Raw genomic sequence first — 72089 nt, forward strand, 5'->3', positions numbered from 1 at the left:
TCTTCTAATGCTGTCTGTATGCCATACAATATCATGTCATCACAGTATTTTAGCTGCTGAGATATCACTGCTAACTCTTGCGGAACCAGGGTGAAAATGTGCTCTCAATTCTATTTAACAACTCCAGCATCTGAAAAGTCTATTTTTTCAGTGTAGGCAGCTTTTTGTATGTAGTTCCTTATTTTATGAATGCTACTTTTGTGGTTGTGCCACTGTGGGGCTGTGGCTGCCGTGGTGATGTCTGTTTGTCCTCACTGTCCAGTGTGTCTATTTTACCACTTACACAAGCAGCCTGATGTTGCGGTGGGGATAGCAGCCAAAGGCTGGTGTGTAACATCCAATACACAGAAGGCAATTCTGTGTAACTGCTTCTTAACGTATTAACCTATAATTAGTCCAGAGCCAGTAAGCTACAGAAGAAGAGAAGCTTGAAACAGAGCATTGAGTCAGATGGAAAGGATATTTCAAAGCTCCAATAACCTCTGAAAAAGTTCACCTTTCCCTTCGTGCAAGCACTGAAATAGGTTGTTTTCCAAATCATTTCCTTTTGTATACCCATCCACTTGCTACTCAGCAACTTTTCACTGGTGTGAGCTACTTTTATACCTTACTCTACAGACTGTTTTGGTTTGGATTACAACTGTAAAGCTTCTGATGATACTTGAACTCAATGTTTGTTTGGCAGAAGTGTGTCCATGCCTTCCACACAGAGCCCCTCGGGCTCATGTTGCAGTCTCTCTGAAAGCAAGAGGTTCTTACTTGTAAATTATCTTGTGTGTGCTCTTTCCTTTTGGACTGATGTTACCCAGCAAGCCATGGTGGTCCTGGCAGCCACTGGAACCATAGCTTATCCGTAGCCACGTGACAGATATCAGCCCACTGAGATTTCCTATAACCTTAACTAGACCACATGATTGAAGCCAAGAGAAAGGTAGCAATCTTTTACCTGTACTCTTCTGCATTATGGCATAATGAAGAACTAGAAGTAAGCTATGTCTTTGCCAATACCAGAAAGAAGAAACAATGTTGCTTAAACTGCTCACTGCATACAGAAGCTATCAGAAAATGGAAGAAAGTATACAAAATGAGGTGCTTTCACATTTTATTTGTTAAATATTTTCTGGAGGAAATTGTAGATAGTAAAATATACTGGTATTTATAAGGGTAGGAGTGAAAATGCTAGAAATTAGTCCACTGACAAGGTAAGAAGATGAGAAACCAGGACAAAGAACAAAAAATGAGAGCCTTTTCTTCAAACCATTACTCAATGAAGGCAAATTTACAAGAAATGTAGCCGTCAAGATAAAATGTGCGTGGAGGTCTACAGACAACAGAAGTTTGGAAGTCTCATCAGGAAACTTCTCCATGAGAACATGGCTAAAAGAAGAGGTGCAGTTAAAGTATCTTTGTCAATACTTTTTAAAACGAGAAATGGCGATTTGCAGAGACATTGAGAAGAGGTTATTTGCACTGCTTGACTTCAGGCACCTAAACTGGGAGACTGAGCTCCCGTACAGTCAATGTAGGCTGCTTTAGAGGGCTGGCCAAAATGAGGAGGTTAACTTTGATGTTCAAAGTCTCCTTCATAATGGACATAGAGGGAAAACATCTTTAGATACCTACCTCAAGTGTTCCTAGTAAGAAGTTGTAAACAATTTCTATCAGATGCTGTCACATTAATAGTCAGCACATTTGCTAATGAAGCAGAAGCCACGTTCCAGGTATGACCATTTGACCTTGTGTTAGGAATATGTGTTCTGAAATTGTCACTTCAATTCCCATAATTAACAAATGGATTATTTGTGTTATTGCTGATAACTAGGTCTAAATAAGGTTATTGAAATAAATTGACTCTGCTGTGTGAGGAGCGTGAAAACCATGCTTGCCAATGAAAACATTAATAAGTAATGAAAGGACAGAATAAGATTTAATTAAAAAGGCATATAAAAGAAGGCAGAAAGGCAGAATGAAAAGACAGAGAAGTAGCGCTAACTAATAAATACAAATGAGGTGGTGTATTCAGCAGCCCAGGAAGGAAAAGAGACAGACAGAGACGAGTGCTTCTCTTATTTTCAACTACAAAGAATTACCAACTATAGTACCGCCCTGACATGGACTAAAATATTTTTTGTTGTAGCTATGAAAATAAGATGAGGATGCAAATCAGAGCTCTCCATTAAATCACTTAAAAAATGGCAAATTGTAAGTCCAGATTCTATTAATAGTTTTCTGATGCATACAATTAATTCCCAAAAGCAAGTATCTGTCTGAAACTAGATCTGCAGAGATCTAGGATAGTCTTTTAAGTAAGGAGGGTTATTTCACTAACAAAATATTATTACAGATTTTCTTTTAATGGGGAAAAAAATGAGGTGCATTAAAGTCACTTTCCTCACCAGGAGATCTTGGCTTACAAATAATGTAATTTAATTCATTATGGGTTGTTTTCATCAGCTTTTTTTTCCATCAGATCATCAATTTACCTGTGCCACATCAACATTTCTTTTAGGGGATTGAAATGCTTACCATAGAATTTATTTTTTATCAGTCATGTTTTCAGAGCTTAGTCAGACATCTAGGGATTTTCTTCAAAGACAAATCAGCTTTGAAATGGTTACAATTAAATGGCACACCTGAAACTCAAAACAGTAGAAATATTATAACAAGCATACCAGTTTGCTACTATCTGTGTACAATCACTGAAGATACTTTCAGACAAGGAAGAGAAAACTTGTGAAAAAAACAAGGCAGACTACATTTTTCAGCTCCTTGCAGAAAAGTTAAATGCTTGCTGTAGTTCTTCATTCATGATATTCCATAGTATGTCTAATAACCATCAATCAATCAATCAATCAATCAAGGACATTGAAGTCAGGGTCCATATTATATTCTGTAGCCAAGTGAGAGACTGAAGAGATGGGACTGTCACATGAAAGGGGGGCACCTTCCTAAAATCCTTTTTGTTTGTTTGGTCTGTTAGCGCCCCAGGAAAGCTGAGACCTTTGTGCCTGACCAGTCTGTCTGTGTCCCGTTATGGGCACGCTCCACTGCTGGATCAGAGGGTGGTTTGACTAACATGTTCAGGGACACACACCCGACAGCATAAGAGGCACTCCCTCCAGAATCTCCCCTCTTAGTGAGTATGTCAGCCACAGCCAGCGACAGCCATGAACACCCACGGTGTGTGGAATAACACCTTTATTTATGTACACATTGTTAATAGAAAAGTGTGACTGGCTAAGGTTTCAAAACTGCCAGTGATAGCCTCTGACTGCAAAAATGTATTCAAAGCAATAGAAATACATGCTCTAATCACCAATAAAAGTTAGCTGGAGGTAATAATTTAGCAAGCATAGAATATGGTTCTCACCCGATAGACATCCCAGTCGGGGAGAAGACAGGTTCAGCCTGTCAACTGATCCCAGAAGTTATGATGGAGTCTTCCCTAACTTCTCCCCATTCTTAACTTACTCTTATACTATTTCTTTATGTTTAGTTGGAGGTTGAGTGGCTCTAGTCATACATACCTTTTTTACTGAGTGGTGTAAAATGATCTCATTTCACTCTTAAAGATACAGTCAATAAAATGTAGAGCACATGCTCAGGTGTCTTGGTTTGAAAGACAGGTGTCTGCTAAGGAAGGCAGAAGCCTCTCTTGGAATGGCAAATGCAACCCCCTTCCCTCCAAGTTATTATAATTTTGAAATCAAGGGAGCTTTTAGGCAAAGATGTGGGAAATAGGAATAACAGTTCTTTACTATTATATATATAACCAGTCAAACAAACAGCAATAACTACGGCAGTAACAGCAAACAATCACAAACCCAGTGCCAGCCTTCTCGGCTGTCGGGCCCTTTCCCCTCGGGTGCAGTTCCGCTCGCAGCCGGCAGGGGCGCTGGCGGCTCCCGGTGAGCAGGGCAGGTGCGATGGTTCCCCCGCGGCTGCAGGGGGCGCTCCGGAGCGAGCTCGGGGAGCACGCGGCACCGGTGCCCTGGGATCCCGGGAAGGATGGAACAAAGGCCTCACAAACCCCTGGGCAGCCGATCCCGGTGTCCGGCCGGACCCTCGGGAATAGCAGGCTGGAACAGCAGGCTGGAACAGCAGGGACGAGCACAAATCTCGGATGGCAGAGGAGGTGTATCCAAACAGGGAACCCCCCGGAGGTCGGGGCAGGCAGGTCGAGCAGGATTACAATGTAGCGAAGGCTCAAAGCAACGGTGGGGCAGGGCGGCCGTGGTTCGGCTCGGAGTGTGGCAGGGAAGGTGGGCTTGGGATCCCGGGGCTTCTCCAGCAGGGAGGGAAAAAGCAGCCGATGAAAAACAGCTTCTCTCTCTGGCATTCGGAACTGAACTGCCCACACACCCAGGTGAAACAAAAGAGTAGCCAGTTGCACCCCACCCTCAGTGGGTAGCTCTTTTCTTTTCCTGAAGTATCCAGCGATTTGTCCTCTTAGCAACAGTATGGGGGGAAAATTCCTTTAACAGAAAAAAAATCTAGGAGAACTCTTAAAAACCCCAACATCAGGGAAGGGCGGTTGTACCTTGAAGGCAGGTAATTTGGGATGGAGGTGTGTGTCAGTCTAACAATTAGTTTATAATGAACGGAGTTAATCCAAGGAAAGCCATTTTGCCCCAGTCTCTGGTTCAGCTCCATATCGTCCCTCCATGCTACGCAGCTTCTATTTCTGTTCTATTAACTATTTTGTAGCAGTGATATTAAATTGATATTGTACTGCATTGCTACTTTAAGGGTATAGATAAAAGCAGACATTGGAAAAGAAAACACAGGCACTTGCTATTTAATGATCAAACTTTTTCTGAAAATCTTATCTGTGGAACAGAAGCCAGCTGTCTTCTGTCATTGATGTATTTGGCATTTACAGCAGGAGAAGACATGTTTTCCTGGTCTTATCCAATGGTGTAGCCTGACCTACCATGTCAGGCTGGTGGAGTATAAGGAAAAGACAGATGGAGAGAAGATGAAAAAATAAAATCAAGGAAAGGGAAAACAGTTGTTGAGGAGTTGAAGGAAGAGAGACAAAAAACCAAATGCCTGCCCTGTTCCAAGAATGAAAAGAAAAAGACAGTGAGGATAAGAAAGGCAACATGGAAGAGTTCAGGCTCGTAAAACAAAACTATGGAATGAAAGAAACTGAGAAAATTCCTTCTAGCAGGCAAGAACTAGGTGGAACAATATTGTGGGAAATATTTTTAAAAGGGCTAACTGGATCAAAATACAGAACATGAAAAAAGACAGTTGTAAGCACACAAAGTATAGGGTATAGTATCAAATGCTGCACACACAAAACAATCAATGCATTCCAGTAAAACTTAGTGGATTCTTTGTATTCAGTAGATGGTATGTAGCTGTTTATGTGTTATTCAAACAAGTCCTCTGGAAAGGCTTCAAAATGTATCAGTCCTGGTTAGACATATTTTAGGCTCTATCAAGGATAGATGGTTGTCCATAAGATCTGAACTGGAGCTTGCCTTCCTGAGCGTTCTCCATGTCAACTTGATACTTTTCACCTTCATAGGAGGTGCAGTTGCAGTTGGTAATGTGCAGCTTGCCTTGGCTTGTACCAATGTACCAAATGTACCCTGAGATTAAGGAAAATGTTGAACCAGCAGAGGTCCAAAGCTCGGTTTCAAGTATATCTACAGTCCAAGAAAGAATCAAGGCTTCCCAAAGAGATTTGGGAGTAGCATCTCATGCAGAAGAAAAGGCTGTGAGTAGGCATGGAGGCACCTCTAAGAACTGACAAAGGCACTGTACTGAGAGCAGCAGCCTGGAAGGGTATGAAAGTTGAATAAGCAGTTGGTTGTGGGAAATGTGAAATATAATAGAAATATTTTCACTATATTTTAAATAACTCTTCTACACATGGGAATATATACATTATAATTAAAGCTACTTATTACAAGCTTTGAAATTAGGAGGACTTTGGGCTTTAGTTTCTTTACAGAAATCCCTACAGACATTACTAATTCCAAAACATCTTTCTGCACTTAATGCTGTTTACTTTATGTGCCTTTGTACCTTAAGCTGTCTTAAATGTTGGAAGAAACTGCTTTCCTAGCATTTTTTAAAGAAGCATGATATTTATTATACATCTGGAAATAATGCATTATATAGCTCCCTCAGAACATTTTTTCTAGTGTGTATTTTGGGAACCTTAGAAATTTCAGTTATTTTTATCATGATTTGTTAAGTATAGATGTGAGTCTTGCTGACAGGTCATTTTTCAAAACCTTATCATATGTCAATGAGTGGGTGGTCCTGATGTCAGGAAGTGATTGCGAAGGGAAACCTGGCTGAAGTGAGAAAACATGTAGAGTTAAAATCTGCCCAGAGGCAGGTGGGTCACCACATTAATGCTGTATGGCTTTTTATTATGATAGTATTATTCTGAGTATGTGATACGCTATCATTCCTACATAGTAATTCCATTGTAAATTCATGTGATGTTAATTATTTAGGAGAAAAAGACCACAATACATAAAAAATGTCATCCACAAGTTTTCACCAAAACCACAAGGATCAGTTTTCACAATCTTCTGAAATAACTTTTAACTTCTGAGAATTTTCTGAGAAGTATTTAACCCAGGCATAAGCACCTTTTAAGAAAACCTCCTTAATATAATATGCACCCTGACAACTTTGCACGTAAGTGGCAGTATTTTACCATTTTACTATTTTTCAAAGTGTTATGATGAGACTCAAAAAAGCACAAACCCAAACCAAACTGCTGTACACTTCTTGCAGAATATATTACAAACCCCGAAGTATTAAAACTTCACCTTCCTAAAAACTGACCAGAGACCAGAAATTTTGTGCTATTCTGAGACTGACAAGCAATAGCAAGGAACACAAACACAGCGGTATTTTGATTTGCTAACTGCAAAGGAGATACTATCAACAACATGTGAGGGATAGCTCCTTTTTTTCCTGTGTTAGTAAGTCAATATGATTTGCACAGAGAAAAAAAAGAAATCAAACCTTCCCCTTTCTAGCCATGCACTCACATGAGGGGAAGTTGCAGATCTGGTTCATTAGTGATAACAGCAGCAGACTGTGATCTCTTCCCCAAGTAGCCCAAATGTTCAGCTCCTTGACATTACCACATCTCCATAGCACAATCATCCTGTGACAGGCACAGACACCTCGGCAACCTCTTTGATGTGTGCCAAAAGGATGGTGTGAGGAAGCCTTAGAAACCTCTGTCTCCTGCAGGATCCAGACTGTGATTCCGGCAGTCCAGCCACAGTTTGAACATTTCACACATCCTCTCTCAAATAGTACAAACTAATTAAAATAAAGCCACATCAAATTACTTTCCCAAAGGAAGGGGACTTCGAGTAAATGTTGTTATGTTGCTTCCACTTGGCTGCACTGAATTGTATAGCATCCTTTGAAAGATCAGTTGCAAAAGACCATATGGCTCACAAAGTTTTTCCTCAGATTGGTCAGGTACTACTGCAAAGATGCCAAGATCCCAAAGCTCTCCTCATCAGGAAAGACCTGTCCCTTTTCCCCTTTTTTTCAAAGCAAGAAGGAACTGTGGTGTGTAAATATTGCAGCCCATGCCCTCTGTAACTGTCTTGTTTGCACATATGAATACTGCTTCTTTAAGAAAAACAGACACTGGCACCAGTGTAAGAATGTATGTTTTAATATTTGCACACATACAGATATCAGTCTGTTTAGAGTGAAAAAGCTGAAGAACAGGCACACACAACTGGCACAAAAGGGGAGCTGACCTTTCAGTATTTACCCTGGTGGTGTTTGCAGTGGCACCTACCTGGCTGACGTTGGCGACGCTGTTTTGGAAAGCACCAATAGACTTTGCAAACCTGAAAGCTTCTTTGCAAAGCTTATACTATACTGCTTGCCTGAACTTTCTCTGCTGGGGCCCCACATTCTGTAAGCAACTAATTATGTTTTATAACATAAACAGGTCAGTATTTTGATGTGTATATCCTGCACTCTTTTAAAGGTGCTATTCCTTCAAAGCAGCACTCAAATCCTCACATACCCTCTGTAGCTGTAGCAGTAGTTTTGTGGATTTGCCTTCCACTGCAGCAGCTGTGGATGCAGCATTTTTCCAGTCCTTGGCTGTGGTGCTCTGTTTTAACAGTGGGTTAGAGGAAAGAGGAAGTTTGGATTATGGGATGCAGAACAGCAGAATATGGAAGACTGATGAAATGAAAGATTCTTAGGAAAAAGCAGTTCTCCAATAAACATCCCTTTATATTTTTCAGCCACTTGTATATCCAGGCCCATACTGCTGCCAAATGTAGGATTTTTTAGAGCACAGCCTTGCTATACAGGTAGAAAAGGTGGTAAACAAATGGAATATCTATTTAGAAACGTGCACAGTTATTCTGAGTGGTGAGGTAGGAAGTTAAGGAATTGTAAAGACATTGCTCCTGAGGAGTAGTGAGATTTCCCAATATGAAGCAGGTAAGTAAAGGCAGTAACAAAGTTGAAGAGGCATAAAATAAAGGGTAGGGTCTTGCTGTGAGAGAGTACAGAGTCTGGTTGCTTGTGGGTGGAAGGACACAGCAGACATGTGGAGGGTGGGGGAAGTGTGGGACTGGGACAGAAGGAAGTAGAGAGGAGAACTGACTGATTTCTTTCAATTAACATTTGACACTGTTTAGTTTAAAGAAGAAATGAGGGAAAAATTGTTCTTCCTGCACCACCTGCACTGGAGGCACAGAGCTGAAAGCTGCTGCTGCTGAGGGTGGCAGCCCATCCACATCATGGTATCCTTGCAATGGTTTTATTCTTCCATGTTCATATCTGTAACTCCTTAATACAACCAAATGTGCCACATGGATCAATTCCCAAAGCCATCATTGCCTCAAAAAAGACACTGCAGCAGAGACCTTTTCCTGATGCTGGAAAATAATTTACCCGGCATGAGTAATGAGTATTTAGAGGTGCTAACAGTCAAGGCTACGCACTGAATTGTAAATGACTGGCAAATAAGCTATTAATTAAAATAGAAATTGATTCCATCTTGTGGGATTTAAGGAGAAATAAGATTCTCACAAGGTCTCTTTTGAGTGCTCTTTTAGTACAGCTAAAGGCAGTATTTTAATTTTCAAATAATCCAACCCCATAATTAAAGTTACATTTTTGCCACAAATTTTAAAATATTAATGAAACTTGACTAAGTCTGGCTGAAATGCTCCTGGGCAAAATATAGAAATATGCTAATGACCACCTTCTTCAAAGATCTACTTATGAAACAGGCATATTCCTACTGACAAAGTTCATTGCTTTCATTGTCCTTCATAATTCTAATTAAAACTTCCTTTATGAATCAATTTTTAAACCATTCCTTCCTCTCATGAGCTTGTGGAAACTTATATTTAATTACACTTATCTGGAAATTTACAGGGAATACAATAATAACAAAAATTAGTAATATTAAAATCTTTGTTTTAAACATTGTGTTGATTTTTGTCATTTAGAATGATTTGGTATTGGAAACTGAGGTGATATGTAGGATGACATAAATTAATTCTTAATAAATTGCCCATAACTGCCCATACTGGTATAATTTATAAAGACCCTCTTTCGCACAGCAGGGTATGAGTGCTTTATATAGAAGGAAAAAAAAGCATTACTAAAAACCTGTAATAGAAGACTTAGCATGTTTATCCATGGCAACTTAAAATCAGAATTAAATATTCTTACTGATTTTGCCCACATTGAAAAGACATGTAATTCAGATCAAGCAAGGCCTGAGACTTGTAAATCAGACTGTTTTTCACTGCCTGATCTGATAATGAATATCTGTACCTACACAGAGGTGCTGGATGTATGAGATCTCTAGGAGAAAGGCTGTTGCCAAAGAGACGCTTACTAGGGTGGCATGGATGGTGTAAGACGTTACAGGTGCCAATGCTGATGATTCTGTATTGGCACCTGAACATGTTTCTCACAGGAAGAGGCTCTACTGGTGTCACCGTCAGCCTAGTTTGTTGCTCTCCTCTAGTCATAAGTTTGACCCAAGTAAGTAGGCTGGTTCTTCTCCACTTCCTATCCTCACCATGGCACACAGATTTTAAGAACCAGGATGACGTGGGAAGAAGAAGATGAATCCAAGATAGGGGCACAAACATGGCAGAGTCTCTCCCAGGGCAAAAATATGTTCTTTAGAGACAGATTACTCCAGACCAGTCAAGACATCTGAAATCCTCCAATCATGCTGCAGGAAACTGTGAGTAAAGAAGAGCAGCCTATGTAGAAGCAGTTCCATAGGTCCTTTTCCATACGTGTTTGATTTAAAAACCAAACAAATGACACTGAGGGACATGTTCTAATGGTAGAATTGGCAGCACAATGTTAACGGTTGACTCGATGATCTTAAGTGTTATCTCCAACCAATGATTCTATGATTCTATAAGTATATACATAACAGGGACAAAACAGACCCAAGCATTTCTGTCAGCAGGAAATATTTATGCCTTGCACCATTTCTAGCTCTGGGGCAGGGCAGTGATATTTCCTATACTTCTCATCACCTCACCCATGCATCTCTCCCAGCTTACTTACAAGAGCTCTGAACCTGCAGGATTTGGAGCACTGATATTAGTTCAAGGTACCTCATAGTGCTGGTCATTCCAGTGCTGTGTAACTTCTGCTTTTCCCAGAGACAGGGTAATAGTGCTGCTGAAATCTGACAATTTCACATGAAGTTACAGTTTGTCACCATCTGCCTTACTGCTACTGTGAAGGACAAAGCACGCAAGCATTAATAGGACATCTAGTCTGACACCAATGCATCTTTACCTTTCTTCCAGATAGCAAAATGCATAATTCATATGCAGTCACACAGTAAAGGTCAGCATGGAATTGCTCGCAGTATAATATTTGGAATCCCAAGATGGTGGCTTCTAGATACCCACAGCATCTTCTTCACTGTCAGTCGGACCCTCTAGTTTGTTCAGTGGCCAAAGTAGCTCGGTACAGAGACCTGTATCATTTTTCCCATGCAGTAAAGATCACCAGTCATTTGTCCTCCAATATTCCCAATAATTTTCAAAACAGAATAGAGACGAGGCCCTGCAGACATCACCATGGGTAACACGTGTGAGGCTCATACTTGCAGACTGTGTGTGCCACAGCTGTGCACAGATTGAGCTGTACAGGCCATGCTGGAAGTCTCCCCAAAGAGACCACATCTCTTTCTGGCAAGTTGCTCTTGCAGAACCGTTCACTGGGTTGAGCGATAGTTCTCTTTGATAAAGGGTGACAATATTCCTATTTCGCTCTGTCACACTGTGTGCTGCCACTGGCCTTTGATGATGTTTTGCCAACAAAAGGAGAGCATGTGGTAGAAGGCAAGGGCCTCATGGAGGAGGGAGAAGAGGAAAGGCAGAAGAGGGATGAAGACTACTTATTACCATAGAAACTCTAAGGAGGTTGTGATAGTATATGCTGAAATTTCCTTCTCCACTGATGTCAGGGTCTTATTCCCCAACACAAAGAAGACCATCTTCTTTTTTATTTTAGAGAATTATCACCACATCTACTCCTTAATGTCTGTGCGAGTCTTAGGTTGGGGCAAGAAAACAGGATAAATGAGGGTAAAAATTTGCTTTAAACATCACCTCCCCCCAAACAAGCAATCAAACAAACTAAATTTATTGAGATACTCAGAAGGAACAAAGGAGAAAGATGAAGCAAGGTGGGAAAAAGACAGAAGCCAACAGGAAGGATTTTTCTCTGTCATTTCCTTTTCAAGGGCACATAAACTGAGGAGTCTGTGTGCAGCAGGAGATATCACTCCTGGCAATAGTGACAGTGGTTGCAGCAGCTAAGATGGTAAATGTTTGATTCCCCTTTCAGCCCCCTGCAAGGCAGTAGGTGCTGCCATGAAGGCCATGCTGTGAAGACAGGTGGTGGGGCAGCGCTTGTCCTTCACCCCTGTCTGGCACCTCAGTCTGCAAGAGAAACACAGCAGAAAGTGGTTGGCTCACCTACACAGCCTACACCTACACCTGCCTGCACAGCCTCCTCTGTGGCTGGCATTGGATTCAGGGTACAGGGCTAGAGGGACAGCATCTCTGCAATACTGCTTCTGTGCCAGCCAACTCAGACAAGCAATTAGGATGCCTGGGGAGAAGGAATTCACTGCTTGGTGGGGACAAAAAACCCAAACCCAAACAATGGAAAAAAACCCCAACCTTGAGAGCTTTCATTGCAAAAATCTTGGTCCAGTGACATGCTTCTCCACAAACTCTCATTTGTAAACATTTTTTCTCCCTTTTTATTTTGACTCCTGGCTGTAATTCATACATTGATAAAGATTCTGTTTTCAACAGGGGTATTGAAAAATTACTGATATTTCTACCTTACTTTAGTAAGTCTGATATGGCTAAAACAAGCCATTTCTTTTCCAGAGAGTAAACTAGTAATTAATGAAACTCACAGGGTCAAACTGGACAAGACTGGGCAATTACAATTAAACTGCTAAACTGTTATCCCACAGCATCGTTAAATGCTGTGTTCTAACTGGCAGGAAGGGATTCAAACTTCAGTTTGCTTCCTCATACATGCAAGTCAAGTGAGTAATACTTGTGAATATGTAATTAAATTTTCATCCACATTTCATATAAAGATAAGAAAAATAATGAAATTTAATATTAGGTTTTGTTCCAAACTTATCATGACAAAACTCCTCTCCTGGAATACAAGTTAGTTTTGGGCAAAATGCTCCAGTCCTCTCTCTGCTGCAACACTGGGCACAAGAGCAACATTTAATTCAGTTAATTTTACAGGACAAATAGCTGGAGACAATAACCTCCAACAAAGCTCTCAGTTGTATTCCAAATCAATCAGCGGCAAAGGGATTTAGAACAAAGTGTTTCTGAGCTTAAGGCTTGAATTTATTGGAACTGTCTGGATATATCTGTCTAGGCAGAAAAACACAACATGCTCATAAGTCCCCTATTCCCCCAAAACAAAAAAAGCATATGGTTGTAAGCTTGAGAGTGAGCATAAAAGTGAGACTACACCAAGAAGATATATACGGTACCATAAACCTCCCCCAATTAGTACTTTATTTCAGACACATTAAATGTAAATATTGGTTTTCAGTGTGACTTCATTTTACCAGAAGTGCCCTCATCACTGGGTTACAGAAGTGTTACTACACATCTTTCTGGCTCAAAGTATACTTGATTATTTTATGCAATAGAAGTGACAGAGAGAATGTTCTTCTGACTCACTGTAATGTACAGGTTGGGGAAATTAATCATGGGCACTCAGGCTCAAATTCTTTTAGAGAGGGGTGGAAATGGAAACCTACTCCTTCAGATGCTGGCTGGTTATCTCTTGTGATACTGTGTAAAGGAAAAGGCAGTATTTATTTGTTATATTTTATGAACAAGCATATTGAAATAATGATTCTATGTGCTAAAATATAATGTCAGAGACTATTTCAAAAGAGTCCAGTTGTTCTTTATTTCAGGAGCTTTTTGTTTGGTAAACAAAATACTTTTTGATCTTGATGCACTTAAGAGGCAAGTGGAGCAAATTAACCAGTTTTACAATAAATTGCAGTTCAGAAATCAGAAAAATTTCCTGTATCTTTCATTTAAAATGTATCTTCAAAGTAATTTAAATAATGACATTTTTCTTTTTAATGATATCCTGCCTTCCATTCGCCCCAGCTCCCCAGTGGCCTGCAGCTCTGACATTTCTCCATTGGTTAAAACCTTTATTGGATTTCATACCACTTGAAGAATGTTAATTGATGATAACTTTCATTCATTGTTGATCTTAGACAAAATGAAACTAGAAAAATAAATTCTTCTTAGTCTCAATTAGAAGCAGAGGAGTACCTCCCCTTAGCAGAAATAATTGCTTCCAATCCCTCTAAATACACAAGAATGCCTTTTTCAAAGTAATACAATGATATAAAATAATAGTTCTGTACTCATGCAATCACTGTATTAAAATTTTTAAATGAAACTTTTTAAACTAGTAACAAAAATACAAAAGCTTAATGCCATCTATTCATAACAAGTATAAAAAAGTTGTTTAACTATTGTTCTAGGAATCATTGCATGACTATCTTTCATAGATTTCATGTATCTTTATATAACAATTTATATTTGACTATTCATTTTTACAGAATTTTATGATTACTTTTTCAGTTACTTTTGTGAAATAGCTGCTGAGAATGGTGCAGAAAAACATTCCTGCCAATCTTGCTCTTTACCTTAGCAATGGATAGTATGTGGTACTAGATATAGCTCCTTTTCCTGAAGGCCAGGAACTGTGAAGTGCTACAAGTATCTGTTAAATGCTGTTCTTTTAAATATTTTTCTGAGAGACTGATGGGAAACCTGATCTTTGTGAACTCTTCTGGTACAATACCAAAAGAAATGGATACGAAATTTTCTCTATGATGCTACACCACTTGAATGAACATCATGTAGCACAAACTTTACTAGGGAACGTGCAGTAATACCAAAAGGAAAAGCATGGAAGATAAAGGAAAATGCAAGGAAATGCTACCTGGTACATGGAATATGTCCAGGCACTTGCACAACTGCTGATAGATGGTATGGCATCTTAAGGAATCTTTTTATTCTGATAAACCTAGCCAAAGGAAAGCTATGCCCTATTATTTTATAGGGGTTTTTTTTGTTTGTTTGGCTTTGTTTTCTTTTTTTTTTTTTGTGTGTGTGTGTGTGGTTTTTTGTTTTTTTCCCCTGAGTTCTGTCTCTGAATTACCAATATAGTTGTGCTTCTCAAGAAGAAAACAGCTCATAAAGTCCTCAACAATGGATGTGGCCAAGACATTTTTGGCTGAAAGAATCCATCTATCAAAAGATTTTGCAACATTGGAATAATCTTGCACATTATTGTAACTACACCCAGAAGAGCAGGAATACTGACACCCAGCATCTCTTTTCTTCATTTGTTGTCCTTTCCATAAGTCTTTTGCTTTTTTTTTTTTTTTTTGAATCTGAGCAGAAAATAAAAAAACCCCACAGTTTGGGACTGTTTGGGCAAAGGCTTAAAGCAAGGTTTTGAGCAGAGTTCATTCATTTTAGTCACCAACTTTCACATGGATATATTTACCTTCTCTAACTCTAAGTATACTTAATTGTGGGAAAAAAAAAAAAAAAAAAAAGAACAAGAACAGATTAAACAAAAGACACCAAAAGCAAAATCAATTCAGACCACTCAGCAACATGGCAGGCATATTAGATCTCAGCAAAGGAGAATTCAGGAACCTACTCCAGGTCAGGAAGAGATTATATCTGAAAAGTGGTCTCCCACCTCACAGACAATTCTCCTGAAAAGTCTCCTGCTTGGCCATTTTTGTATGAGTCTGGAGAAATTGGCCACATTGTTAGTAGACACAGGCAGATGGGGGTCCTGATTTGGGAGTCACTGAAGTTCATGTGTCTGACAGCAGATTTGTGATATACGCAGTAATGTACACCTCCAGGGGCTGAACTTCAGGTGTACAGCAGGTTTTTCTGGCAAAAAACGTTCCCATGATTATTAGTTGCCTTTTAGTCACCGAAAGGACCAGGTAACAACTAAATACTGCTTTTGCGAGTCTCATTTTTGGAGAAAAAGTAAGATGTTCCCAAATTGCTGTAATGGATCAGACTTTTTAATGGCTACTTTTGGTCAATACAGTGCTGTGATGTTGTAACATCAAGCAGCAAACCACAAGGTGGATTAACTAAGAACATTTAAAATCAACACAAAAATATCCTGGATTTCGATTCTCCCTTTAGTTTTCAATTAAAAGCCCAGCTCTTATAATTTAGCAGATTTGTTAAATATGCTTTATATGTATTACAGTCTGTCTTCCTTAATTGGTGGTGTCACTCTTTCTTAGCCCAATTATCCATATTTGCATACCCCACGTATTTTTTCTATTAGGAAAAAAAATTCATGATGAAGTAAAATATCTTTTATTCATACTCTTGTTTATTTATAATGACTGCTGGAACTTCCTCTCATCAAATGCAGGAAGATTCAAACAGCAGAAGATGCTTTTTTCCTTCACACTTTAAATCTCTTTTAGCCAAAGTTCAGGCTAAAATCTTCCTTTTCAGGATTTTCTTAGTGCCATATTCTCTGTGCTTGTGCAGCACGTACCTGGTGACCTCTTACTTATTTCTTTCAAGTGGGTTTTTGGTTGCAATTTTTGTTGTTGCTGCTACAGCTATTCAGAAAACAGTTACTCAGTCCATCAGTTTGCATATGCACTCTCTTCACGTGCCTTTGGTAAGGAAGGATACTTAATTTTTGTTTCAAGAGATGCAATGGTACTTAACTGTTTATTATAATAATTTTAAATTATGGGTGGCAGTTACATCTCCAGTGGCAAAGGTCTAAACCAATCCAGAAAAACAAAAAAAAAAAAAAGAGAAAATGGCCTCCCCCAAGCTAATTAAGTAAAGAGATCCAGCAATATTTAATCATATTAATACACAAAAATTAGTGGATGTGTCAAAATATCATTTGTCAAAATTGTAACACTTTTATGTGGCCACAAACCAGACAGCCATAAACCAAATGCAAAAGGCACAGTCATGGAGTGCAAAGGGTTTATTCATTTGCTGAAAAATTCATTGATAACAAAAAAAAAAATCAATTTCAATGGGCCTATCTCTTTTTGCATGAATATTTATTTTAATGATCTAAACTTGCATCATAAAACAATGTCTTCAATTTGACAAAGACCAAATATGATCAAGTGCTTTCTAAAAGAATGATGAATACTCAAAATGAAAGACAGTAGGTGATGTTTGATGTATATTCTGTTTGAAGCCCAGCAAGTATCCAGTGCTGATGGAAAGGGGTAAATACTGCAATTTCCAGTTGATGTGACCCCCATAAATATCCTCACTCTTTCAAAACTTTTCAGTTCTTTGTGTGCAACCATTACTGGGTCTAATAATAAAGCTATTTGGCTGCTTTCTAATGAAATAACACTTGTGCCTGTACACAGAATAAATGACACATCCTCTTTACTACGTGATAATGCAAAGGTATGCCTTGATGGCACGGAGTCTGCATCTTAGCCTCCAGAGGCCTAAAGAGGATAGAAGCAAGGTACACCAATACAAAAGTGATGTGAGTATTAAAAAAATCCAGATCTGACATAGACTCCAGCAAGTTCTTCTAACTTTTTGTTTCCTTCTTGTTTCTTCCAACTATTCTGCATGGCCAGTCTGTAGCTATGGCTCATTCTTCTGTACCCAAAATAACAAGTGATAAGTCATCCTGGTGCATAAACACTGAAAAACTTGCATGTAGTCTGTGTATCCAGCTGCACAGTAGCATTTTACCTCACATAGTTTTGTTATAAATAATGTTTACTGCCCAATACTTGAGTGCAGAAATCCAATTCCAGCACTTCAAGGAAAAAAGTTATAATGATCAACCAATATAGAACATGAGAATTTTTTCATATCACAGCGCGTAAGTAACAAAGTACCTATAGCATCTTGCACTTAGTTCCAAAGTCTTTAGGGAAATTATAACTAAAACCAAGAAAGAGAGAGCACAAGAAGCAGCAGTGTGTTACTTGCATGGCATTGTTTCTCTTGGGCCCATGAAATTTGGAAGCATTTATAGAGCCAGTCTGAAGCCAGCTGGATTCTGATGGATTTTAACCTCAGCCTCTCAGTTTCAGAAAATGAAAATACAGAAAACTTTTGGAAGCTGATACAGCAGTCCTGTGAAGACTGGAAGTTAGTCAATCCTGCCGGTAGCTCAATGTAACAAATTATACTAAGTAAATGAAACGTCAACCCCATCAGCTCGCAAAAAAATTTCAGGCTACAAGACAACAAAAAGTACGTATCTGATGCCTATTCTTGCCTGGCACAGAAATGAGTGGTTACACACTTTTGAATTCTACTTTGTAAAGAGAAGTCTCATGTGGCTGGTTTGAATCCACAATAAAATTCCTGTCCTGATACCTCCAGCCATATTCACATGTTCTGGACTCTTGCGGAGCTCACAGCTTTTTCTCTTTGCTGTGTCTCAGCAGGAGCAGGCCGGCTTAGCATCCTCTTGCCTCCTGCCAGGGATGGAGGCGGTCGGCGACGGGGCCCCCCTCGACCTTTTCTGGGCCATAACTTTTGCAGGACCGAGGCCAGCTTCTGGCTGAGGCTGCGGTCCCAGCGAGCCCTTGCTGCCCGCCGGACTCCAGGTATCGCCCCGGGAGCTGGTGCGGGTTCCACCGCCCCCAGGGAGCGCACGGGTGCCGGGGCCGGGCGCGGTGCCCGGAGCGCGGCCGTCCCGCCCCGCGGGGTGCCGGGGAGGGGTGTCCGCCGCACGTCACCGGCGCCCGCGATAAATGCCCGGCGGGGCGGGGGCCGCCAGGAGAAGCGTGAAGCTCTTCGGGGCGGTAGTGGCGACTCGGAGGCGGGCGGGGGACGCGGCGGCTGAGCTCGGCGGCAGCCCCGCGCCGCGGCTCCGCTGCTGGACACGTCCGCGCCCGCCGCGCGGCTCCGAGCGCGGCTCCTCGCCGCAGCCAGCGAGGGGCGAGGCCGTGCCTGTGCCCCCCGGCCCGACGCGGGCGTGGCGAGGAGGCGGGCGGCGGAGCGAAGCTGGCTGCGGGGAGAGCAGGCAGCCGCCGCCGGAGGGGTAAGGGCACTGGCGGGGGGTAGCATCCTCCCCGCAGCATCCTCCCCGCGGCGGCGGGGGGACGGGCGGCGGCGGCAGGCCCCGGCGGCCGGTGCGCTCCGGCCGGGTCGGCTGCCCCTCAGAGAGCGGGGCCGGGCCGGGGCGCCGGGTGCGGGCGGTGGCGGCGCGCTGGGGAGGACTCGGTTCTGCCCGTGCGCCTCTTTGTGTTTCCCTCCCAGCGGCTGGGTCCGGTGTGGCGGGATTCGCGCGTGCTCACCCAGGGTGAAGGACTGACCTCGGCTTTCCTACCTAAAGCACTCAGTCATGTAGCAGGAGTTGTTAAAACACCGCATTCTTGGAAGTGGTACTACTTTTTCTGAGAGTTTTCAGTGCTTTCCTTTGTTTGCTGACTAGAATAACCCCGTCTGCCCCGTTTTCGTGTCCGAGTTGAATACCTTTAGTTTCATGAGGGTTTTGGAAATCATGAAACAAAAGCTTTAATCAAGGTCATATTTTGAAATGCACCAAGAGGGGATATATTGTATCAAGTTAATAGTGTATTTCAGTTTACATTTTGGCAATGAGTGCAAGCCTCTAACCTTCTTTTGTTCTTAAGTTCCAATACTGGAAGACCTTATCTACAATCTAATCTTCATTGATGTCTGGCTCCTTTTAAGTAGATATGAAAAGCATGCTTTCTGCATGCAGGCACTGAAATGTGCATGCCAATGTAATATATAAAACCACTTGAACGAACTGAAGTTCATAAGGTTGAAGATAAGCTATCTTCCCAAATCAACAGTATGCACTTACCAGAGTAAAAAATGCAGCATCTGCTTTCTCCCCCTAGAACAACAGTTACAAACTCTGTATGAACTAGAGTTTTTGTTGCTTAGTAAGTTCATACAGGCCAGTCCTTCAGTCTACAAATTACATTACTCTCTCTTATGCATTTACAGCCAACAAACCTGGAAGAAAGACTTTGTCTTGGAGCTAACTCCTGAGCATTTTGAGATCATTCATCATGAAGTATGTAGTACAGGAATGGCTCAGAGTAACTACCTTGCTATTCATAGCTCAAGCAGTTTCTGCAATGGTTCTTCCCAATGCCACGCTCTTAGAGGAACTTTTGGAAAAGTACATGGATGAAGATGGTGAGTGGTGGATCGCCAAGCAGAGAGGGAAAAGGGCTATCACAGACAGTGATATGCAGAGTATCTTGGATCTTCATAATAAATTACGGGGTCAGGTGTATCCACCAGCTTCCAATATGGAATATATGGTAAGAAAAAACGGATAGTGACATGCAGAAAAAAATGTTCTTAGAATAGTTGCTATCACTTTATAAAACACCATACTTTCAGTCTTAAGTTTTCTCACTTACAGAACTTGTCACTTGTTTGTCTTTTTTTTTTCGTACAGGTATGAGCTGTGAGATAAAAATGCCTGTTTGTGGATCAAGTGTCATGCTCTACTAATATTAATGTGTTTAATTTCTCATAGCTTTCCTACCTTTAAGTGGCAGTTCCTCAGTGTTAGGGGCGAACTTCCAAAACTGCAGTACTCAATAAAGTTGATTGTAACCGTGGCCTAAAATGTTACTGTCTAAGAAGAGTACTGAACTATGAAGTTTCAAAATAGCATGCATGTATTCTTTCCCATGCTTCTAGGTTGGATGGAATTTCCGAGCAAAATGAGGGTCTTACAACAAGAAAGCCTCCTGTTTAAGTTGGCATGTATTACTAGAGGGCTGTATATTTCTGTGTTCAGATTAATAATGTAATGCATAATTTCTGTTTATTTTTTTTTTCCTTAAGAAGCCTCTAATATTTGGACTATTATTAGTGGCATTAAGTCCCATGTTTCTGAACTTTGTTTTTATGCCGTAATTCGAGGCAAATTCTACCTCTCCTTGCTACGTAGATGAAATCAGGTCACTAGAGCTTTTAAGAAGTCTAGAGGTTTGATAAGAACGGGCAACTTTTCTTTTTCTGCACCTTCTTCCTGTGTTCACATGGTGTATTGTTGATTTATCTGTTCATGCACCAGAGAAATAGCATTGGTATAGATAGAGCTGTTTATATCAAATATTACACACGTTTCATGATACTTGCCATGACAGACGTTTATATTAACACATTTCCAGATGAAAATATTTTTCCCAGACTAGAGTGGTGTCTCTCAGCTTGGAGATCTAATTGAACTGAGCATATATATGTCCTGGAAAAACCATGCTTGCTTAAACCATCAGTAGAATCATAGGATGGTGTGGGTTGGAGGGGACCTTTAAAGGTTCTCTAGTCCACGCCCCATTAAAGGAAGTTTAACTTATCTATGTGAGTGTTACTGTATTAGAGTATATTAGAGCCATCAGAGAATTAGTTCAGAGAATCACAGGATATGTTGCCACACATCATCTCCAAAAAAAGGGATGATAATACCTGAAACCCCTTCAACCCGTTCAGTTACAATTGTCTGCATATATCCTTAAACTTTGTTTTCTGTTGTGACTTTTTCTGACCTTGATATAGTAGAGGTCAACATTTTGTTCCCAGTCACTCAGGTTGATTTTTTTCTGGAAAGCTCAAGAAAAAGCTATTAAGTCTTTTTGTAAAAGAAGAATCGGGAAGACTGTTGTATTCCCAGGTTCAAATACCACAAGCCTTTTTCTTGAGATTCTGTGAAAGCCTAGCTGATTTGTAGTTACGCACTTTTTTCCATTCCTAATGCCATACTAAATTTGTCTGTCTTACATATCTTGGAAAGAAGAATTTGGATATACTCAAAGAAGTAAGGTTTTTGACAGCTTTACTCAAAGATTCCTCCAGCACTGCACACACTTGGGCTTGGACTCTGTGTTAGGTCTACATCTGGAACAAGTTTTTTTGGTTTTGTTGTTGTTTTTTCCATGCTCTCCAATGATGCCTGAGCCAGAGTACAAGTAGCATGGAAAAGCAATTACCCAGTTTTAACATCAAGGATGTTACTCAGAATAGGGCAGCAGCTTTCAAGCGGGTGGAACTCAAATCTGGCGTAATATCCAAGGGAATCAGGGATTAGGATAGGCAAGAGTTTGAGATTTGTGAAGGTAAAGGGTCTGTGTAAAGCATGTGGTCAGGGACAGTTACCTGTGGAGGGACGGGGATCCATGAGAAGGGCATGGAGAGAGCTTGAGTGGTCAAGAAGATGTTGAGAAATCAGTGTTATGGAGAGAAAGAGCATTCGATGAATAGATGTGGTTAGGGTAAGACCTGTGACTGTGATGTGGATCAGAAGTTTATGGAAGGAGGTTAAGAGCACAGAAATTTGTGAAGAGAGGCTATTTGAAAAGCCTAAGTCTGTAAGTAGGGAGGAAGGTTGTATCTGGAGGAATCAGGTGAGAGTCAGTATTGGGAATGGAGACAGGATGGTTTAGAAGACAGTAGGAACCACACGCTGCTTGAACAGAAGGAGGAAAGGACAGGATTTCTGATTGTTTGCACATATATTTTTATGGTACTCTTAGAGATTTTTCCTTTCAACGCCTTACCAAAGATGATTATCAGTGCTCCAGAAGAGGGAAAAAATCCCTCTAAATGCTTGCCTGATGTTTAGGAAGCTAGGTAAGGGCAGCTGAAATACCTTGTCCACTTTTGTTGTGGTTTATTAATATACACACGCTGGTTTATTAATATAGACATGCTGTGCTATGGGCACAGTCATGTCCCTGTAAACTGCCCTTTGTGTTAGTAAACCCTTTCCTTGTGAATAGAGCTAGTCCTGCTTGGGGGAGTGAAGATGTATGTCTCACTGAACCTGAATGGAGATGATCAAGGTCCGCATGCCTCACTGATACACCTGTGTCTCTATATATCTGTTGTATAGTTGAGAAGTTTAAGATCTCCAAGAGTGCTTGGAGCTGGGAGAAGGTGGGTGGGGGCTGCATGCTCTCACTGCACTGTTAGGTTACCTTAGGTTACCTGCTCCTACCAATGGAATGTACCTGAGTTGATGATGAGACTGATCCAAGTAGTTAAAGAATCAGATTTTATTTTAAACAATGTAATTTTAGGGTTTTTTTTCATTCTGAGACATGACACTCTCCCTACATGGCAGAATCAGATGAGTATCAGTGCTGATAAAAGAACATTGGAATGCATAAATAAGGAATGGGTGGGATGGAGAACCACATTGGGTAGGAGCTATTGGTTTTATTACTCCTTAAAAAGTCCAGCCTTACCTTTGAGATAAGGTCTCCAGCATATAAGATCTTGGTTGTATTAAAAGCAAAAAAACAAACAAACAAACAAACAAAAAAAAACCCCAAGGAAAACTAAAAAGTTGCTTTACTGAGCTGTATATTCTTACCATATGCTTTGAAAAAGAAAACATTACTGGGCTGTCATAGTTCAGAGACCTAAAGTTACAGTGCAGTAAGATTCACAGTAGATAGGTCTAATGAACAAAGTATTCTCATGGTTGTCTGGCTGAACTTACTGGATGAAAAGTTCATCTTCCCAAGTACTGTAGCTCTGGTGGTAAGCAGTAATGAATTCCTAAGATAAGAGGATAAGAATAGAGCCTGTAAAAAGAGAAACTTCTGCAATGAAGCACCCCAGCTTTCAGCAAACAGCAGCTTAGAGACTTCCTGAATCTGCCGTTGCACTTTTTTCATCAGATAGAAAAGCCTCAGAGGGAATTTTCTTTATGAATCTGAACGCTTCTGAGTCCACTTATATTTTTTGAATCCATGGCATCAATTTGCAGAGCTCTATAAATTAAATTATGCAGTGGGTAAAAAAGTGTATTTGTTTGGCTTTAAACTTGTTCTTCTATTTGATGCCTTGTTTTTCTTTATTGTGAGAAATAATAATTTCCTCGTGATCACAAGGCTTTCAGCTGAAGAATCCTAATTCCTTTACTTGAAAACTATTCTGTCTGAATTTTGGTCTTTATCTGCTATGATTCTCCTGTTTGCCTTTTAATGCAAAGGGAACAAAGAAAGTATAGCCATGGCATACTGCAAATTGTTACAATTGTATTTATTTTCTTCACTTCCTAATAATTTCTAACATTCTTTTACTTTTTGACTTAGTGACCTATAGCTGACATGTTTCATAGAGCTATTCACAATGACTTCAAGATCTTCTTAATGTGCTGTCATTTACTACTGAGATGTTATATACACTACTGTGTATATAGAGTTGGCTATTATCTCCAGCAATGTCCTTATTACTTTGTATGTATTCACATTCAGTGCTATCAATCATTTTGTCTTCTAATCACTTACAATTAGTGAATCTCCTGTCTTTATGTTTTATTTTTCCTATCCTGTTTTTACCTACCTTAAGTAGTGAATCCTGCTTAAGTTAGGTAAAGTGCATTCTCTTTCCTTGGGCTGTTGTGAAGAAGGTATTCTGCAGAGACCATGGAAACGTATTGCGGGAATCTGAAAAATTATTTTGTATTCCTAAACCTTTTTTTGTCATTTGTCACTTCTCTCTTTACCTTATGATATCTTAATTTTGTTTGTTGATTTTTAAGTAACTTAGGAACTCTGTGGAAAACCTAACTGTACTTAACTATTTTCCACATGTTGACACCTTCAGGGTGTAATATATTCGGGAGTAATTACCTCTGTATTTCATATTTTTTTAACTTCTCCTATAAAATCATCCTGGTGGAAGTCAGTTTTTAGTCTGCAGTTTCTCAGGATGTTCTAGAAACTTTTAAAAATATTATCAACAATGTGCTGGGTTTTGTTAATGTGGTAACAAGGTCATTTTAAGAGAGACAGTGTAATGGACAGTAATCAGAAGTTTGATGAACCAGTTTTTTCAGGTTCTTGAAGGATATTATTTGGCCCTGGCAATTTGTTACTCTCAATATTTTCAGTTTTGGCTATTGTTTCTTGAGGCTGTTATGGATCCTCCACCTCATCTTCTGTCTCTTTTTCTGTATAGAAGAATTCTGGTGTGAGAACATGCATAAGCTCCTCTGTAGGGAACAGTATTGCAAAAATTCATTAAACTCCTCTGCAATGGCTTTATATGACCTTATGACTGCATGTTGGATCATTCTTTCCTAGACTTCTTCCTTCAAAGCTGAAATAGTTTTTGGGTTGTTGACATGAGGACTTAAATGGAAAAAGAAAAATCTTTTTTTGAGGTTATGATGAACAGTGTGTTATGAAAATGCACAGCAAATGAGTGTTGTATACTTTTTTACCTGTATTGTTTCCTTTTAAAGAAAGGTGTAAGGAACATTTTTGCTGCGCACATGAATTTAACAGCACTGGAAGGAGAGGAGAGAGGAATGAGGTTTCCCTGCTCCCCTTCTAAAGCACCTGAACAGAGCTAAGAGCATTGTGTGAAATGTCCCCCCGTGGCCCTCACACCATGTATGCGCTTGGGGTACATCCATATGAAAGAGATGCTTGAGCGAGTACTGGAAACTGCAGCCAAGTGCTGCTGGCCATATTCAGTCTGACCAGATCAGGTCTGTGAGCTGTGGCTCAGCTGCTCTGCAGCTGCTCAGGTGTCCTTGTCTGGTCCTCTACTGTGCTGGAGCTGCCTGTGCCTGCCCAGCTTTTCTTGCCAAAGGCCTATCCTTTAAGGAAAAAATGGGAACCATCGTGCATTGTCATATATTTGTCAATGGTTTGTTGGGGATTTATGTGAAATAGTCCCCTTATTCTCTTATTCAGTTAGAAAGGGTTTGCTGCATATTAATAAATTATTTGTTTTTGGCACCACACCATAACCCTGAAACTTCCTGAACTCCTAATCTTTTTTTTTTTTTTTTTCCTTTGGAAGTGTTGGTTGTGTGTCATGAACTGAAATTTCAAAAACTTTTTTCCCAGTAATTTAATTGGTAACATTGCACCTTAGTAAATCTGAATATGTTAATGAAAACTGAGATTTTCTTAATGATTATTGCAGTCAAGACTTTAAAAATAGTCATTATTATTTGGATAATGGAAGTTGTTAATTCCTCTATATTGCAAACAGTTGTAGTTTGCAAAATGAAATGATTCATCAAGGATAATATTCACAAAAGTAATTTTGATTAATGAATTCGTAATGCACTCTATTTTAAACCATTCTTTTAGTATTCATTCCTTGATCTCATACTTATTTTCCCAAACAAAGAAGTCAAATGGTTCATGTGAGATCCTCATTCCATGCATGTGCCTTTGCTGTACTTAAGAGTATTCAGGTTTCCAGCTTGATAGATAGCAGAGCATTTCAACCTGGTATTTCTTGGCCCTGAGCCAGGCACTGCATTTTATAATTATTGTAATTGGAGACACCAGTGTCTTCTAGGGCAAGGAAGTCTTTGCTTATTTTGGTATCTCTACTCTTTTGGACAGATCCTGCCAATAAATACTAGGGGTGTCATTGCAAAGCCCATACCTTCCTTCTATAAAGTTTTATATTGGAAAACTAGTGAGGAAAATACCAAGTTCTAGAGGTGCTTTTAAAACAGTTCAGATTAGAATATTTATTTGGTATAGCTGTGTGGTTGTTCAGGAAAATTGTGGATGGGTATCTGGCAGCAGTATTGGACCTGTATTTTGTTTACAGAGGGGGGGAAAAAAGAAATATTTTTATTCTTAGTTTGTGTTGGTGTATTACCTCTGAAGGTCTTTGAAAACCTTGACAGTGATGTGTTGAAAGTGCTGATACCATATAATTCCTTTCAAAACCATGACTAATTCATAACTTCTATGGGACCTTATATTTTGGGAGGCTTGAAGATTTGCCTCTCCATTTCAGTAGCTTCAGGAGCACTTCAGAAGAAAAAAATTAAGAAATATTGCTCATTTAGATTTTTCTAAATTTTTTTTCAGTAGGCAATCTTCTGTTATATTTAAATTGAAGCCATTGGACTTCGGATTATATGAACCCATTAGTGGATAGAGCTCTTGCATGATAGTAAAAAGTCATCCATGGCATCATAGTGACTGAATAAGGATTGAAGTAAATTTTGTTGCTATTTTGTGATGCATGTAGGTCCTATGATCAGTTTAAGTCTGGGAGAAGCTGTTTTTTCTATGGGTATCTGTAAGTTCCCAGCTGAGGTTTTATTTTTTTTTTTTTTATAGTATTGCTAGGAGAGTTGAAACAGCATTAGGAAACATAAAGGAAGACCTTGTAGTGGACATACATGTTTGGTGAATTTTTCTGCTCCCAAGTGCCCTGTTAAATTTCCTGGACCTTTCTGACAAAACTTTTTGATGTCTCTGTTTAGTGTATTTTACCCATCTTACCAAAACTCTTCAGGGATGCCTGATTAAAAACAATTCCTGTTCCTTTTGAGCAGAGGGCTTTGGTTTATGGAATTCCCTAAGTGGCTGAAGAGCACTTTGGGTGCCAAGAACAGAGCAGCTCTATTCAGAGTGAACCTGCCTGCTTTCCCTCTGGTTTTCCACTTTTCTGCTCCACTTCAAAGATTGGTAGAAGTGCTTCAGCTCCTTTGCCTGTGCTCAAAGGCTACTGACTCTGCATCAAAGAACACAGTGACGTTGACTTATCCTCTTATTCTCCCTGGCAGTTCTAGCAAAGGATTGTGCAATGTGAAGTGGCCAAGAAAAAAAAGTAGTATGACTTCTATTGATGTAATGCCAACAACAACTAAGCAACTCCAAGTAAAGAAACTGAAAGTGGAAAGTAGCAAAAAGGCTCACTGTCTCAAAGTTTAAGGGAGCCTTCCCAAAATAAAATAATTAGCAACACAGGACAGACACTGTTCATCTTTTAGTTTTGCTGTCAGAGAACTTCTTTGTCCTCATATAAAAAAAGACCATTAAATATTAATCACTAGTAGGAGAATCTAAGCTTAAGTACAAAATACGAACAGAACACAGAAAGGATCAATGAGATTTATAAAAGTAGCTCCCTGTTGCCTGTCATCTTCATGATGTTTGCCTCGAAATATTCCTTATTTTTTTACTTTTAATTGAGAAAAAAACCTTATTTCTTAATATTATTTCATTGAAATGCTAGATATGAATTTATCCTGTTATATGTAAATATAATCAGCCTTAGATTTGGCGTAAGTAGAGTGACTGTCATAGGAAAAGTGTGATTCATTCAAAAGAGTATCCTCTGTCCATTTAAAGATGGACAAATGTCACTTCATTATGAAAGAAGATAACAGTTTCTTAAAATGAGGCTGTTAAATCCAGAATTTGGCTGCCTGATAAATATCACAATAGATTTGTCCTGAATTCCCTGTTGGATCTTCAAATGGTCAGGAATTCCTTCAATACATTTTTTCAATGCTTTTTTGAGATTTTGTTTGAAAATATTTCTGACAGTAATGCCAGGTCACATATGATCAATGGATGCTCTCTGGCAGTAAGTTCAATTCAGTTATGTCAAATCACAGTGGTCATCTTTAAAAAGCATTTAGTTTGACACATATTTGACATACCACGGCTAATTCCTGTTCAAAGTCCAGGAAATTCTGTAGCATCTCTAAAACTGCTGTATGAAAGCAATCAGTTACAGTGAGTTTAACCCGCTAATCACTATTAGGATTTGAGGTAAGGACTTGTGCTCTGGTCAGTTTGTGATTAGCTATAAATATTCATGAATGCTATTTGTAATGAATGTGTGCAATTCATGGTTTGACAATGGACAAACTGGAGAAATCAAGATCAGCTTTCGTGCTGTTGCTTCGCTTCCATTCCTGTTAGAATATAGAAGTGAATAGATGATTTTTAGTCATGTTCTATTCAAAAGTCTTAATGCACTGCTTTTTAAAAGCAGCTAAGTAAATGAACTGTTTAAAAACACCTTGGAAAGCTGAATATTCCAGTAAGGTTTTTTTAACATGCTTAGAGTACACAGAGAATTAAACGTGATTAGTCATGTCTGCTGGTTCCTATTCCTGGTTTTACTTCTTGAACACAAAAAGCTCAAACACATGAAGCTGTAATAGGGAGATACTTCTAAATATTGGTGCAATTTTTTCAGTGTTTGGGAACAATATTTTTGGCCTTATACTACTTTCCTGTTTCCAGGCAAAAGCCACAGTTTTCCTGCTTTTCACTCTTTTCCAAAAGAGTAGCCGAAACCTCAAGGTCTATTCAGGGATCTCTGCCCGGTTTAAAGCTCTATAAACTCCAGTCTGCCACACGGTAGCATGTAAGTTCCTTACCATTTCATTTCTAGCCAGGTAGTAGTTTTCCAGCAGAAAATGCCTGTCTTAACTTTCTCAGTAGAGGAAAGTTTGGCAGTTTTAGCTATTCTCTTTGTGCTTAAAGACTATATCACTACCAGTTAGTATTGTTGGGTTTTTATCTTCAAGGGAATTTTGCCTGGTGTTACAGTAATCCTGAGGTTTTGTGGTCACTGCTGTGTGAGGGACCTCAGGCTATGGGGAGGCCACATTTTTTTCTGACTCAAATGACTGGAGGTAAGCATCTCAGTTGAGTGCAACTTACTTTTCAGATGTGCTAATTATCAATAGTTTTCATGGACTTCCTTCAGCAACTTTGTACTGATGAGATTGCCTCGCTGAAGCAAGGCTGAAAGACAAGCTGATGAAAACTGCCAATGTCTGTTCATCAAGAAGAGATCTTGTCAAACCAATCCATTTTATTTTTGAATGACCCAGTAATTAGGGAAGTATTAGGTGCCATATTTTGACTCTGGAAAGTTCTTGACACTCTCTACCCTGACGTTTTTGTGAGAGAGGGAAAATTGACATAACCTCCTTTTAAATAGGTGGAAGGTTGAAGGTGTTGATGTGTTGGAGCTTCTTCTGTTTTGGTTAAACATTTATGTTATGACTTGTGTGAGCAAAGAGTACACCTGAAAACTGCAGTGTGTGTGTGTGTGTGTGTGTGTGTGTGTATGTATATATATATACTATATAATGTGGGCACAGGATGGGATTGTTTTAGAGAACATGATCAAAATTAGAACTTGAGAAGTAGAAGTAATGGTCAGGGATCAACATGATGAAACTAAACTGCAAGGTATGGAATAAGGCAGAAATCAAACAGGTAAAATGCAAGGGATAAAATGTAGAGGTAAAAATGCAGTAAAAAGATGCAGGAGTTCTACTGACTTAAAAAATAATATGCAGCACCAGTGTGTGAAGGGAGACTTTTGTGTGTGAAATGGATGAGAACTTGTCTGAAATACAACATCCATTTTTGGTAATTTTTAAAGAATGGTCTACCCATTCTAGAGATAATGAAAGAGATTAATGAGGTTGATTATTAAGACAGAATATGTGATTTATGAGATGTTTGAAAGAATGAAGCAGCTGAATTTGGTTAATCTGGGAAATAAAAATGGTAGTTACAGATGAGAGAGATTTCTTTTTTTGTGGCAATAAAACATCAGATAGCATTTGTAGAGCAGGAGGTTTAGGTTGCATAACAAGGAGATCCTCTTTACTCTTACAATCAATAAAATCCAGAAGAAAATGAAAGTAAATATTATTCTGAAAATACTATTACTAATTTTAAGTTACAAAAATTTGGATAATACACATATATTTGTCTAAGTAGAAAAAGCTAGGTATAGTCAGGATCAGTCTCTTGAAGTAACTTTTAACTGTACCTTTCTGTCTTTCCGTGCTGGTGCTGTGCAGGTGATTTCTAGTTTTCAACTGTATTTCTGGCATATTTGCTCATGGCATTTCTCATTCTGTGTTTCATCTTTCATTTTTTTTTTCCATCTCAGTGTCATTAGTCGTAATACAGTGGATTCTTTTAAAAAGTAAATAAATACCCATACTGTACTGTGGTATTTACTTTACCACTCTTTCCCTATATTTAGAATGTATACAGCAATGAGGTATTTATACTATGCCATGGTAAATGTTTACTTTCAGTGGTGCCCACTGTACTTACTTTTCCATCTTTACTGAGCTTAAATTTTAGCTCTTCTTTAATTTCCATATAGTCCCAGTCCATATGATTTTTTTCTGCCTTCCAACATATGTATTGGAGAAAGTATCTCCAATTAAAATGTAACCACTGTTGAGGGCTTTTAAAAATTATTTTTACTGGAAAATGTTTTTAGAGCTACTGGCCTTTGCAGTTCTATTGCAATACCTTTTGGTGTAGTAGGTGGACTCATGCTGCTGTGGCTTGGATGAGAATGTACACTTTTGATTTAACACTTACACAACACAAATGGTGGGATTCATCTCTCCGAGCTTCTGATGTCTGTGGTGTAGATGTCTGCATTTGAGCCAGTCTCCTTTATAATTAGTAGAGAAAAATGAGAATCTCCAACACCCAGTTTATCTCACTTAAAGGTGGGTAGCTAAAATTATCTTCCCCTATAGATGCTTATTTGTGTATGTAACTGCAAAAGTTATTTAGATAACAGCTCAGATGTTGGTATCTGTTTTGAGGCTGTATAAATTCAGGGGAGGTTAATCCCACCCCATGTAATTTGTTTGGCTGTTGATGAATTTTAAGATGTGGTAGATAGCCTCACTGAAACAGAAGCTCCTCCAATAAACAGAACATGGGTTTAGGTCTACACTCTACCTGAACCCCATGTTGAGAGAGGTTAAATTCCAAATTTGTAGTCTAGTCTATAAAACTAAACTGGCATTAGCTGTGGTTTATTTTAATATGATATGTTGTAACCCAGAAGCAGTCAGATCCATATTGTCTGCAACATACCTGCTGCAAAATGTCTTGCAATCTTCTGGGATAGAGGAAGAGTCAGTGTCTGGAAGCAGTAACTGCTGCTACCATTCAGTTTAACCTGCACAGCTGGATTTTGGCTTCAGCCAGGGTAGTGTTTGAGAACATTTGTGAAACACTAATAGTGCCATATCTGTGTGTCTTTGATGGTGCACTAGTTTTAACAGGATACTGATGAAAGAAGTGCCTGTGTTGACAAGTGTTGTGGTGCCATTGAAACAGGTTTGTAGAGCAAAAGAATTGATGCTGAGAACCTGACATTCATGCTAATTGCTTTTCAGGGGGGTTATTTTCTGCTGGGTCTTTCTGTGTGGAATGAATACCCATGGACAACTTCAAAGTGCACTCTAGCAGTGTTCTGCAAAACAAAAGGAATAGTTTCAAGGAGGTTCATACTTCTGAGCAGTTTGTGATATTTTCAGTGTGTGCCTGTCTCAATGTAGAAAGCCAACCCTGATGATGAGCCCTTATCCAAAAGGTAGGCATCATGTAGTTTTCTGACAATGTGGGCAATACTTTTTCTTGATTAAACAAGTTGAATTACGTTGCATGTAGTACCAAACAATTCTCAGTCAAAGTGCTTGTCAGACCTGGGAATCAGCTGCCTTGTTGCACTTTCATCTTCTTGTGCTCCTTTCAGTACCCTGTATTGACCAAAGAAATCTGATAGAGCAAAGTTGTTGAAACCTGGTCATGTCAGAGCATGGATGAGGGAACTAGTGGATGAGATATCAGATGCTGTGCACACCTACATTTCAAAAAATTATAGTCTCCCTTTTTATGAAAAGAAATATCCTATATTTTTAAGTAATGGTGTTTGAAGATTTAATTCATCCTTTGTCAAACAAAAAAACCCTTGCCTATAGCTATGCAGCGATTTCTTTTTAACTTGACCATTTGTTTCAAAGAGTTGTTTTAAAAGTGTCCTTAGTTTAAATCTGTAAAATGCCAACTGCTTCTGAGTATTATGGGAGAACTTTCTGAATTAAGCTTAAAGCTTAATTCAGGTCAGATCAGTATATATTTCAGTAGCCAGATTTTAATATCACTAAAGACACTGTGGTTAAAATTTGAGAAATGCTTAGTTCTGGTAGGATGTAAAATAAATAGGTTGCTGTGACTCTTCATATTCTTCTATTTTTATTCTGGCTTCTTTTAAAATGCAAGCATCTTGGCATTTTAAAGATCACTAATTAGTTTTTTATTTGTTTGAAGTTCTTCATTGTGTAACTTGATCTGAGTGAACATGAAAACATAGGTGTTTATCTTTCTTTGTATATGAAGATGCTTTCATTGTTTGAAGCCAAAAGCTTGCCATCATGTGAGTGAAACAAGGGAGTGCTATTAAAAGCACAGGAATAAAATTCCTATTCCAGTAAAGAGGTATGTTTTAAATACTTAGGCAGATTATTTTACATGTTTGTTTCATTTAGCCTGCTTTGTGAACAAAATGCACTATATTTAGAACTAATCTGACAGGATTGGTACGAAAAAACTTCAAAATAAACAGTCTTTTAATCCTTAGAATGAAGATACACCGTTTTTTTTCATATAAGTTCAGTTAGAATAATTAGTTTAGGAGAGAAATTTGGATCTCCTGTTTTAATTACTGAAAGAGAAGGACAAAATTCAAGGTGGTATCAAAAATGTAAAGAGGCTCCTTCCTGTTTTTGATCCCATCTCTGAAGCAATGATTAGGCATGTTGATAATTCAGTAGAAAATCTTTTGAATTCTTCAAATTCCAACTACATGTAGCTGTAGAATTGGCCTTTAAAATACCTTAAAGCTTAATTTTCTGTGAGTGAGCTGTGATATGGCATTGCAATCGTACAGATTTCTTGTACAAACTTTTAATTTGTTTTCAGAAATTTCATACTTATTCATAATTTTATTAGCACTTTTGTATAATTTTTGCATAACTGGAGTAGTCAGATATATATTTAAGATCATTTTCCAAGTGGTTGCATCAAGGATTAGGATACCATTTATAGAAACACAGAATTGGTAAGGTTGGAAGGGACCACAGTGGGTCATCTGGTCCAACCTCCCTGCTCAAGCAGGGTCATCCTGGAGCACATGACACAGGATGGCATCCAGATGATTCTTGAATGCCTCCAGTGAGGGAGACTGTGCCTCCTTTCTGGGCAACCTGTTCCAATGCTCAGTCACCCCCACAATGAAGTTCTTCTTCATGTTCAGGCGAAACTTCCTGTGCATCAGTTTCTACCTATTGCCTCTTGTCCTGTTGCCTGGCACACTGAGAAGAGCCTGGCTCTAGCCTCTTGGCAGCCTTGTACCTGGGCTTATTATTCCCCAGGTGAAGGACCCTGCCTTTACCTTTGTTGAATTTCAGCTGGTTCTTCTCTGCCCATCTCTCCAACCTGTCCAGGTCCTTCTGAAGGGCTGCACAGCACTCTGGGGTATCAGCCACTGCTCCCAGCTTTGTGTCATCAATGAAACTCCTGAGGAGACATCTGCCCCTTCATCCAAGTAATTGATAAAAAGTTAAACAATATTGGGGCCATTATTAAACCTTGGGGGTCACCACTAGTGACAGGCCTCCAGATAGATCCTGTGCCACTGATTACAAACCTCTGGGATCTGCTGTTCATCCAGGTCTCAGCCCACCTCACTGTTCACTCATTCAGTCCACGCTTCCTGAATCTGCCTGTGAGGATGCTGTGCGAGACAGTGTAAAGAGCCTTGCTGAAGTCAAGGTAGATGATATCCACTGCTCTCCCCTCATCCAGCCAAGTAGTTGGTTCATCATAGAAGGTAATTGGATTGGTCAAGCATGATTTACCTTTAGTGAATCTGTGCTTACTACTCCTGATCACCTTGTCCTTCATGTTGGTAGAGATGGCCTCCAGAATGGGGTGCTCCATTGCCTTTCAAGGGATTGAGATGAGGCTGACTGTGGTCATTTCCTGGGTCCTCATTCTTGTTCTTTTTGAAGACTGGGGTGACATTTACTTTCTTTCAGTCCTCAGGCACCACTCTGATCTCCACAAGCTTTCAGACATGATTGTGAGCAGCCTCACTATTGTGTCTGCCAGGTCTCCCAGCACTTGTGGATGCATCCTGTTAGGGCCCAGTGACTTGTTGATGTCAAGTTTGGCTAGGTGTTCTCCTCAGTTCTCCTTGACTGAGGAAAAGTCTTCCTTCCAGCATTCCATTACTGTACTCTCCTTGATCAGAGATCCCTGAGGGCTGGTCTTGTCAGTGAAGCCCAAAGCAAAGAAGGTGTTCAGTACTGCCTTCTCTGTGTCCTGTTACCAAGATCCCCTCTCCATTTAGTAGCAGGCCCACACTATCCTTAGTTTTCCTTCTGTTATTGATGTATTTGAACAAGTCCTTTGTTTTGTCCCTGTTGTCCTTGACCATATTCTTGAAGGGCCCTGGCCTTCCTTGTCTCATTTTTATTTACTCTGACAGCCTCTCAATATTCTTTCCAAGTGGTCTGACCCTGTTTCCATCTCCTGTGTATTTCCTGGCTATGCTTGAGTAATGACAGGAGTTCTTTATTCATCCACACAGGTCTCTTGATGCCTTTGCCTGATTTCTTGCTCATCGGGATGCATCATCCTTGAGCCTGGAGAAGATTGTCCTTGAATATGAAGTTTCCCTCTTTTTATTAAAGGTCATTAGAGTGATCCTGGAGATTGGGAAACCTTTTCATTTCTACATTGATTTGGGTTTGTGTTTTATGGCTTCTGTCTTGGTAGGTCTTGGAGACACAAGCAACTGTGACTTCTAGCTCTTCTATCTCTTTTTCATCTACTGGCTGTAGGAGATAAGTGGTGTTTTATTTCTACTTTTTCTCTGAAGTTTGTGGTAATCAAGAAAGTTAATCTCTAGGAAATTCTTTGGAACTGGGACATTTGGAAATTCTTCCAGAATGTTTCATAAAATTGATGTTCTTTAGTAGAGTTTTGGTTTTTTTTAATTTTAACTTCCATTAAAGACATTTCAGGAAGTGGTGGCTTTGAGAAAATGAGCCCATTGAACATTAATACTACACTTAAGGAGGGTTTATCCTATAGTGCAATTTACACTTGACTGATTTTTTTTACAACTGAATATGTAATGCTTTTGCTATTTACTCCATCACATCTCAAAATATACTTTAGTGATTAAAATGAGAAAGAAATTAAGTTTCGTCTTGGTAATCATAAATGCAGCTGCTTCAAGGAAGATGTATTATGATGAGGCCTAGAAAGTGGGAAGTGTGCTTATCTCTGGCTAGGCAGGGTAAAGGGAGTAAAGACAATATTTTATACTGTGGATGAAGGCAGAGAAACAGTTAAAGAAGACAGAACTTTTTTTGAAGACCATATCCAATTTCAACAGCGCTTGGAGTGTGGGTGTCCATCTGTCAGGAGGATTAACGATGAATTTAAGTTTTTCATCAAAAAGTTGTTCTTGCAGAGTTCTGGATGGCTCTGTCATGCATAGCTTTCATCACTCTTTAAAGAAAATTTTGTTAAAGGTAACTACTTCACAAGCTTGAAGAGTTGATTCAAGCAGCTACTATTGATTGCCTAGCTGTAAACTTTTTAAAGTATCACTATTTCAGTTAAAATATATGCATAAAATATTTTTAACCTTGTGTGGTGAAAAAAATAGAAAAACAGTACAATTCCTTTAACCATGACTGCTGTTTTAAGAGTTGAAAATGTGGGGGGAAGCTTTACAAGAGAATATCTTCTGATATTCTGAATAGCTATAAGAGCTATAAGAAATGGTAACTAGCCTTGGAGGTAGGAAGTTCTAAAACTGAGCAGGTGCCCAAATTTTGCTCCATCATAAGTCTAATTTATTCTAAATTTGTATTTCAGAGTCCAGTTGGCAAAACTATTCTTAATAGCAGTTATTTGGCAAATGTGTTAACTTTATGATTTGTTCATCCCAAGAGCTAAATCTACATGTTGTAAGATTTTGAGGTGACTTAATATCATGCAATATATGCAACAAACTGTAGTGGCTTTTATTTTAAAATATTATGGTCTTGTGATTTTGTGGTAGAAGATGAAGCAACTGTACTAAAGTCTATAAGACCAAAGTAGAAGTCTCATGGAGGAAGTATGTTAACCTTCATGTGTTTTTACAATGGGTACAATAGCGAGAAGAACATTTTATGGTGGTGTGACAACTAAAGGGAGGAGAAAAACAATTATACAAACTGTCATATAAAACTTCCTGGTTTAAGATTTGAATATTTTCTTATGGAGATTAAAAAAAATTGTTGTTTATGACACAGAAATAATGGCCTAGGATGGTGAATAGAAAATTCATACTGTTCTCTAAAGTCAGTGGTCTTTGTATCCATAGGTGGGTTAAAAGATTTATTCTGCCATTATTATACTGTTTTGAGTATTTCTGTCAAAATAAATATTGAATTTTGGGAGCCAAAATGTACCCTGTAAGTATTTTACTTGCTGGTAATATTAATAGTAACAGACAAAATGCAGTCCAATATGTTAGAAACTTCTGAAGAAGAGAAGCAAGAACAGATATTCTAGGATTAAATTGAGTGATAATAAACTCTTTACATAATCATGGTCTTGTATAACCAAGGACATACCTGTTTTTAATGAGTTATCTGATTAATAATTTGAAAACTGCATGTCAAAATAAATTTTAGCATGTGGAATTTGTCTGTTATATTTGTGTAGTTTTTGGCTGTGTTAAGGATTTTTCTACCTTTTATCTGTGCCAAAAATTAGTAGACATGATCTCCAGTGTCTGCATGGGAATTTGGATCTGGAAATACTGAATTACTGTTATTTAGATAGCATAGTCTCACTTTATAAAACTTACTCTGAACGTATGATGAAAGACTTGAGGTTCTATCAAGATGTGTTTCTCTCCTGGAAATATTCTAGTTTCCTAACCTGAGTGTTGGTATTAGAGAGTCAAGTATCTGGAAACTATTTCAGCAGCTATCAGGAAATTCCAAAAGTCAAGCAGAAGTATGGGTACGTTGCACTAGAGCCATGGACCACTTTGAGCAAATCCCAGCTTACTGCAGTAAAAACTATGCATACACAGTATGGTATGATTTTTTTCAAGAAGAGTGTGTCTTAGTATGCTCTTGAAAGAAAGAAACTTGGATTTGCCTTTCAGCTGCAAGCTTATTCCTCCATCTCCCTAAAAGAATAAAAATTAAGGATAAACAACAGTTCATAATCTTTCTTTGACTTTTCTAAGCATGCCTCTTACTATCATGAATGTCTCTTTTTTGCCAACCTGGCCATAAAATCAAGGAACGACAACCTTACTCTAGTTTTCATAATTTGTGTTTGAATTGTGCATTATTTCAACAAAAGCTGGTTATAGAAAAGGAAGAGGAAATTGCATTCATTTCACATAAACTATTAGTTTAGAGGAAATAAAGCCTTGTTTGAAAGCAGGTTGGATAAAATACCCTTTTGAAGAAAGCTCACGAGACAGAAAATGCACTTAATTTTGCTTGGAAAATTGAACTAAGCCTTTCAGTTTCATATTTGTGCTTTATTCACTGCAGCATGGCTGCACATGGTTTCTAAAGGGAATGCTGTGAAGGGATTAAAACTTTTTTTCTCTTGGTGAAAACATTTTTCTTTCTTATGTAACACAAATGCAGCAGACATTTTTTCAAGTCTTACTTTTCAGTCTTCTGCCTCAGTAAAAGAAACTTCAAAAATTCGAAAAAAGGACAATTTTTTTTTTTCTTTTAAGAACAAGATACATACCAAATATTTCTAAGAAAATTTCCCTTTCTTGCCTTTCAAATTTCAGACATGGGATACAGAGCTGGAGAGATCTGCAGAGTCATGGGCTGAAGCCTGTCTCTGGGAACATGGACCAGCAAGCCTTCTTCCATCAATTGGACAGAATCTGGGGGCACACTGGGGAAGGTAATTTAAGATACTGTTTTATGTAATGTATGAGATTTTTTAAAATCTAACAAAATTTGCTTGTTACTTAAAGGAACAATGGTAGAAGCTACAACTTTTGAATGATCTAATACACTGCTACTGGCTTCCCTAGGTACAGACCTCCAACATTTCATGTCCAAGCATGGTATGATGAAGTGAGAGATTTCACATATCCTCATCCTCATGAATGCAACCCATATTGTCCATACAGATGCTCTGGTCCTGTTTGTACACATTACACACAGGTATGTAGGTGTGCTTGATTTTTATCAGCTATGGGAAAGAATGGCAGAGACTTCCAGCTAGGTTGCTGTCTGACACTTGGAGCACACTAAACTTGCAGTAGATACCACAGCACAAAAGCCCAGCAAGGGCTTATTTACACTCCATAGTTACAACCACTGGGTGTATCAGTCACAAAGTAGGGTTGTCATACAAATCTTTAGATTTCATCCTCATAAATATCAGCAGGATGAGGAAAAAGGTCGCAAACCCCAGTGTTAACTGAGTGTTACTGCTCAGTGCACTTTGCATAATCCAGATAGTCCTTCCCATAATATGTTGCAGGAACAGCTCATTTAAAAAAAAAAAAAAGTTTTCTTAGGTGAATTCCTCAGATCAGACTAGTTTTTAAGACCTTGTTTTAACTTCAGGAAGATTTTAAGATAGCATAGAGATTATTTACCTCATATTTCTGAATTCTGTGTATCCAGACTGAATTTCTTCTGAAGGCTATCAGCGTATTTTCAGTGTATGGGAAATACATAATCTTCAGATTATACTACAGTCCACATATAATTTTTGACATAATAATGGAAAACTTAAAAATTATTGCTCTTTGAACACTAATTTTCTGTTTACTGACATAATTTACAATTGTATCTAATTTTAAAGTAGAGTTACCTCTATGTTCTTATTTACCATTTCTATGAAAGTACCTGTAATTACATTTACTATTACATGCAAGATCAGTACATATATACAGCTTTTTTGTGGTACTAGTTCTTCATAGTACTTGCTTCTTTCAACTTTTAAATCCTGCTGGATCTACAGATTTGGCTTACCTTGAATGAATACATTTTCAACACCTGTCATATTTGTCTCATTTGAACAATTCAGACTTCATCATTCTGATTATTTTTGAGATATGCGATGAAAGGTGAATACAGGAGCACAGCCACCTTAGATTGCAATGACACGAAAGCATATTCATTTAAAATCCGTTAGACTTGGGTCTATTCACTATATGAGTGATTTTGTTAATGGTTTTATCCTTTGTTACCTCTTTTACTGCTGAAAAATTCTGTTGTCTCAGTCAAACCAATCCAAACCCCTCTGGGTCTTTAGGTTGTACTTTAGGAACTCCAGCACATGGGAACATAACTTCTAACTCACAATTATCTATTAATTGTAATTCTAAGAACCAGTTCTTCAGATCCTGTTTAGTAAATGTTTTGCTACACTTTCAAATATATGCTTAGAGCATTTGTATAAAATGAGAGATATATCTTTTCTATCAAGGTAAAGCTTTTCTCTCTAATAAGGGTATAACTGAATGGCCTTTTGACAGTTGTAATTAGGTCACTTGAAGCCATTTATAACAGAGGGGAATACATTGCTTTGGTGATTTGAATTTTTTATATTGGAGATAGTTTTGATTTTAAGTTGATCATCTTTGGTTTTCACATGTTTTCCTCTTTTCCGTAGGTTGTTTGGGCTACAAGTAGCAGAATCGGTTGTGCAATTAATTTGTGTCATAATATGAACATCTGGGGGCAGATTTGGCCAAAAGCAATTTATCTTGTATGCAATTATTCTCCTAAGTAAGTAGATTGACACCCAAAAATATCTTGAGGGGGCGAGATACTTTATTATAGTCCAGGAAATAATCTGCAAGGAAATCAGTCTGGATTTTCTGGTTTTTGTACTGTTATGAAATAGAGCATTGTTCCCAAACAGTCTTTCTCTGCACAAATATTCTTCTGAGTTTTCTGGCCTGTGTTTTAGTACATATACAGCATCAGAGATCTTTATTGTAGTGTGATATTTTTCTGAAAAATAAATGTATCTCCCCACTGTGACATAAAGAAATGTGTAACAGGAAGCCCATGGTTAGGATCAGATTTTGTACGATATTCCATCTAGGAGAGTGGAGCCTGCTCTCATGAAGTGGAGGAATTTAGTCTTATGTGCTATGCCAGTCTGAAAAGATCTTACAGCAATTTATGTCAGTTCTTCATTTTTTTTCTTCATGAACTTTTCAGCTATATTCTGTGTATTTGGTGTAGAATCATAGAATCATTTGGATTGTAAAAGACAATTAAGATCATTGTCTCCAGCCAGTAATCTAATGCTGGCAAGTCCACCACTAAACCATGTCCCTGAGTGCCACATCTACATACCTTTTAAATACCTCCAGGGATGGTGACTCCGCCACTTCACTGGGCAGCTTATTCCAGTGCTTGGCAACCCTTTCAGAGAAAAAATGCTTCTAATCTAAACCTCCACTAGTGCAACTTTAGGCCATTTCCTCTCATCCTATTGCTTGTAACTTGGGAATATAAGAAAAATGTTATGGTCTATATGCCTCTGGTTTTCATAATTTATTTGTTGACATATTAAGTACTGTTTAATGTTAATATGCTCACTGATTGATTTTTTGTTTTTTTGTTTTTTTTTTTTTTTGTAATTTTTTTTTAAAGAGGAAACTGGTGGGGTCATGCTCCTTATAAACCTGGCCGCCCCTGTTCTGCATGTCCCCCTAGTTTTGGAGGAGGTTGTAGAGAAAATCTTTGTTACAGAGGTATGTACTATTTCACTGTTACAACTATAAATGGGAATAGAAATGTCTTTTTTTTTCTTTTGATTTCTTTCCTCATTGTACTTTAACATAGTAGAATAGAATATATTATGTGTGTGCCCAAAGACCAGTTAGGGCCCTGCTTTACTGTGATGAATGGGAGCATGTACTTGTGATACGTGAGGCTGAGCCTCACCAGAGGGAATGGAGTGCACTGAACTCCTGCTGGTAAGTGCTGGTTCAAGGATTTTAGTACACAAAGGTGGAGACTCATTGTGTGCTCTTTATATGCCTTTCTGTAATTACACTGGAATTCTATGCAGTCATTTGTTTATAGGGAAACATTATCTCAGTGACATTGTCATGTGGTGTGTGAAAAATCAGTAACAAAGATAGAAGACATTAGTAATTAAAGAAAATGTCAGCTAGGATGATTATTAACTTCTTGAAATTTTTGGAATGCTATTCATATTTTATAGCATTGAAACACAGCATATTATGAAGCTGCTGCTTCTTTTTTTCTACTCTGTGAACAACTCATTTAGCAATTTTTGTTAATAACTTCTGAGATTTTGTATGGACCATATGAAAGCTGCATGTGTGTGCCCAAATATCTTCCTTATGGTTCTTGCCTAAGTAAGAAATGTAGATTCAGTTATGAGTGTTTCAGAATTATTTTCACTATGTATGAATAGAAGGGCCTCATTTTCAGGTGTATGTTACTATGAAATAAGCTTCTTTAATTGCAAGTTATCTATGAACTTGGTAAAACTCTGCCCATGTGTAAGAGAGATTGTCCTTTGTTCCATCGGTTTTCTGATGGCATAAAGATACTAAAACAGGAGCGTTAAGAGCAGTTTCATACTTCAATTGTGCTGTGAGTGCTGGGAAAAAGGAGTATATCTTTGCTCACTATCACAAACACACTTGAGGTATTTTATTAATCTTGAGTTTTCCATCTTATGAAGCTGTGGAGAGTTTTCCTTGCTTTCTGCATTTTGTCCACCACTTTTTGAGAACAAAGCCGTATTACCGAAACACGGTAAGGGATTTACATTCCACACTGATTTTTTTTTTTCTGAGATTTTTTATTTTTTGCCCATTTTCTGAAACAGAGGATTCAGAAAGACCTTATTCCCCCCACGAACCAGAAGAGGAAACTAATGAGATCGAACGTCAGAGATCCAAAGCCCAGGATGCAACTGTGCAAAGCTGGCCAAGAACACATCAACCTTCAGCCTCCACAGGCACTGATGACAGTGAGAAAAATGAAGTAATAAGCACACAGCAAATGTGTAAGGAATTTACCTGATTTGCAAGTTGTCAACAAAATTGAATTATCTAGTATCAAATTCATTGCAGTGAATTTGCTTTTTGCTTGTTTTAGCTCAGATTGTTTCATGTGAAGTAAGGCTAAGAGATCAGTGCAAAGGAACAACTTGCAATAGGTATGGTAAATTTTACAGTTGTCATTTTGAGATTTTTCTCAAAGGCTATATTTGTATGTGAGCTGGAATATTTTCCCTTTTTGTAATCCCAGGATTTAAGACCAAGTTGTATTTAATTCTCTTAGGTATGAATGTCCTGCTGGCTGTTTGGATAGCAAAGCCAAAGTTATTGGAAGTGTACATTATGAAATGGTAAATACTTTTAAATTAGATTTTGTACCAGTAGAGTGTTTAATGAAATGTCTTTTCTATTGGCATACTAGTTAAAATCGTATTAAGAATGGATTTTGAGGATGTCAGCATTCACCAAAAGTAAAAGCTTACACCAAATGTTTAAGATAGCATCAGATGACCTAAATTTGCATCTGCTTTTCTGTATGTACTGTACAAATGTACTTCACACACATACACAGAAGTAGAATTTTTGTGTCCACATATTTACATGCAAATATGTGATGGTGCAACTAAAAGAGAAGTACAGCGTTTTGTGAGTATGCTTGCATGAACTGTTTCAGTAAGATGGGCCTGCTTGTGTAACCTTAATACTAGCTGAGAGTATATAGTTTACTCTGTAGAACTGGAAAACAGTAGAGGAAATGACACCTACTGTGAACAAGTATGCTGTAAATGAGAATAGTTTATCTTTGAGTAAGGCAAAGTGGTGGTTTATTTGTTTGAAATAACACCTACATAGACCAAGTCACACATAAAGGACTCTCTGCCAAGTTTTTAATGCACATTGTAATTAAAACCTGTTTTTTGTCTGACATGGATCTGCTTTTCCTGCTCTATTTTTCAGCAATCCAGTATTTGTAAAGCTGCCATACATTATGGCATCCTAGACAATGAAGGTGGTTGGGTTGATGTCACTAGGCAAGGCAGGAAAAATTACTTCATTAAGTCTTACAGAAATGGCGTTCAGTCAATTGGGTAAGCTTTTTCTTAAAATTAAAATGTATGAAAAGGTTTTCACCTGTTTATTTTTATTTCATACAAAATAGATCACATTTTTAATAACATTTTGCTATGCTTTTTGTCATAAAGAATATGAAAATGCTATAAAAAGGCATGTGGATATAGAGGTATTGTATCCATTCTGAAACTTTAGCCAGCGTTTAACGGTGGACAGAGAGTTGGCACAATAATAATGCAAAAGAAGGCTAAATAATTTACAGAGTCACTTGGGCAGTAAGTTAGTGTTTGTAGTTAAATAATCTTAATATTGAGAGTATTCAGTTAATTAATTGGTAAGAGTATCTATTTGTTGTCGAAAACTAGTACATACTGGCAGATTGTTTTATGTGTTTTGGACATGGGCAGAGCAATCTATGACAATTAAAAAAGCAATAATATTACAAGTTTGTGTTTGTAAATAAGCCTCTTTTAGTGTGCATATGAACCAAGAAGAAATACATCTCTTCCAGTATGTTCGGTAATTTCAGCACAGTTCCACAGTCTACATACTACATTTTGCACAAATATTTTGCACTATTTCTGCATTGGCCAGTGATGGAATAATATTCCATACTATGGAAACTTCATTTGGAGGTGTACTGCACTGCTGAGGTGCCTTCCCTAAGACTGGTATGTGAAAACAGCTCCAAATACTTGTAGACATGCTAAAGGAAAACCCAGAAAAGCAACACATAGAAGTGAAGAATGCTTGGCAGTTTCATATGTAATTATCCAGTGATAATCAGTATTAGTATATTTGAATCTAAGATATTATTAGTATTTGCAAATTACACTTCACTATATCATAATGTATTCTTCAGAACTGTAAATTGCTGTCCTTATTTCTGTCTATAGTTAATATACGTGTAATAGTGGTGTATGTATAGCTCATAGGAGTAATATTGAGCTGAAAGAAAACAGAATTTTTCTGAGTGAGATATTTGGTTCAGGTGTAAACCCAAGAGTCAAGGAGATAGGTAATCATCAGAGGCTGTGCTCTCACTCTGTACTGTGCAAACAAATGACACAGGCTATGACACCTGCCATAATTTCTCTTTTCTACAGATATGTCTAATCCAGCATAGAGAGGAGCACTGACCTGGTAGACTAAATTCAGTGGTGTATAATTTGGTCTACCTGGGTAGCACTTAAGGCATTGATACCAATCACCTTCTTTGGATATCCAGTGACCTGACTGTGGTTTGACTTACCTGCCTAAGAATGAAGATACAGACAAATAGTTCTTTTTTTACTTACTTTGATACAAACAGGGAAGTAAATCTTGATTATATCAATACTAACATATTAGGAGCCAGCTTTCTTACAAATGTAGGAGTAGATAACCTGTAAAAAAGTCTTTAAACTGGAATCAGTTGATTTCCCATGAGTTGAAATCTGTGTTTCTGTGCTATATGAGACAAAACTGTATGAGTGTCCAGCCTAGAGAGTGTATTTAGCACCTATCCTCTGAGAACTGGAACTCAGGGCAAGGTATTTTAGCTATGGAATAAATAAAGATCATTTACCAAAGTTTCAAACTTTCAAAAAGGCCCATCAATAAAGCCGGGGATGCCTTGCCGCTACCTGACTCTCACCAGTGTCTGTAGATGGAGCCTTGCATGAACTAGATACCTACTCAAGAATAGATGAAATAAAGTGGATCTCACCTTTTCTGTGTATTGCAAAACAGAATAGAGAGTACAGAAAAGTAAGTGTCAGTGCAGCATAGAGCAAATGCCCTAATCTTCAGCTCCTTTGATTTCTTATCAGGATTGCTAATACAATGTTTTTTCAGCTGTTGGATTTTTTTAGGATAGAGTACTGTTCTCAGTATCTCAACAAGCTAGTCAGCAATAGAATACATATTCCTACATCAGTGTTCAACAATGCTAGGGCAACAGAAGTATGAGCTACCTCAGTGAAAACAAATTGGAATCCAATAAACGAGCAATGTGAAATTGATGGGTCATACAAGTAAATAAACCAATGCAGGCAAACAGTGAGAGTCCACTGGAGCAATTTGCTCCAAAGGTGAATAGGGAATCATTTCCTTGGTTTGTTTTTCTTTTTTTAATATGTAACTTTATGGTGCCAAAAGCATCATCAGCTTTGTTACAGATGAAAAATATCAGAATCAGAGGCATATCCCAGGAGTTAAACGATGAGGAAAACAGAAGATAAGGGGAGTAAAATAGAAATGTTCATCAATTTGTAGTGAAGCTACATAACCTATATACCTGATTTTTTATAACAACAGGAAGCAGATACATCTGGGTGCCATATAATTACTGAGAAAAAATTACTCTTGCATGTTATACTGGGTTTTTAATGATGCTCATGATAACAGGAGATGCAAGATCCAAGAAAAAAATTTAATGAAATGTTTCAGAAAGGCTGTTAGGAGAAACTCTTCTCAGTGTTGGAGCTGTTTATATGAATGAACCTTCAGCAGAAAGTGAATGATCTCTTCTGGTAGATGAAAGCTTCTGAGCAACCATATGCTACACTATGAGGGAGCAGTATGTTGCATAATTGGTATCTACTGCACATTCTGTTAGCAAATTAAATTCCTGAAAGAGTTTAACACACATTCCTGTTTTAGAAACAGATTCACTGGGAGTACAAAGTAAATGTGTCATTGCAATAAATAGACTCCCAACTGGGGAGAAGGGGGTGCAGTGAGTAAAAACTGATTGGGGACATTGTCTTGGGTTTATTTCCATATTGTCTAATAAAAATTATTCTAGCTAAAAGAAATCACTGAAATATGTTATTTACTGGTAATTTCTAATATTTGTTCTTTAGAAAATACCAATCTGCTAACTCCTTCACTGTCTCTAAAGTAACAGGTTAGTATTTATTTCTTACAAGCTCAGCACTACTCTGTTTTTTCTAAATAGCACACATTTACTTGTTTCTATTTTATTTTCTTCAGTTCAGGCTATCACCTGTGAAACCACAGTGGAACAGCTGTGCCCATTTCAAAAACCAGCCTCACACTGTCCAAGGTAAAATTCATAAAATGTCATTAATTTAAAGTGCTGCTCTATTTTCTGCCATTTACTAATTTAAGTTGTCTTAAGTTGTTGAGAAAGGCGACAACGGTAGCTGTAAAAATGAAGTCAGAAATGCTCAAGTGATATTTAGTCTTTGGTCTTAGTAGAAGGAGGTAAAGATGATCTGCAGGATTTTTCATTAGGAAAGTCTCTTTTTCTTTTACTCATTAAGATCCTCTTGCTAATCTTAGTGAAATCATTGGACTAAAGACTGTGAATAAAAGTGTATTTTTATTTTTCATTGTCCATTTTTATATATATGCACCTTGGGCAAAGTACACTTTATTTCAATTTATATACCTGTAAAACAGATACAATAGGAGGATAAAATTCAGATATTTATTGTAGAAGTTACCAATTTGCTTGGGAGTTCCGGAGAAACTCGATAAAATAAAATTGAAATATATCTGGTTAATATGTCTGGTCTGCAGGTTGGCTTTAAATATCTGTGCCATTTCTTTGAAGACTGTGTTTTAACTCTTTGAAAGGCGCCTGTACCGCAATATTTTTACAAAGGAATTCGGCAACAGTTCTTAAAGCCATAGATGAGTCAAAGGTAAATACACTGTAGCATGATTTACCACAAATTAAGCTGGAGATATCCACAGGATTACTTTCATAGCAATCCTACAGCCAACACAGGAAACAAGTACAAAGCCAAAACTGCTAGTAAAACATCCTTTCATGTAGCACTTGGGTCCATGGACTTACTTGGTGTTTGGCTATGACTCCTGGCTTTCTAACTGGAAGATGTGAAGATGTAAGGTAAGAAGCAGAACACAGGAATGGATGGGTACAAGCTCGTACTTCAATATTTGTCTATTTTTCTTCATTATTAAAAACTAAAGCTAGCTTCATTAAGAGAAAAATAGGTTTTGTCTTTAGGAAAATTAAAAAATAAGTACAAGGTTAAAAATTACATCACTCTGATGTGTCAACTTAAGGAAATTCACAAAAGCAGAGATTCATTCAAGATTCTGTGCATGCTCTTAATTCTGAAAATGTAGTCTCAGGAATTACAAGCAGTAATCAGCCATGGCATTGAGTATACAACCTCATTTTTCCCTCTTACTCCTGACTCATAAATCAGCAGGTCTTCAAAAGGCTTCTTTGACTTCTTGCTTCCTTCTGACAAAAGTATGTTTCCTGACTCTATCAACATGCTTTAGTTACCCATCTGGCAAGACTCTAGTATGCCCAAGTGATGTGACTTGCCAAATACCGATTGGAGCCTGGATAACATCTTGGAGAATAGCACTTGCTCAGGGCTGCCCCATGTAGGGTGGCTCCATTTTTGAAATGAAATAACCCAGACTAGTCCTAGAGTTGAATCATGGTTCTTGCTTGAAGCATATCACAATTAGCAAATAAGATGCTGACACCTTTTGTACTACTCTTAGCTTCCCACATGGTTTTCCTGTGCATTTTGAAGCTATAGAAGACATGAATCACAGAGGAAGTTTTCCTCAAAGGTTAACAAAATGCAGTTAATAAAGACAGTCTTTGTTTTGGTAGGTTTCTGATCTCCCAGAATCAGCTAGGAATCTCACTACTTTCCAAAGTTTTTCATTCTAACCACAGATGCCAATGCTCACCTTCATTATAAGTTGCTAAATTGGCTTGTGTCACCAGTCATCAGTATCATAACAGGTCCTCACTCAGATCTGTCTCTTCTGTGAAGATATCTGACTGTACATTTTGTATAGGGCACTTAGAATCAGATATATTCTAGAATAATGAACAGTCTCTCTTCTCACTGAGTTTTCTACTTGCCTCACATGCTGAGCAAGAACACCATCTGCTTATGAAAGGAAAGAAGACCAAACTTGTTAAAGTATGATTTTAAGCACTTCATTATGAACCTTAACACATTAGCAATGCTTTCAACTGTATGGTCAAAGCCTTAAAACTGACAGCTTTCAAATAGCATTATAGACCCATATGTACAGATAATCAACTTGATTTATACTTACTAATGCTGTCATTGAACATGATATATTAATCCTCATACTCTTCCTAACTGTATGTGGTTTGTTTTTGATCTTTCAGGGTGTATTGTCCTCACAACTGTATGCAGGCAAATCCACACTACGCTCGTGTAATTGGTACACGAATTTATTCTGATGTAAGTACAGGGATTTACATTGTGTTATATAATGAGATATAAAATTCTATGAAAAAAATTATAATGTAACTATAAGATAGAATATTGAAGAATATTGATATACAGTTTTCTTTTGTATGCTGATTTTTCACACAATCTTTTCAAAAGTTCTTTTTCAGAGGCTCCCATTTAAGTTAGCAGTACTCACCTGCTGAAGATACGGAAAGTTATTTGAAAACTCGTTGTAGGCTTCACTGGTCTCTGGACCCACTTTCAGTTTTTTATCAAAAATCCCACTGTTCAACATTAGCAGTGTATACTTTTTTAAACCTTTTCACTTTAGATCCTGATGCAGCCTTAACTTCTGTCAGACTATACGAAAAAATATTATTCTTAAAATAAATGTCCACAGTCTTCTTACTTTGAATATTTCTTATCTGTGTGGATAGCTAAATATTTGCAACAGAGTTTTGATCTCTTTGTATAAAATATCTCACACTGTCATGTTATTTTAACAGACTTTTTTTCTTGTCATTCTGTTTGCTAGTCAAGTTTTTCCCTGTCTTTTCTACAACATGTTTAGTTCTGAGGTGGATAGAAAACCTGAAAAGAGATTTCTATTTTATGCCCCTCCTTTGTCATCTCTCTATGGAGAAGCCAGGATGTAGTGGCAGAGAAAGCAGTTCACATTTTTGGCAGTAAACTCTATGGTTTAACTGTCTTATGGATGCCATAAAGAGTAGTATGGCAACCAGCTGGGTCAGATGATGATTTTCACTACTTTCCAGTTCTTTGAAATGTGTGAAAATAATATGCAAATATTTACTCATCAGTATTTTGAAACTAACTAATGTCCATTAGATTACCTGAGTGTGTTGTCCTGAAAACGCTCTTGTCCATAAGTAGTGTCATAGGTGTGAATAGTACTTCCACTTTAGAAAGATAATTGATTTGTTGGCTGGATCCTTAATGTGTATAAAAGAGGCAGTGAAAATAGACTCAATGCAAGTGCAGTTTCAGGAAGATGATTTTCTTTCAGCTCTGTGGTTGCAATTAAGGGCTACAGACAAAGTTTCCCAGTGAGTTAGAAGAGACTGTTGAGGAGAAAGAAGACATGCATGTGTTTAACAGGAGGAAATCTCAGAATATGTATTTTCTTTGGCTGGAGAAGTCCCAGGTGACTTTAATTAGTTTTACAGAGTTTAAATTAGAATTTAATTAGTTTAAAATTATTTTAGGTGTACTATCTCATTATTCATCTCCATTGTATAGAAATGTGTGCTTTTAGGAAAAAATGGACATAAATACAGGTTGGAATCCAGAGATGGGAATCTTATCAACTTCACATGCTGTCAGGGTAGATATTTACACAGAAGGTGCTGTTCTAGATTATGTTTGTAGTAGTTTGTAGTACAGAGACTAGAGTGGTAAAGGAGATAAATAGGTATCTGCAGAGCAGAATTAATTTTACTTTTTCAGAGTGTCTACCTAACTTCTTTTGGGGGCTAGAGAGCAACAAATATCTTTTATTTAAAGAGTTTGATGGAGTTGTATAATTTTATACCATTTGAGGGCTTTGGTCATACTGATTTTTGTTTCAGTAACTGTATATGGAAATATTCCCTGAAACTTTTGCAAGAGTATTCATAATTCTCTGCTATGGTAAAATATAGAGACTATGATGTAGAAAGCTATTAAATAGCTCCATATTCCTATGATGGTATGCTAAAGACACTTGTGGTTTAAATGCCTTTGTAGAGTAATGATATGCTGTGGTAGATATTGGTATTTGTGGAGTACCCAAAGAAGGGAAATAATTGGGCAACTTGGTATTCAGATCCTATGACCTGTTAAAAATACTAACAAGTTTAGGAGTGTTCACAACACAGCAATGAAGCACGGCCATATAATGCTGTATGAAGTGTTTATACTAACTTAAAAATACTACCTTATATATCCTTTGGAATTTCTTCATAAAAATTAAAGAAACAACCCCAAATCTTTGAAGTCTTCCAGAAAGTGACACGAGGGTGCTGATGTAAACCACAAAAAATATGCTGAAATTTGTGATAGACATAGTGAAATCCTGTTTTGCTTAAATCAACAGGAGGCTTACCTTAGTGGTTCAAGGAAGTGTGATTTCGATGACATAATATTGAACATAGAAAACACTGTGGCATCACTTCTGGAATCTGATTCCATTTAAATGAATGTCTAATAGTCTCATTCCAAGACAAGAAGTTCTTGAGAAATAAGGGTAGATAATACTTTCTGAAAAAAATGTATTCTGCATGTGTTTATAAAACTAAATACATATATTCATAGCTATTCTTACAAACTAGTTCATAACTACGAATTTATATTCATTTAATTGTTCATATATTGAAAAAGTATGTGCATTTGTTGTCCAGTCTCATCTGGAATGTAGCATCAGAATATCAGTTTATTTTTCATCTGAAAATAGCCTCTGAACTGGCTTCATCAACCCCAGTCTTCTGACCTCTCCTTTTTCACATATTCCATGTCTTGCCTTCACTTTTAAAATGTTGAGCATTAGCCCAGCCATACTTGATTGGTCCACTTGTCATACCAGCCCTAACAGTGGCCCTATCCCTTGCTGGAGATCATTTCCAACAACTAGTCAGCCTCTTCTGTCAAAATCTACATCCCTTGACTTTTTCTTTCCTTTTTACTTGACTAGAAATTTCAAATAACATGAGAACAGCCAGTATCTTAGCTACCCTCAACTGTAATTATGAAGGTACATCCCTATCTCATGGTGTAAAAAGTGTAGCATTTTGGTTACTGTTACAGAGGTGAAAAAGCTGATCTTTCTTTTCCCCAATTGTACTTCTAGCCTTTTTTTATATCTCTAGTGGGAACTGAAAACAAAGTTACTGCTGTGTTATTGTACTAGGAATGAATAGAATGAATAGTATTCTTCTAGTTCTTGAGTGTAGTTAACTGCTTTGTGAATATCATCTTTTATTTCTTCTGACTGTAATCCTGCATTGCAGAGGCCATTTTTCCCCCTGGGTATTTGAAATTGCACATGATTAGTTACTCCACAGTATGGATAAATAAGGGATGCTATAGTCGTAGCAATAATGCATCTGTTGGTGTTCAGGATATAACAAAAGTTTTACAACCTTGGGAGGAAGAAAAGTACAGAGGGGTTTAAATGGCATTCTTGCTGGCATGTTCTAAAACTGCACCCAGCAGCGTGGAAAAAATCCTCTAAAGTATCTTTGCAAAAGATTACTTGCATGAAGTATTTCAGATCTTTACTCCTTTAAATATTGGAACATTAAAAGACTAACTAAATACGGGTGAACCCGGCAAGTCCTGCACTTAGAATGACAGTAGGAAAATCATTGCTATTTTAAATTCCTGATTTTATATAGCATTGAGATTGCAAAATGGCTATGATAACATGTATAAATTATTCCAGTTATAACTGGAAAAAATGCAATTTTTGTTTAAATAGTGGCCTGTTTGACCAGCTATTTATATTTATATTGACTAAGTTTTTTAAGGTTGCTTGTGGAGAAACCTATTGCATTTAAGACTTTTTCCACCAAAAAGCTTGTCTCCAAGTAGAGATTCACTGTAGCTGGAACTGCACTTTGCTATGCTATGTATTAAAGATTGGGATCTACCTTCTGGAATATTTAAAAAGTTTCATTCTTCTGACAATTTTTAAAATGCTGAAAGAGTAACAGAGTACTGCAAGATTAAATCACTTATTTAAATTAACATTAACAAGATTGTCACTGAGGAATGCTTCTGTGGATATAGTTTATTCTTCATGGGTTCATGAGGGGAATTAGTGACCAGAGAATAGAGGTTTCAGGAAACTGCAGGTGCTGTTAACTTCACAGACAATTTTCATTTTAGACCTCTTATCTTCAGTCTCATGCTCACATTATACCTTTCATCTAATTAGCTTTTAGTATTTACCCATGCCTGGATAGGAAACTGTGATTCTCCCTTTGAATATGGATCATTTCACTGATGTTTGATGTTTTGGCTGATAGATTCTTTCATTTTGAAAGGCTCAAGAATTCAAACGTTCCTGATCTTTGAAAAGAAATAGCCTGAAATAAATTATTTTTACATCATGGTGAAAGTGACCTGAAAGGCAATGTCTGTATTCCTGTAAATTGGCCTAATTCCTATGAAGCAGATTTAAATACTAAAACTAGTCGTGCAATAAATATAATTATTTTATGTTTCCTAAACTTGGTTTAAATACCTTTATTTGTCTTCTTCTTAAAAATTATGGAATAAAAGGATGACTGCAAAGCTAATCTTTTTCTTCCCTCCTCAGATCTCCAGTATCTGCCGGGCAGCAGTGCACGCTGGTGTGGTCCGCAACCAGGGCGGTTATGTTGATGTTATGCCAGTAGACAAAAGAAAGGTCTATGTTGCTTCCTTTCAAAATGGGATATATTCAGAAAGGTACAGAGCCCATTTGCAAAGATTACACTTTACTCTTGACCTCAATAAGGTTCACAGTCTTGCATTGTGTCTGTTTGTACCTGAGGCAGTGCTAGAAGCCAAACAAACAGGCAACAAGGGGTGATTTACAGAGCTTGTGTAACAGCTGTGGTGACTTTGGAGAAGCTGTGGTAGTGGAGCTGCCTGCCTCCTCTAAGCTCATAAAACATTACCCTGAAAAGCTGCTTATGAAATAAAGTAAACCTCTTGTTTGCTTTGCTGGTTCTGTAGCGACTAACACAATATTTGATAAGAAAATTGCCTTTACATCCTTAGGGATTTTTTAAAAATTAACATTAATGATGCAGTTTCATTGGTTCCTGATGAACTGTTCATTAGTGATTTACATGGTATTGAACCAGTGATCCTGAATCATACTTAATAGTCACAAACATGAAAATTCACAATCATTGAACCTTTTTTTTTAATAATTTGTTAACAGTGTTTTTCTGAAAGACATGGAGATGCTGTGAAAGTTCACTAGTTGTATTGAGTGTATTTGTGCACTGTATGATGATAACACATGGCTAATATGTTGCAGATTAAATTTAATCCCTGAAAGGGTTCTCCAAGTTCTAAAGGAAGAAAGAGAAATTACTTTAAAAACATTGTACCACTCTTCTCATCCTCTAAAGCTAAGAATGTTTCTTAGACTAAAAATGATTGTTACCTAACCCAGACTATAGTCTTTCTGAGAAATCTGAGTGGGAAAAAACCTCAAAAAGTTTCTTTAGAAAACCCAGAAATAGGAAAATATTGAGTATTTTTGTCTTGCTTTTAATTGGGGGTAGGGGAATGTCTGCTCTCTTTCTCTCAGACCTTTCAACAAATCTGGAAGCTTGTAAAATACAGATTTTCTTTACTCAATGGATGACTTATTTCACATATTTTTTTACTTTTCTCTGTGATCACCCAGTTTCCTTAGAGTGCTTCCCTACTAACACTTTTGCTCTCCATATAAATCTTTTCGAGTAGAGATGCAGACAGGAAGAATGTTGCAAATTTGATCATTATTTATACTTTATATCTAATATATGTATTATATAATATCTATAAATATACATTTTAAAATATGTATAAATGCACATATATTTACACATAAATCATCTTGGTAAAGTCTGGGAGGTCAGCAGTTTGGAGAAGAGTCCCATGCAAGTTTTCTGTGAAGCAGAAGATGATGAATTCTAATGCTGTTGCAGCCAACCTGTTCCATTGTGCCTTTCCTTGCTTTCACCTCCATTTCCCTTTCCTTCCCAGATAATCTTCAGACAGGGTTTGCTAAAGAAAAAACAATGGACCATTAAATAGGACATGCTGGTCCAACTTAAGGCAAAAATACTTATCCTATCAAAATTTCATTGGAGTTGGGTGTTTTTGTTTCTTTTCTTTTGAAGCCAGATATTTATCCATTCAGAAGGAATTCCCTTTGTTTTTCTTAGATGTTAGGTCTCTGTAGAAATCTACGCTTCGTTGTATAAGCAACTAACAAACAAGTAATCTCTTGGGTCTGCAAGTTCTCTCCAAGTACAGTTGCTAGAATAGTAAGCATAAGATGTATGTTTTCTCTATTTCCAAAACACTTTTTATATTTTGCTTCAATTCCTTACACTAGAATCTAGAATCCCTCATCACAAAGGATTATTTGAATTTTTTTTATATTGTGATTTGTTCCTAATAAGATGTTAGGGAAAAAAAATCTGAAATTTATGTAGTTTTTATTTGCAGCAGTTTTAAAGAAATCCTAGATAGCTAAATTTATGAGTTGTCACAAGAAGTGCTGCAGGATACTAGAATTAACAATTAAAATTTAAAAAAAGTTGTTACTGGAGTGTTACAGTCTTAAAAATAACGTAAGCAATGTTTTTATGTTCCAGTTTACAGAATCCTCCAGGAAGCAAGGCTTTCAGAGTATTTGCTGTTGTTTGAATCTAGCAAGTAAAACATAAAACAGGCAAGTGAAACGAGCACTTGGAAAAGATTAATACAGGCCATTTCTTGTAATTCCTAAAATTTGTATAAAGCTGTAACATTATTGTACAGAAGATGTATACTGCTTTCCACCAAAAAGTTTAAATTACGTATAAATCTTAATGGAAAAAATCTGTAAAAATAAACATGGGAGAAAAATTCATTTGAAAATCTATAATGATATATAAGAATACTTTGAATCCTGTGTTAAATATTGCTATATTTTCTTAGCAGTTACTCCTATACAGTTAATTCAAAGCTCACAAATGTTCCTTGTTTTCTTCATCTGAATATATTATTATATGGTGCTTTATATATGCCACTAACAGTAACCTTAAAACTATGCCTTAGGGAGGCCTGAGTTTTTATTTTCAATGTACATTAAAGAAGTCATCCCAATATTTTGATAAAATAAATCATGCCTTAAAGTAAAATAAAAACATATATAACTTTTTGATGATTTATAGTAGCATTAGCCATGCAAGCATAAATGAAGATCTAGATTGTTCTCAATTTCACACTAACCATAACAAGTAAAAATACCTATTTTGAAGTAAAATGGGAAATACAAAATATAGGAAGAAGCCCTGGTTCATGTTATCATGTTTTCCTCCAAAAAATATTTTTAAGAGACTGCGCCATTCATGTCTATTATTTCTTAAATAGATTAATAAAATATTTATTGGATGCTGGTAAGCTCTTTAGTTCAAATAACCATAATTCATTATGGTTCAGTCCTTCACAGATATTCCACTGTCTTGGGATGGGTGTGTGAGAGACAGACATATAGAACCTTGAAGGATCTGATAAAATTGTTGTATTGAGAAGTGCAGTAACCTGAAATTAAGGAATAAGCCTGCAGTTCTGCACATACACATGCTTTATTTTTGCCATGTGATTACTTCAATTTACCTAAATTTGGGTCCAGAAAAAATGTAGAATTGTACACATACATAAAAATTTGCAAGCTTGTAGCCTTGAGCTATAAATGTTATCAAAATACTACACATTAATATCAAGGTAAATGTTCAAAAAACCCAAAGAAAATGGTAACAAAGGCTAACCTTGCTCCTTGTGACCTGGCAAATACTCCTGCAGGCCAGGAAGTATAGTGGTATGAAGCCCAATGACAATTACGTCATTTGTTGCTTCACAATTTTAAAGAATTCATTTATGGTGAACAGCTTGGTGCATTAATTTTACCATATTATGGTATATGAAGAACATGTAGTGGTGATACTGTGTTTCTTTCTATGAAAAGTATATTGGTGCTTTTAAGACTGAAAAGCTGTTAAACTTTATTTTTGATGTATTTTGTTTCTGTTGTTGAATTTATTTCACTCCAACTTGTAAACTTATTCATATTCTTCATTTTTCAGAATACTATATTCTGCCTTCTATTTTGCTACATGTACTACCTCATGTAGTTAGGCAAGCTTTGTTAGTTTTTTTAATCTGTTTTGAATAAAATTAATTTACATTGTAAGAATACCTTTTACGGCTTTTATTTTTTGTTTGTCCTGATTCAAGAGAAAAAAATTAACAGCCACCCAAAATGTATGTCTTTCTTTGGTTTTCTGACCTGAATATTGCAAGCAGCCATAGTCTGAGGTTCTAAAAGCTGTAAAGGCATTTTAGACACAAAACTTCCACTAATTGCATCAGAAGTCTTATGGATAAATCTCATTTTTTGACCGGGATCAAATCGATGAGAGAGACAAAGAGTCTTTTATATAAAACCCTTTTTTTTCTGTAAATGGTGGCCACTGAAAGAAGCTTTCATACAAATTTTGCAATACTGGCATTAACCATTTCTCAGGATTGAAACCCAAGTGCAAATAGACTTCGACTGTGATGAATCTCCAAGTCAAAGGCTTGTGATAGACTTGCACCACCTTTTCTTAAAAGCACCAAAGCAGTAACACAGAAAGGTCTTGCAGTACCTGCAGTTGGGATTATCAGAACATAAATGCAGTAAGGCCACCCCTGAAATTAAGGACACACAGAACTACTGAGGGAGGCATTCAGAACAACACATTTTGACTGCAACAGTAGTGTCCCTGTCCAAAAAGGCAGGATGCTTCTTTGCAACCTGGCCTTGCCATCCAGCAGCTCTCCGTGTCTCCTGCCTGGCATCTGATGCCCAGCAGTCTCCTCAGAACCCCTGGTAAGCCTGTGGGGTGCTGTGAAGTTTGGGTCCATGCACCAGGCAGGAGAGCATTTCCCTTCCTGTGGGCAGTGCCGAGCCTGCAGGGAGGAAAAAGCAAGGCCTTCAGTCATAACCACAACTTCCTTGCTTTGGGTTGGTGGGTGAATGGAGTCATACATGGAAACACAATTGCCATTGCAAATTTCTGTCTTTTTCCTCCATTTTTTTCTGGTGGCATTTTTTGTTCTTCTATGTGTCTTTGCTTCCTCTTTTCTGTCATCTGTTAAGTCCAGCCTACATTTCCTGGAAGTTCCTGTGCAATGAGGCGGGGGTGAACCCTTGGGGCCATAACAATAAAATTTGTGCTTGGTGTGAGGAGAAAGAGAGATACCTGCAACATTCCATGTATGAATAATTGCTGTGAGCAGCTCTACTAATCAACAGAGTGACATGAAGAAAGTTACTCACCACCCTTTCTCCTCACATATTGTGTTGCCCGGATTTTTGGAGTTCTGTTGCTTTCCCACATGCAATGACTATCCTGTTCTTATCTAAATATTTCAGCTAACACTGGCTTCTTGAGAAATATTCTTCTGTATTTACTGTAAGTAATTAGTCAATGAGTAGACATTTCCAGACAATTGTAGAGTGGGAGCTACACTTTGGTATTTCTGTCTGCAGCAGAAGCAATTTTAGGCCAAACGCTCACAACTAATTCACAGAAAGCCTGAAAGAGTAACTAACGATACTGGAAATCTTATTTGTTGCCTAATGAAAAAACATACAAGAAAGTCAATTTTTAAATTCTGAAGAATTTTTGGCTAACTGAGCGGTTACAAAATTGTGGTCTGAACTTGAAATAAAAAGGATAATCAGTAAGAGAGTAAAGCTTAATTAATGCTATTCGTAATATTTAGCTTTCCTCTCAGGGAAGACCTAGAAATAGCCAACAAGAATGTAACTTATATGTAACAAAAATGTATTAATACATTGATACGAATTGTTAATGTGTTAATACACTAATACTCTAATATTTGCCATTTATAATTTTTGAAAGGGCTAAAATTCCAGGAAATGTAAGCCTGGTCAATACAGTAGCATATATGAGCAGCATATATGAGCAGCTGCTTAAAAGCATGTATGGAGCAGCAAAGGGTACATATCAACCTTTTCCTGCAGTCTTCTGGTATTTCCCATTAAGACTTGCTTCATGAGGAATCTTTTCCAAAGAAGTGCATAGGAATTATCTGGAGAGGAGTCAAGCATTTGTCAAGCATAGGTCATTTGCCTGGTGAGCTGTTCAGTAAGGACCAGTTGATGAATTGTTCTGCTGTGCTGCGTCCCGTCCAGCCAAAGTAACTGATTTCATAACTAAAGTGGTCAGACCCAAACTGACAACTCTTTCAACAGTTGCTCACCATTTTGAGAGCTATGTGAGGGTACTTTGGCTTTGGGGAACTTGGGACTCATAGTACTAGCTGGACATAAAAAACATTTCCTAAAATGTGGATGCTGAGGATTTTTTGTTAAAGGGTTCACAGACTTCCTTCTGTCTGATTTCTGCATAGGGGACAGTCTGATCTAAAAATTTTACATAAAGTGATTTTGAAATCAAGCCTGAAACACAGGTTGGGATAACCTGTGTGTAAGTTCACAGTTTTTTAACTGAAGACATAGATTCAAGCTTTATGTAAATGTAAAGAGTGTCAGCTGTCTATGGATTCTCAGTGAATTTGAAAGAGGAAAATAACATCAGCTTTTTTTATATGTATTGATATGTATGTTCAGGAAAATGCATGAGCCTTTACTTCACATGGCAGAGATGTAACTAAGTTACTCACATTAACAGTGTCTTCTGTGTGGCAATTGCTTTTGAAGTATGTTTTGAATTTGGCTTAAAAGTCAGATAACCCAGATTCCTGTGAAGACACAAGGGAGGGTTTATTTCCTGCAATTTCTGTAGTCATACAAAGGGCAAGATTTAGAAACATAAATATTTGGAATATGTTGCAAACATTATTCATACAGTGCAATATTATGTTCAGAAATGTATATAAATACTGTATGAAATACTGTACTGTCGCACTTCTATGGCTTAAGGGTTTTTATAGCATCTGTGGAACTCTAGGGAATTATACAAGGAGTGAAAAGCCTGAAGATTTTTGTTTCATTCAGTGTATAACATGCATCTTAGAGAGCTTTAGATATACAAATGACATATACAAAGCACAGTTTAACATTCAGAAAATTGCATATGATTTTATAAAAACATGCACTGTGAATATGGAAAAAGAAGCCATGCTGTCAGTCTTAGCTTTAGCCTGTCTCTGCTGTCAGAAATGAATAATGGAAATAGTATTTTATGTACAGTCATTATTTATATTATTGATATTATTGTTAGTAAAGCAGAAGTCCTTGACATGACAAGTGAAAATACAATAAAATGTGATTCCTGTTCCATGTTAGCATAGGATGATAACGTGACATCTGAAATTTGCCATCAGCTGTTCAATGATCTGCACTGTTTTGTTCATCTTAGCCTGTTTGCTAGGAGACAGATGCCTACATCATTAAACCATCATAGTGTTTTGTAAAAAGTGCTAATAATGATTGTTAAATATTCAGAAGGTAGCAAAGACCCCCAGTCAGACCAGCTTGGTATGATAAAGCACAGGAAAATATAAGAGACCAAAGGAGGAAAGTCAAGAACATGCAACAAAAATGGCCAGCCACGATGCTCCTCTGTGTTACTGTCTGCATCGATTCCTGCAATAATCACCCCAGTTACTCAGTTCAGTATCTGCCCCCAGCGCTCTATCCAATATTGGTTTTGTCTTTGCTAACAACGGGGTTAGTGTCTGAGGGCTGGCAGCAAAGCTGTTGGTTAAAAAACTGAGATATGCTGGCCAAACAACACTATGTCTTAGTAGGCACACAAAAGACTTCAGTTGCCAATATCAGTAACTCTTGAGCTTTTAAATCTCCAAATTTAATTTAAAGCATAAGCATTTATAACAATATTAGCAATAATCTTGAGATCTATTTAATATAGAGTCTGGCTATGCAGTATAAAAAACTTTTTTTGATGTGTTTGCAGTTATTTCTGAGTGAATGATTTTCTATGACAGTATCTGTATTAAGAGTATTATCTTAGAATAAATACAAGAGCTTGCATTTAGATTTGCTCACATATCTGCAAGCTGAGAAACTCATAAGACTTTGTAGTAATGCTAATTATTTTTAGGATCCTCAAGGAATTAAAAGTGCTAGGAGGTAGTAAGGCTTCCAAACAACCTACACAGTTTGAAAAACAGGTACTTCAGTGGCTTAATTATTCACTTAGGCTTGTTTATATGCAATGTAAATATCACACTGGCTCTGACTTCTTATGAATTGCTGCTACTGTACATCCCAAAGATAAATTGGAAACAGTTGCTAAATAAATTTCCCTGTAGTCAGTTCAATCTTCGTTCCGTATTTATCCGTTGAAATCCATCTGTTTCTTGTTGGTGGTTGTTTGCTTACTGAAGATCATGTCCTCTGAATAAGTTTTTCTTTCATTGTGTCAGAACAAGTCCAAGACCTTTGGGGCTGCAGGCTGCACTGAACAAAGAAACAGAGCAATCATTTTATGCAAAAGGACTTAGTCTCAGATTTTGGATTTAGCTCAGTTCAGTACACAAAGAAGTGCATTGTATGAATTGATTTAGTACTTACTGTACAGGAGGTGATAGTCCTATTCCAGCACAGCTATAAAACTGAGCCAAGGAGTAATTTTGTGAAATACTCTGAGCCCCTCTCTCCTATCCAATAAGAGTTGTGGGGTAGAGTAGATCAGTTTGCCTTTTTAAATAACAGAAATAGCTAGACAGATGTGTTTGGTGGCTTATTAATAAAGACATGCTCTTCTGCAAGTGATTGAGGGTTTATGCATGTTATACCAAACATGTTCAGTGACACGCAGAGGGTGCAGATGCTGTGGGTTTTTTTGCTTGGCACTAGTATTAAAAGGATTTACATTTGGACACTTCTCTGGCAGCTTTTAAAGCATTTTAAAGCAGTTTTCTAAAGTTAAAATGCAATTAACTTCTAATTTGTTACTGTTTTGTAATGTGTAAAGGTTTGTCGTAGAAATAAGGAAGTCACACCTTGACTGAGCTGTGCTGTTGCATCTACTGCACAATAAAAGTATTGTTCTTTCTTTTCTGCCAATGCTTCAATTCTATTTGTAGTTTTCATTACAATTCCTGGAGAAGTACAGTCAAATCAAAACACCTAAATATCCTTGAGGAAAATCATCATCTCTGCCAAAGTCTCTCAGAAGACAGTAAGCTCTTATTTATCTCACATCAGTACAGCACCAAAACAGCAACTCAGCCTTCTCAGGTGTCATAGACTTGACATTTTTATAGGAGTGGTTCTGAGATTCCAACCCAGCTTCTTACTTAAGTCAAAGGCATGGAAAAAGGTTTAACAAGAAAGGTGAGACAAATTTGCAGTGAAAGCTAGAATAGCTGAGATATCAGAGAATGTGACAAATGCCTCTTAAGGAAAGCAGGACACTTTGATGTATTAGGAGATGAACTTATGTGCATGTATCACATGATCCATGAGTAGAACTGGTAGATGCTACTACAAAACAACGAGTAAATATTACTAAAGATTGATCTCAATACTTTAAAACTGTCTGTTTACTATTCCAAACCAAATAACCATTAAGTAACATCTCAAAGCTCATTGGTTTGGGTTTTTTTTTTTGTAAAATTAGGCACATGCTGAGTTCAGGGGGCCTGAGAATGAGAACTTTTCTGTAGTTTGACTGGTAGGGGGATAAGAACTTGGTGAGGTATACTGATGCACAAAAATCTGATGCAAATTTTCAAGTTCACTCACAGGAACCCAAACTCTCTGAAAACAGTTTTCCTGTGAGGTTTATTCTTTCTGCCAACAAAACACCTAAATGGGTATCCATTTGAGTTACATTTCCCTGTTTTGTAGGACTGGCAGAAGAAATTGATTTGCAATTAATTTTAACAAATGTGGGTCTGAAGTCATTTAGTGATAGTTGTAAGATGAAATAAGAAATATCCTTCATTGTATTTCAGAAATATTTCTTTATGCCTTGAAACTGCTTATAATACAGAGCTACAGCTCTCAGTATTCTTTGATGAAATAAAGACTATTGTGGATCTTTCACCTTTAAGAACTATTCTAAGAGTCAGGAGGTGATGGATTCCAAAGATGGGATGGAGGATTGTTTGTTTTATAATTTTGCCATAATAGGTTTCCCAAATTGCTTAGCTTAGTTAGCAAGTACATCTTCACATCTTCTAAACTGAACAATCCCATAATTTCTAGAGTTATATATTTAATTATTTAAATTTGTAGATATAAAGGTGCCAAACCATAATTTTATTTTAAATAATTCACAAGAACTTAAAAATGAATGTATATTCCTGTAGTCTGTTCAACTCAAAACTCTGTGCTTTGCTTGTTCTTCTCAACTTTAGTTCACTGTGTATCTGCCAGTTTGGTCAGAAATACTGTCCTGATATAGGTATTTCTAGGCAGCAGTGTGTTAGGAGTGAAAATCCAGAGAATATGCATTGGTAAAAAGTTACAAAAGTTGTAATAATATGTGGGTTATCCTCACAGTGCAAGGAAAGTAATCTGCTTTTGGGGAATGGAGTTGGTTTCTCCCAAAAGCCAGTGTAAATCTTTCAACCTACTGACTAACTGATATGTGTTAGTGAAGGACTTGTTATTTAGTCAAACTTGTGGGGTTGACCCCAGAGTTACAAAAAGTATCTGCACATTTGAAGTTGCTACCCAACTCTCATAACTCATGCCTAGTGACAGAAGTGACTGTGACATAGATGCAGTGTCTCTCCTCCCACCTAACCCAGCTGCTTTGTGTCTCAGCAAGAGCATAAATGCCTCTTTTCCTTCCTAGTCAAAGGTGAGAGTTTCAAAAGATGAGAAGATCTTGAGAGGATGGATGTCTGTAGTGATATCACTCTGCACAGCAGGGCTGGAGGGATGGCAGACTCCGTGCAGGGCTCTGTCACTGGAAATGCTCATGAGAAATCACAGGGAGAGGAAGAGAGGGAGGGAGGGAAGGAGTCCTGCCATAGCAGGAACATGTACAAGGAAGCATGATAACAAAGGTATCTTCAGCACTGTAATAAAAATGATAGTTTTTGTGCACTAGGAAATTTAGCAAAAAGTATTATGAAGTGATCAAGCGCTTTAATAAAAGAGTCAGCATTGCCTTTTCTGAAGGATGTCTTATGTTGGTTCTAGGTTGTCATGGGTTAGCATAGCTATGGAAGTGATTTTCTTGCAAAGAGGTGCTTACAGCTTCCTCTATGATCTGACAGAGCCTATCAACTGGCTAGTTTGAATATTGACAATTTTTTAAGCCACTTAAAAAGCTTGACATGCTTCTGTGGTCCACATATAAGAATGGACAAACCCCGGGAAGCTCTCTTGCTTCCGGCCTTGGGACAGGTAACTGGGCTGGGCTCGTATGGGGCCCAGCGGGTGCGGGCCAGGACACAGCCATCCTGGAGCCATGTGGCCCCATTCCATCCACAGCCCCCCCCCCCCCACATCCCTGTTACATGCAGACAGTGCAGCCCGGCTCCACACTCCCCCCCCTCCAGTGTGGCCAAGATTCAGCTGAAGCTGCCCTGCTGCCCGGCAAAGATCCTGTGACCAACAGCGATAAGCGAACTTCAGCTGCAAGGCCTGGGTGAGATTAACCCTTTTAGTGCTGTAAGCTTCCTCCAGAACAGATGAAACCTGCAGACATTAAGTAAAGAAAGAAGAGCTGAAATCCTGAGGGAGGAGAAAGAGGAGATGCTTAAAGCTGAAATTCTGTTGTAAAGCTATGGTGGTGATGGACTATGATACATCAGAGTACCCGCTGTAATTTCATGAAAGCACGGGGGGTTGGAGCGTTCAAACTGTACTTGTGAGCAAAAGTACCTGTGCTGAAATAAGCAAATGCTGAAGCAGCTGTAATTTGATGAGAAGTTTGAACAGGGAGAGATGGAAGTGATGAGGACCCTTTTGCTGCAAATCAGAAGGAGAAAGACCTCTATTCCTAGAGATGCTCCCAGAGATAGTCCTAGAGATGAAGATGATGAGGACCTTTTTGCTCCCAGGGAAGGGGGAGGGCCTCTATTCCTAGAGATGAAGATGCTCCCTGAGATGGGTGAAGAGAACTTTTGTTTTTGAACAGCTCAACCTTAAAATGGTACCCCAATAGGTCAAGATTGGACCCTCAAAAACAGTTGTGGGAAAACCTTTCTAAGTTGGGGGAAGGGACTTTCACATGCGAGCAGAGAACCAACATGGGCGGCTGTCTCGTGATACTGAAGACATGAGAGAATTTCTTGTGGAGATGTCTCCATAAGCATGAGCAAGAGAGACTCCTCTCCCTAAGTGAACTAAAAAAGGTTATTATAGAAGTGGTAAACTGACTGAAAATCTCAAGGGTTGTCTTTTTACATTGTCAGGGGGTGAAGGGAGAAAGGTGGGGGGAGGAGAAGTGTTCTGAAGGTGTGGTCTGATTTTTTTCTTCTTTTAGGTCTGTTAAGAAACTTCTTTATATTCTTTTAAGTTTTGTGCCTGCTTTGCTTTCTCCTAATTCTTATCTCACAGAAGGTAAATAAGTAAGTAATGAGTATTTTGGACCAAACCACTACATAGGTGCTTTAATATGAAGAGACCTTTATAGAAAGGTAGCTAATCCATTTCACTGGGACCTTCAAGTGCAGCATGATCATGGAATCAGGGAATGGCTGTGGTGGGAAGGTAGCTCTTGAGGTCATCCAGTTCAGACCCCTGCTCAAGCAGGGCCACCTAGAGCTGGTTGCCGAGAACCACGTCCGGACAGTTTTTGAGTGTCCCTAAGGATGGGGACTCCACAGCCTCCCTGGGCACCCATGTGTTCAGTCATCTTCACAGTAAAAATTTGTTTCCTGATGTTCAGAGGGAACCTCTTGTGTTTCAGTGTGTCACTGGGCACCACTGAAAATAGCCTGGCTCTGTCCTCTTTGCATTCTCCCTTCAGGTATTCATAGATATTGACAAGATCCTTCTGAGCCTTCTCTTCTCCAGGCTGAAGAGTCCCACGTCTCTCAGCTGTTCTTCATTGGAGAGAAGCTCCAGTGCCTTAATTATCTGTGTGGCCTCTTGTTGGGTATTTTAGTATGTCCATGTCTCTGCTATAATGAGTAGCCCAGAACTGGACCCATCACTGCATATGTGGCTTCTCCAGGGCTGAGTAGAGGGGCAGGATCACATCCCTCCATCTGCTGGCAACACTTCTCCTAATGCACCTTCTTAGCTACCATATTGCTGGCTCATGTCCAACTTGGTGTCCACCAGAGCCCCCAGGTTCTCTTCTTCAAAGCTGCTTTCCAACTGGGTGTCCCCCAGTATATATTGGTGCATAGAGTTGTTCCACTTCAGTGTAGGACTATGAAGTATGACCTGGCACTTCAGCCACTCCTCCCAGTTTGTGTCATCAGCAAATTTGCTGAGAATATGCTGTCCCTCTTCATCTAGATCATTAATAAAGATGTTAAGCAGGCTTGGACCCAGCACAGATGCCTGGAGAACACTGACCTCCAATGAGACTTTGTGCCGCCGATCATAACTCTCTGGATGCTGCTATTCATCCAGTTTTTAATCTACCTCACTCTGCTCATCAAGGCTGTAATTCATTAAGCTTCTCTGCAAGGGTCTTGAGGGAGGCAGTGTTGATCTATTGACAGAAAGTATCCTCTTTATGCCTTGCCTCTAGTGTTTCTTACTAGTCTGCAATTAATCTGCTCAACCAGTGGTTGCAGGATCAGGAAGCTTAATGCAGGGATTAGTAGGGATTAGTTGATGCTTTTCATTCTTTAGGTGGGGGCAGTCTACAGACACTGGCAAGCACTATATTTATATATATACACATGCAGTCATATTTTCATACTATTTTCCATTAAAAAACCCTTTCAGTCTCATCATATGACTCTTCAAGGTGGATGTATGTCTGTGATCTTCATCTAGCTCTAAACTGTGTCCCAGATTTCCACTGTCAGGAGCCCAAAATACCCACCTCAGGACATGTCCTTTACAAAATGGAACAATAGGCTGAAAGTGATGACCAGTTTTGCCATTTCAGGTGGCTGTTACTCAGTCTTTTAATCACTGACAGATGTATTCAAACTTGAAGCATTGTGTCAGTCTATTCATGCCTATTTGCATCAGCTAAAGGCACAACTGAGAAGACAATGTAGAAGTGGGAAGTGTTACAGTACCACGAGATAAGACAAAACTCTGTAAAAAGCAAATGTTTTTCCTACATTATATCCATATATTAAGCAGAGAGATTTGAGTGTGATGAATGAACTGATTTAAGAAAAATGTTATTTATCTGATTTCACCAGAGCAGCTCTATGTGGAACAGAGAAAGTGAAGTACTTTGGTTTAGAAATGTTTGAGGAAGTAGCATGAATTATACAACATTCAAAACAGTAAGAAATTATTTCAGAGGAAAAAAAATATTAACAAAGAGGTGTACAGATTATTCAAAATACTTTGCTTCTCCATCTCACGAGAATGACTAACTCTCGTTTTACTTCAAACAGCTTGAGTAGAAGTGTTTATAATTCCATGAGGAGGCTTAATCTTAGATCTTGCTCCTTTCTCTCCACTACACACATTTTCTCAACAGTCTTAAAGACCCTGTATGTCTTTCTGGGGTGCTATGCTATGATCCAGTTGGGTGTATCTCTCTGTATGCCAGCTTTTTTGCACAGCAAGCTGAGTAATGTTGTTACCCTCTGCTACTGTGAATAAGAATAGTACACAAAGACACAGGAAGATCTTCTTCCAAGCAAGGTACAATTTACTTCAACCCAAGGTATAAAACAGGCAGGGGAATGGTCTCATTGCAAGAGGCCTGTCTGCCTGGGATAAGCCTTGAGCTTCCCTGCCTTCTCTTATGTGGGCTGGTCTCAAACTTGGCGTGCCAAGTTTGGAGATGTAGTTACAGTTCTTTTGGCTTTCAGACAATCTCTGTGCTTGAAACAGCTAACAGCTCCCTTGATCTCTTTCTGCCAGGGTGTAAATGCCCTGGCATAATGAGCAGGATTTACTGGTTTAAAGGACACAGATTTAGTAAAAAAAAAGGATCGACTAACTTTACTGTCATGTGGAAGAAACAACTGCCAGTAATGGCCCATTGTCCCAGCTGTCTTTGAGATGCATAGCTGAAACTCTTCTAGCCCTGAAGCTTTTGCTTCATTTTCCACTTTGGCAAACAATCTTAGTCAAGAAAAACAACACCAACATTTTTTCAGAGTGATTTTTGAAATCTCAAGCCAAATTTTCAACTGGTGTCAGTAAGGCCAGCTATCTTGACTTCAAGGAAAATTTGCAAATTTACCTGAGCTAATGGTATAGTTTAGAATTCTAAAGCTACAGTCTTCAAAACAAACAGAAAATAAACTTTGACAAAGCTTTTTAAAAGGACATCTAAATTGGTTTCTTAGTCTGTCACCTCCATAAACTTACACAACAGAGCATGCATGATTTCCTGTTCCCAGGCTCACTTCCTGGTCAACATCACAAAATGGTAATGCAGGAAGCAAACAAAACTCTCTTTAAATTGATGGTATTTTTAAAAAATTACTGCTGTTGAAATAAATGTTTCATAAATATCTAGTTATACAATGGAGTATATCTCTTCCAGCATGAAGGTTTCAGGAAATAAAGCAGGAGACAATTGGATTTGCTGCATGGATGGGACAGAAACTCTAGCCTGCACCATGAAGTAATTTTACTGTCACTAATTTCCTTTGACTGACAGAGAAGCTCCTTTGGCAACCCTTGCAGAGCCCCCAGCACACAACCTATTTATGCAAGCTGAACTCAGACCCAGAATTTAAGCTAAGCACAGTAAAAATAATAGGTAATGTAGAAAGCCAGGTGTTTAGAGCAGTCTCATACAAACTAATAGGTACTTGTTTTAACAAGTGTGTCCTGGTGAGCCAGTTCCAGATGATATTTTGCCTGGCACCAAAATGTGCCAAATCCCATGGGAGTGCTCTCATTTTTTTTCTCTGCATCTAGTGAATACTCAGGGAGACTGAACGAGAACCTCTTTAAATTAGTTGTGTGGATTTAGTCTGGTATTATTTGGTGGAATATAGATTACATCCTATGAATATGTATGGTATTGCAGAACCAAAACCTTTCCTCCTTAGCATTGCTTCAGGGAACACTCAGAGGGCAAAATATACGCACCTCCTTTTTTTCTCTTTATCAGGGCAAAAATCTAATAATGCAAAGGGTCCTAAGTGAAACTGAATGAAGTTAACAATGGTGGGTTTTTATTTAATAGGTACATAGGGGTACTCATATGTGTTTGTTGGTATATAACCTGTACATTTATGGACAAATTTTCTTAAAAATCTGATTTCTGGAGTACAGGGTTAGAAACTACAAGTAGGTACATAAAATCAGAGTAAATCAATACTTAATGCAGCTAGTCTTTTGGAAAATCTATCCGTTGTAGAAGGCACTAGATCAGATCAGAGGTATTTTGAAAACCTAATCATTTCAGTACATAATTCTGGGGAAAAATAGCTACTAAATCATGAACATATTTAAACTACATTATGAAACAATATGATAGTCATATTTTTCTTGGTTTTTTCCATCAGCTTTTTAGCAAACCAGCGTATGTGTGTGTACATATATACGTATGTAAATATGCAGAAAATATTAAGGAGTAGGGAAAGGAAGAGAATAAGAGAAAAAGAGAAAAACAGGAAATATATCTTTTATAGTCTGGAAGAATTATTTCTGTATTAAAATAGGTGTGACAATTGTTGCATTCTGTTGGAATGCATAAGCAGAGCCATTTTCTAATCAGACAGTAAGTAAAATGTGCTAAAAATTGGCCTGGCGTTTACTTCTTTGAAATCAAACCATTTGAACTCTGGAAAAATATTATACTATTATCTGCTGAGATGGTTGTCAAATTTCAGTAATAACTTTTTACATGGAATACTGTAATTCATATAAGCACTATTAACATCACATTTCACAGAATCACAGAAGGCTGAGCTCAGAAGGAATCTCAGGAGGTGTTCTGGTTCTCTGCTCAAGCAGGGCCATCTAGAGCCTGTTGCCCAGGACAGCTTTTGAATATTTCCAAGTATGGAGACTCCACAAATTCTGAGGGCAACCTGTGCCAGTGCTCCATCATTTAACGCAGACATGCGATGGAAAACAATATATGCAGCACACCACCACTTTCAAGGGGCAAAACTGAAAATTCTCCCGCTTGAGAAATAAGTGGGAGCTCATGATCAACTTTGAAATAGAATTTACTTATTTCCTTTTCCATTACTGACTATACTCCCATGCCAACATTTGCTTTTTCTGAAATGTCATCACTCACACAGTCTTTTGTCCACACATTATTAACATCCTCAATATTTGGAGGGTCCTGAAGGGGTAGTTTAAATTGCATGTGATTATTTCTATCCCCACTGGCAGTGTTTCCTTTTTATTTGAATGCATAAGCAATCCATAATAATCCAATATAATTTTGACTTTGTTGTTGCCAGGCTCAGTAAAAATAAAATCAGAGCTACCAAGCTTGCATGCACAGCAAAAGCAGATGTATTAATAGGAGAAGTAAAAGCAAATAGGCAAATTTGAATGAAGGCAAAATCATTTGTAAATGGGGTAAGATGAATCTTTAACAATGTTTGGGGCGGGGCCAGGAAGTACACTAGCCTTTTTAATAATCTCTTTAAACCCCTTAAATTTTACACAGAAGGAAAAGAAATCTACAGTTCCTGCATAAACCACTACTTGCTATTGAGGAAGAAAAGTTATTGAAATGAAAATTACCATTCGACTGAAACTTGCCTGGGCAAAGTTTTATTGGCTACAACAAAACATTTATCTTGATATATTTGAATTACTAGTATCTTAATGTATTTTTCCCACCCTTACCTGAGAATGAGATTCCTGAATTTGGCATAATTAAAATTACCCTCAATAACTTCAAAACCAATACCTTTAAAGAAGCTTGGGCAGGGATAAGTATGTCCATCAGGTGTGTCATTTGAGGACACACCTTCCCTTATAGGAGGAGCCTAACTCCTCCGGTTAGAAAAGGTATCATACACTGGTGGTGGGTCAAAAGGCTGCCACTGATGTTAACCACTCCCTTTTATCCGATCACCAGGAAATCATCAACTTCTGGTCTTTCAGACTGTTGGGTAGGGTCACAGTGAGGCTGCAAAGCTTCAGCTTCTTGCACCATGCCAGATTTCATCTGCTGTGATCAGACCGCAGGTGCAATGATCTTGAAGCTGTCTACAAAAGGATCTCAGCTGTGCCCTAAAGCTATGCTAAGATGGAGGACCACAAAGAAGCAACAAGCTGATGGGTGGCTGCAGCAGTTTCAAAATGCATCAATTCTAAAACAGAATTAATTATTTTTTCTGCCATAAGGAATTTCCTAAGATTACTCAGTAAAAGTAAGTGCTTTGCTTTTGGAGATTGACTTTTCCCATTCTATCTGCTACAACTTCTGCAGGTTATCATTTTCCTACAGAGTCCCTTGAAAAGTGTTTTTGTTCTGAAACTGAACCAAGTATATTATTAATATTTACCTTCTACTATCTTCTTGTAGTTCATGCAAGACTAAGAAAATTTTTCCGTATATAAAGCTACACTTCCTTCCTTTCTCTTTTCTTCATTCTATCTACACTCTAGCGTCCTATGACTTGTAACATTAAAAAATAGGGAGGATACATATGACGAAGAGTTAGGTTTTGCAGAATGCATTATGCCCTGAGAGATGCAGTTACTCATCGGAATGTAAATTGTTAAGTATTCAACCAGGCCCTTCTTCAAGAGAACCAGTTACTACCGATGTCACATTCAGCTAGCAGAAGAGGTGGAGTTTTTTAAATGCCTGTTGAGTTGTCACTGAATGTAGAGCTTCTCTTCTTAGTAAAGTTGCTCAAAAAACTTTTATGTTCTGGTACTTAAAATCCCCTCTAATACTGACGAAACCTCAGTAAATAAATAAATCTAACTATCAAATTACACTGAAGTGGTGAAGTAACTGGGAGACAGATTAGACACTTTACTACTCATTTTCTTTTCCCCTCTTTGGTACTTTTTTCCTAAGGTTGTAGAGCATGCATTGAACAGGCATCCAGTTGTGTTCAGCTTTATTGCTTTGTGCTTCAGAACAAGCCAGCTACTGAAAAATCATTGAAATTCCTGTCAGATCCATAGCCCTTTACAGGTACAGGGCTGTAGAGTAAGCATTTAACATGGTCTTTTGGAAAGAAGAGTCAGTAATATCATCATATACATTCATTTAGTTATAGTGGGGTTGGCTATCACCCATGAAACATACAATTAAGAACCATTTTTCATTTCCTCCATGCAGCCTAGCAAATAAGCATACTTACTGACTACTGTGTTCAGTGCCTGTTTCAGAGAACTTTAAGAGACAAATGCCAAGCATGCAATACCTGCTAGTAAGACCCCTTTGTGGTATAAGTTTATTTAGAAGTCATGGACTGGTTTCTTGTTTAACAGACAAGGTCTTCAGCATTAGTTAATAGTACAGCATTTACTGCCTTTAGTTCAAATATTTTTGAGTAGTCTGAGGTGGGAGTCACATTACTAAACTGGGCCTTTAAACAGTAATGAGAATACTTGGGGTGGAGGCAGTTGTGGGGAGTTGATTCCCTTAGATATTTTAGTTAGCACTAGTTAATGGAAAAGCACCAGATGGTCCTTTCTTTTGAGCAAGACATTGACCTCAATTTAAACTCTTAAGGCAAGATACAG

The 72089-nt window shown here is 37.9% G+C and overlaps 1 protein-coding gene across 5 annotated transcripts; it reads left to right on the top strand.

The window, feature by feature from the left end:
* The first annotated feature begins 18545 nt into the window (after positions 1-18545).
* CRISPLD1 (cysteine rich secretory protein LCCL domain containing 1) lies at positions 18546-56531 on the top strand. Of its 5 annotated transcripts, XM_048286982.1 has the most exons (15): positions 18567-18651; positions 19590-19912; positions 38076-38194; positions 38328-38460; positions 39923-40038; positions 40918-41018; positions 42131-42310; positions 42403-42463; positions 42589-42655; positions 43263-43393; positions 46223-46266; positions 46353-46425; positions 48523-48598; positions 52908-53038; positions 54952-56531. In XM_048286982.1, exons 2-15 carry the CDS (start codon positions 19655-19657, stop codon positions 55001-55003), a joined length of 1542 nt encoding a protein of 513 aa, XP_048142939.1. In that variant the 5' UTR covers positions 18567-18651; positions 19590-19654; the 3' UTR covers positions 55004-56531. The 5 variants fall into 5 exon arrangements, with proteins under 5 accessions (XP_048142941.1, XP_048142939.1, XP_048142937.1 ...); XM_048286984.1 differs by lacking the exon at positions 19590-19912 and having other exon boundaries at positions 18546-18651; XM_048286980.1 differs by lacking the exon at positions 54952-56531 and having other exon boundaries at positions 52908-54945.
* The last annotated feature ends 15558 nt before the right edge of the window (positions 56532-72089 follow it).

Source organism: Corvus hawaiiensis, chromosome 26 (assembly GCF_020740725.1).
Source record: "Corvus hawaiiensis isolate bCorHaw1 chromosome 26, bCorHaw1.pri.cur, whole genome shotgun sequence".
Classification (NCBI taxonomy): domain Eukaryota; kingdom Metazoa; phylum Chordata; class Aves; order Passeriformes; family Corvidae; genus Corvus; species Corvus hawaiiensis.

What these genes read in the sequence shown, in the direction of transcription:
- CRISPLD1 (XM_048286980.1), top strand. Translation starts at nt 19,655, where the DNA reads ATGAAGTATGTAGTACAGGAATGGCTCAGAGTAACTACCTTGCTATTC. An exon ending in AATAAGCACACAGCAAATGT is followed by an intron (nt 42,311 to 42,402) that starts GTAAGGAATTTA and finishes TGCTTGTTTTAG; the next exon opens with CTCAGATTGTTTCATGTGAA. An exon ending in AATGGCGTTCAGTCAATTGG is followed by an intron (nt 43,394 to 46,222) that starts GTAAGCTTTTTC and finishes TTTGTTCTTTAG; the next exon opens with AAAATACCAATCTGCTAACT.